This window comes from Tasmannia lanceolata, unplaced genomic scaffold (genome assembly GCF_043159265.1).
Source record: "Tasmannia lanceolata isolate RefF3 unplaced genomic scaffold, GAP_Taslan_0.1 ptg000037l, whole genome shotgun sequence".
NCBI classification, from domain to species: Eukaryota; Viridiplantae; Streptophyta; class Magnoliopsida; order Canellales; family Winteraceae; genus Tasmannia; species Tasmannia lanceolata.
The window spans coordinates 11689182-11760824 of record NW_027518714.1 but is presented as its reverse complement, the minus strand read 5'-3'; the positions used below and the strand labels follow the sequence as shown (position 1 = coordinate 11760824).

At 37.4% G+C, this 71643-nt stretch overlaps 5 protein-coding genes and 1 long non-coding RNA gene across 9 annotated transcripts in view; 2 read left to right on the top strand and 4 right to left on the bottom strand.

Annotated features, from left to right (window-relative positions):
• The window catches only part of LOC143862131 (Galactose oxidase/kelch repeat superfamily protein), a 1742-nt gene extending 1555 nt beyond the window's left edge, over window positions 1-187 (top strand). The window contains exon 1 of the mRNA XM_077373122.1: window positions 1-187. This exon is cut by the window's left edge and continues 1555 nt beyond it. The gene's annotated coding sequence lies outside the window, so the exon portion shown is untranslated.
• A 17872-nt stretch (window positions 188-18059) lies between these two features.
• LOC143861228 (ethylene-responsive transcription factor ERF071-like) lies at window positions 18060-18626 on the bottom strand. The gene has a single exon (XM_077372161.1). The coding sequence runs from the start codon at window positions 18624-18626 to the stop codon at window positions 18060-18062; it is 567 nt and encodes a 188-aa protein (XP_077228276.1).
• Window positions 18627-24297: 5671 nt separating this feature from the next.
• Window positions 24298-29701, bottom strand: LOC143862550 (V-type proton ATPase subunit F). Of its 3 annotated transcripts, none has more exons than XM_077373622.1 (5): window positions 29458-29701; window positions 28643-28724; window positions 27538-27619; window positions 27222-27304; window positions 24298-24675 (listed from the first exon to the last, which is right to left on the bottom strand). In XM_077373622.1, exons 2-5 carry the CDS (start codon window positions 28703-28705, stop codon window positions 24511-24513), a joined length of 393 nt encoding a protein of 130 aa, XP_077229737.1. In that variant the 5' UTR covers window positions 28706-28724; window positions 29458-29701; the 3' UTR covers window positions 24298-24510. The 3 variants fall into 3 exon arrangements, with proteins under 3 accessions (XP_077229737.1, XP_077229736.1, XP_077229738.1); XM_077373621.1 differs by having other exon boundaries at window positions 28643-28727; window positions 29458-29692; XM_077373623.1 differs by lacking the exon at window positions 29458-29701 and adding an exon at window positions 28902-29068 and having other exon boundaries at window positions 28643-28727.
• A 1004-nt stretch (window positions 29702-30705) lies between these two features.
• On the bottom strand, window positions 30706-45723 carry HCAR (coenzyme F420 hydrogenase family / dehydrogenase, beta subunit family). 2 transcript variants are annotated; one of them, XM_077372787.1, is made up of 19 exons: window positions 45576-45723; window positions 45387-45483; window positions 45207-45291; window positions 44935-45046; window positions 44167-44251; window positions 44011-44052; window positions 43427-43505; window positions 41597-41648; window positions 41438-41500; window positions 41155-41252; window positions 41027-41062; window positions 40885-40946; window positions 38495-38522; window positions 32065-32144; window positions 31823-31892; window positions 31652-31709; window positions 31314-31349; window positions 31101-31195; window positions 30706-31022 (listed from the first exon to the last, which is right to left on the bottom strand). In XM_077372787.1, the coding sequence occupies exons 1-19, from the start codon at window positions 45634-45636 to the stop codon at window positions 31017-31019; spliced, it is 1245 nt and encodes a 414-aa protein (XP_077228902.1). In that variant the 5' UTR covers window positions 45637-45723; the 3' UTR covers window positions 30706-31016. The 2 variants fall into 2 exon arrangements, with proteins under 2 accessions (XP_077228902.1, XP_077228901.1); XM_077372786.1 differs by having other exon boundaries at window positions 31285-31349; window positions 45576-45722.
• A 1074-nt stretch (window positions 45724-46797) lies between these two features.
• On the bottom strand, window positions 46798-52756 carry LOC143861842 (Major facilitator superfamily protein; the record flags this gene model as incomplete). Its single annotated transcript, XM_077372785.1, has 5 exons — window positions 46798-47564; window positions 47989-48230; window positions 49257-49804; window positions 52301-52518; window positions 52606-52756. Coding segments are annotated over 5 exons (1773 nt in total), but the record flags the coding sequence as incomplete, so codon positions are not given.
• Window positions 52757-56298: 3542 nt separating this feature from the next.
• On the top strand, window positions 56299-56943 carry LOC143862127 (uncharacterized). Its single transcript, XR_013240169.1, has 2 exons — window positions 56299-56357; window positions 56423-56943. It is a non-coding gene; the product is annotated as an uncharacterized LOC143862127 (long non-coding RNA).
• The last annotated feature ends 14700 nt before the right edge of the window (window positions 56944-71643 follow it).

Here is a 71643-nt window from a genome sequence, read left to right as displayed (position 1 = left end):
ATGGTAAAATTATTATAACTTGATTATATGTTAATTGGGTGCGAAATATTGTGCGAAATAATCAATTTTCCATAGATATGCAAGTATGTAGATTTGGAGGTATTTAGGCTTTGGTTTTTGAAAGTTGAACTGTACTCTTTGAACTGTGAGAATGAGATTTATCATTCTATGAATGTAAGTTTATGTAGGTCGCACAGGTTCTCACAGTTGTATTAGAACTTTAGAAGCAACGGGGGTAAATGGCAGGCACCACTCCAGGGGAAAAACCCCCATTTTTCTTCTTCTCTACAGAGATCATATCAGATTCATGTTGTGCTTGCTACTTAGATATTTGTGACTTCTGCCTGAACCCAGCCCTACACTGAACTAAGAACTTATTAGGTAAAACCTAAAACAAATCTGGATATTGATATTGTCTTCTCGTAGATCACTTTTATTTGTTGGTTTTGGTGTCAGATTGGTTGTCCCATGTACCGGTCTGTTACACCTAGGTGCAACTCGTGACAATTTTTGTGAATTCGGGTTGAGCTTATCCCAACCTAACCCAACCCAACCCAACCCAAATTGCCCCACCATATATGGACCATGTAGATGTTCCGACTGAATAAGCATTGATGGTGAGACAGGCAGATACTGTCCAGCCAAGGATTTCCCTTTTAGAAAGGAATGCTGGCCCTTTATTTTTCTCATACCCAACGGTTAGATCTATACATCGGCATGATCACTGGAAAGTAGTCCAACTTATATGAAGGTTTCTTATAGCTTTAGATTAACTGACGTGCTAAAGGTCAACATTAGTTGTGAATATCTGTATGCGGTCTCCATGGTTTTAAATTACGGCCGAAATCTGAAATTTGGCGAAATTTTGGACATTTCGGCCGAAATATCTTGAAATTATTATTTTTAAGTATTGAATTATTCTGAAATTTTGGCCGATATTTCCAGACGAAATTTGGTAAATAATTAGATAATAAATTTATTTAATTACCAGATTTCATCTGAAATTTCAGTTTCGGCTTCGGTAAAGGCCGAACCCGAAACCAAAATTTAAATCCATGGCGGTGTGGAACCGCATGGTTTGGACTATCCGCGGCACACTTTTTTGAATGGCAATTATCTGGACACTTTTTTTTTGACCGGAAGATCTAGAGTTAATTATCTAGGCTTCATGAAAGATTGCATGCATGTTTGTTGCTGGGAAGAACAAGATTAAGTTGGTAATGCTAAGGATAAAAATATCCCTTCTTCAGGGAACCGAGTTTTAGATGTATACATAGGTAAAACCGTGTGCAAATTAAAAATGCAAGCCCATTTTGGCATGGGTTCTTTTTCTACGATTGCAATTGCAAACAAGGAACTTAGCTACCCCGTCCTAGTGTCCTTCTAGTTTTGGGTTGTACCGTGTGGATCCAAGGACGCATTGGAAATGGACAAACAAAACAAAACAATATCTCTCCCTTTTCCTTCTCTCCCCTTATTTCAACCATCCCTCTTTTGCAAGCAATGAGACTTGAACCTATGTCGACTGGTTTGCTCAACACTATTTCGTATTGCAAGCGGGTTCATGACAGAATTCATGATAAGGAAAAGATATAAACACAACCATGTTTTGATAATTGCACTGATCCATCTTGTCTTTTATTATTTAAAGGAAAAAACAAGCTGCGTTTGTGCAATTATTAAATTATAGTTGTGCTGATATCATTTACCTTCCTGATAATATATGCCAAAACTAGTGAATCACCGTAGTGTATAATAGATACACAGCTTGATGTAATTTTTGGCGTCTAACTACCATGGTTTAAAATTTCGACCGAAATCCGAGATTTCGGATACCGGTGGGGACCGAAGCCGGAATTTTCTGAAATTCCATTTTTCGTCCTTTATCAGATTTCGGTCCGAAATTTCGGTTTAATGACATTATTTATTAAAAAAAAGTGTTACTTGGAATTTTGGTCCGGAATTTGGAACCAAATTACCAAATTTCGGACCGAAATTTCGGTTTTTGGTGGGGTCGGAAACGGTTACCGAAACTGAAATTTTAAACTTTGCTAACTACTGTACTCTCGTTTCTCGTATTAGAGAATTTACTAGTAGGGAACCAAGCATCCTGCAAAAGAAAAAAAGTGCCATACCAATTCGACTCGCTGAGGGGAAACCCGAACAGGAATGTCCGATTTCTACTCCAGATAGGAACTCGGATTTCTACTCCAAATCGGAGTGGATGCTTCCATGAGTCTGTAAATTTACCAGTCATAATGGAAAGAAACTCGTCATATAACATTTTTTAGTGTATCATTTATTTAAACTACATGACCTACAAAATTATTCCTATTCCTCTTTTCAAAGAAAATAGAGAGCCCCCTATTTAATAGGCGCCTAAAATCTCCAACGAAATTCCCAATAGAATTTTCCCCTATAACTCCTCTATTAAAGGCTTTTGATAAATATCAGATTTCCTAAACTAATCAAAAGGAAAGGACAGTTAGCAAGATTATTGTTTTTCAAATTCCCTTCCTCAAATAAGTAGGATACTCAAATATGGGTTCGTAAAATGTCTCACCAAATTCTTATACATCAAAAAGAAATCCTTTTGAGTTTTGCAACTTCCTATTTCCTCACTCTAATTCAACCGAACTGTATTGTTGGAAAAGTAGGGAGAATCCCTACAACTTAATTAGCTCCTAAAATAGGGAGAGAGAGAGAGAGATGGGAAACAATTCAGGAACTCGATCATACGAAAATTTTATCCCAGATATTGTAAACTCATATTAACGTGAGAGAACCAAATCCCGATATTGTAAGAAACAATCCCCTCCTATTAACATGTGATAATGGGAATTTTTTATTGATTTATCGACTTAAGATAAATTTTCGTATTTGAGAGATTTTAGGAGGAGGGATATATGGAGATTTTATAGGAAAATTGGGCGGTGATAAATACTTTAACGGGATGAAAAGAAAAAAAAAAAAAAAAACGGGATGCCACTTGTCGCACTGGCAGCTTCCAGGATTCCGTTTTACATATATACTAGTTGCAGACCAGTGCGTTGCGCGGAACGAAAAACAAAGAAAATTTTGATAAAAGATAATTGAAGAAATTTTCCATAAAATTGTAACATTTATGGACAATTTTTTCTTTTGCAGACGATTTTTTTTTAAGATTATATTCTTATTAAGTGATTTCCAAATGAGAAATCAACTTCTTATAGATAAAGACTACTACCAAAACCTCACTATTGAGCCAGCAAATAAGATTAAGGAAAAGTGGGAAGAAAAAAAATTAAGAACCATGCGGCCTTGGGAACGTAGATTTGTCTTAAATGTAGGAAGCACTTTCACATCACAGCCTCTTATCTAAAATAACAATATCTATCTAAAATAACAATATCTGGTAGAGCTCACGCACAATGATCGTGAAGAAGAAAGTAGGCACAATCCAGAAAAGAGTCACAATATCAAATCCTGGAGTGCAGATATGAACTCACTTTTTGAAATTAATAAAACAGTGGTCTCTCCGGAGCCGAAGGTGAGTATGAATGACGATTTACGATCTGCGGAGGGATTGTTTATAATAATAATAAGGGATTTGCTAGTGATTTTCGCAGAAAGACATTTCGCGACTGGCTTTTGAATATTATTAAGGCTAAACCCCATAATTCTTCCCATGAGTACTGCAATCCACTTGCTCTACTTCCTTAATGTAAATTTCAAGCAAAAAATTGAATCTTTGATGGGGCTAGTACATACGGCATAAACTAAAACATAAAAGCATATACATGAGAAGGAGAAAAACATAAACTAAAGCATAAAAGCATAGACATGAAAAAGAGAACAACATGTCAACTACAACAAAAAAGCATATAGACATGAAAATGAGAAAGGAATAATATATTACATACTTCATTTGTACTTTGATCGGGTAGTAGGCTAGTAGCCATGGATTACAGTTCCCAAAATGCTCTCACCACCCAATCAAAAAGTATAAAACAAAATGAGTTCGCCTCATTGTGAAAATATGGTGAATGTCAGTAGCCTATATTTTTTTTAATATTGATTAGTACAAAGTTCAGTTGCTGATAAAATCAGAGAGCAATCCCTTATTAAAACCAAATTAATTTTTCCATGATACACTACAGCATCAAAGAATGAAAAGCTGCAACAGTGTTAAAACCTATGTATTCGAAAGCATGGGTGTTAGGCCTAAAATCGGTAACAGATATGACAGTGACGTAAGAGCCGAGCTGGAGGACCCGGGAAACCGAGGTGAGGGAGCTGAGGTGCTGAGCCATGCGTAAAGAGCAAACGAGTTCAGAATGACCAACCCGGAGTGTTACTCCGGACAGGCCCTTCGACACTCAAGTCAGTATGAGCAGGAGTGCAGAGCGAGTTTAAAAGTGGTGGGTGAGAAGTTATTACCCTTTTTATGAGCTTTGGAAGCCCTTTATTTGAGAGAAAACTGGGGTAGTTGGGGAGTTATTACTCCAGGACAGGTGTCGGCCAGGTATAGGTTCGAGCTCACCTACTCTGCTGTAATTACCAAAATACCCCTGCTGACGCAGGGTGCGGTGGGCCATCCTCGAGCCACGTGTCGACAGCTAATAGGCTGCTGTTTTTATACCCCATCAATGGGCTACGCATCCGTGAACACACAAACAGACGAAAGCTATCTTTTTTCTTTGAACTGGAAAAAAAAACTATTTTCAAAGCTATTTTCTCTCTATGGCAACTCCGATGTCCATACGAAATGAAACAAAGAAAGTAGTTACCACCACTTCCATTGGAAAATAATAATACTATGCAAAGCTCCCTAAGCATTAAAACTCTCAGATAATAATACTATTGAGAGACGTTTTTGGGATGTGAGGAGAGAGTGGGAATAAAGACGGAGAAACGATTTGTTTAGATTTCATTTTAAAAGGCATCCGTTTAGGAGAGTGAGGATTTGGAGATTTAACTGCTAAATTAAGGACTGATAAAATCCATGAGTTTTTTTAAAGATATGTTTTGAATGACATAAAAAGAACACCATGCGTTTTATAAAGATATGTTGTGAACCACATAAAAGGAATACCAATAGCTTGCCTCATTTATGCATTCTAGATAAGGAAAGGGTTGTATGCATTTTGTAAACAAATGGGCTTTAGAAGATTTCTAGAATCATATTGTGAGGTGGAGAAAATGTTGTGATCCGGCCTCTTCCACATCTTCCGCCCTTTTTAATGGTGGGAAAAATCATGTGAAACGACAATAGGTTTTGGGTGTTGGGGTGTCGTGCATTACAATACACAGAAGTTATGTACATAGAGTGGATGTACACAGATGTTATGTGTATAGGAGTGGTGCATCACAATACACAGAAGTTATGTGTATAAAGATTTACATACCAAACTAAAAAAACTTTTGAAATTTCATAGTTATCGTTTGCGAAAAAAGAAGAAATTCCATATTTTTATGGCTATTTATATTCTCCATGGTTTTAAATTTCGACTGAAATCCGAAATTTCAGATTTCGGTGGAGACCGACACCGAAATCAAATAAACCCGAAATGGTATTTTATTTCGTGGTCGAAATTTCATTTTTTCAGGCCATTTTTTCCATCTCCAGCGGCTTGCTCCATTTTTCCCAGCCCGTTTTCTAGAAACGAAGAGAGAGTTGTAATTTCTCACCTAACGTAAGTCCACCTTACGTTACCCATCTCCACGTGACCTAAGTCTTGAGGTGTCACCATCAAAATAAAAGAGAGTTGTAATTTCTCATAAAGAACCCATCTCCACTGACTAAGTCTTGAGGTGTCACTATCAAAATAAAAGAGAGAGTTATAATTCTCATAAAGAGAGGAGTGTTGTACAAGTAGCTGTTGAGGTGTGACAATCAAGTTATAAAAGAAGAAAGTGGGTTGTAATATGAAAACTTTGTAATATTTTACCGAAATTTTGATCGAAATTACTGAAATTTCAGCTGAAATTTTGTATAGAATAAAATACTGTTTTCTTTGTTTCGCTGGTTTTCGGCCGAAATTTCGATTTCGGTGGGGTCCGAAATCGGTACCGAAACCGAAATTTAAAACCTTGATATTCTCAAAATAAAATTTTAGCAGCAATAGCTATCTATTTATACACGTTGATATATATTTATTTTTTTTGCGATTTTATTGGAATATGAAAAATTCGAAATTATATAGCCATAAATTTAGTAATAAGTAAATTGCGTAAATAAAAGAGCTTTAAAATGGAAATGGATTTAGAAGGATGCGTTAAATAGAGATGCAAGATTTGAGTGCCATAAATTTAGTATTAAGTAAATTTCATAAATAAAAGAGCTTTAAAATGGAAATAGATTTAGAAGGATACGTTAAATATAGAGGTGAGATTTAAGCAAAGATTAAATCTCTCTTACGTAAATCCAAATTGTAAACGAAATTTGCACAGAGGGCGTGTATAGGAGGGGCTGACACGTGGCACCACCACAGCTTAGAGGATTCCGCTTTACTTATATATATATAGATTATATGATATGGTGGCGGACCGTGTAAATTACAAGGGCAGGGTGTCCCCTTGGAATTTTTATCTAAGTCGGAAGTTAAAAAAGGTGGTTTGACCAGATCAAAAATCAAGGGGAACCCTGCCCTTGTAATTTACACGGTCGGCCACCATATAAATTCTCCACATATTATACGTCTCACCTCCCATTATTTAAGCGGTATTGTGGACCCCAATCCGAGAGAGGCGGGGGACGAGCCCTCGGAAGTCTCTAGATCATCCACGTGAAGGATAGCTCTACCAAGGAACTCTAGAAAAGGTGCCGCTCACAGCATGAGTAGCGATGAAAGGTGAGATACATCTCGATTCAGGGACTAGCCCGGATTCGAGACATACCTTAAACAAAGAAGAGTCGTCATCCAAGGAAGTAGGCCCTGGATCCCATACTATGCTCTGTTGCAATGGATAACCAGAGATACAAAAGAAGGTTCGTGCCTGGTTACAAATTTGGAAGGTCCGAAGAGCAACTCGTCCGCCCAAATAAAAGCACCTGGTCTCTTATGCCATTTATTTATTGATTTTGAAGAATTTTGGGCGAAAGTCATATGAAATAGGAACATATATGAAGAGTTTTAATATGAACCTAGGAATTCATCGAGTATCTCTTCTGTGTTCGTTTAAAAATACTCATAAAGAGATAAAGATTTAAAACAATGGAATCATTGAAAGTCCATAAGATAGCTTTAATCTAAAAAAAAAACTAAAGAAAATTCATCTATTCAACTTCTGAACTAATAAATCAAAAAGTAATCCATATCTTAAATCCCTAATATGAAAAGAATACTCAATTAGAATGTAAAAAACTCAAATTTTAATGCTAAACATATCATCACTATTCTATTCTTTTTATCCCAACACAACACTAACAGAAACAAATTCAATTTATAAGATAGATCACAGCACAAACAGAATTAAGTTTACACAAATAGTAATACAATTTGAGTAGAAAAATATAAAATGATAGAAAAATAAAAACAAATTAAGGTTTACTTCGTTTGCTAATTTTTCATTGTACATTTATCAAATCAAAATTAAATATATAATCTAAATTCATCATACAAATCATCATTGGATCAGTGTAAAACAACACTGCTAAACATAGCAAATTAATTATCACATCTATACTATTCTAGCTAATCATTTCACAGCATAAACAAAATTTGAGAGGATGTACATACCTGTTAGAAGAGACTAAAGCCTGAAGAAACTCTTTTTTTTTTCTTTAGAAAATTCTGAACACCTTTAGATCCACTAGCTCCTCTCTCTATCACTTGAGAATAATTCCGATCCAACTCTTTTATGTTGAAAGGAATTTCTGAGCTTGCTTTCCACATATATGAACTTTTATCATATAGATCTTAGCATTTTATGATGAAAACACTTAGAATTTCATGTCTGAGGATAAAATCAAGGATCAGATCTTGGACTTTTCACAGAAAAGGAAAGGTTCTTTTTTTTTTGAAAGGAAAATGAGAGAAATATCTCAGATCTAGGGTTTTTTCATTTTTGCTAGGGTTTGATGAAGAATGAAAGCAAGGAATATGAAAATCTAATGAGAAATCAAGGGAATACAGTAGTTAGAGAAGAATAGTGACGGGATTTTGGCCAGAATCTGGCAAATAACGATCGGAGAAGAAGAAGAATCTAGCCGGAGAAGATCGGAAATGGAATCAGGAATTTGGAACAAAAATCTCTCGTTCTCTCTTATCTCTCTCTGGAAAATAGAAAATGACCAAAACAAATCCCTCCTGAAAAATGAGGCTTGAATGATATTTATAGGTAACAGGAAAATTGATATTCGCACTACTTTTTTTATGGGTGCGCCATTGCGCGAAAATTGATAGGCGCGAGAACGGATTGTGTCCTATTCGGACCACGACCTGCACCGCTCAGGATAAATTCACTCCCCTTTTCTGTATTTGCACCACGACATTGCTTGACTCGTCCGCTAGGCAAACACGTTCGGATTTCGACGAAATTTTACAGGGACCTCAGTGAGACCCTAACCTTGCTTAGGGTGCAATCTAGAGTCCTACCTCACTGATTTGATGTGATTTTCTACTCACACAAAGCTAATTACGGTCCGGTCAAAATGGGGTGTCTACAGGTATTCTTAAATTTTGAAGCCTCGATATTGTGCAGCAATGCGCGGACACCATAAAAAAGGGGAGACGATATTTTCACACCCCCACGCCCCCCCCCCCCCCCCCCCCCGGCATTACGTGCACACCCCCTTATGGCCTGATTTGATGTGAAAAGTGTGCAACTTTATGTAAAATCACATAATACGGAGGGTGTGCAAGTACTGCAGGGGGGTGAAAATATCATCACCCATAAAAAGTTGTGAGCAATGAACCATAAATAGTTACCTTGTTCATCGGTTAGTTGTGAGCCATGAACCACAAAAAATTCTATTCACTGATTTTAAATGGTGTGATGTGCCAATATCCATCACACCATTTAAAATTGAAAATAAAAAGACAGTTACAATATCAAGGAGGCCCGGCAACAATAACACTAATTCTCCCTTGAAATTATAAGTGGGGAAGCACATTAGAAATATTCCACCCTGATTTATGTTTTCAAGTTAATCGATTCAAACTAATAAAAGACAACAAGGCCCTGTTCGCTTGTCATAATCTTAAACGAACAAGGACCTAGAATGATGGCTGTTATGAGAGAGAAAGTGGTAAATAATAATTGCATGATTTCTTTAGAGGGAGAGAGGGTCGGTTGTGTTGGAAAGTTGCATTTTTGTTGGACAAATTATATGTTGTCCAGTAGGGTTTGATATATGGCTTGATTGAATCCAGAAATTAGAAATGTAAATAAATCAGTACTTAGCTTTTGTAGAAAACGTTTCTGTAAAACAGATCGAGAAGAAGAAGGCTGAGTCGTGCCACTGGTCACTCTCCTTAAGAATCGTATCTGCCCCCTACCGGTGCAAACCGGGATCCGCGAACCGATGCTCCAAGATAAAACAGCCAAAGTTGGCTCCAGTCCACGTGCACTCGCTGACTGGTCCACCCAGAATCACCGTAGAATTGTGCTCAGATCAGAACGGAGGAAAGGAAGAAGACAAGCAGAAACTTTGATGTTTTTTCTGTAAAAAACTATCTCTTCAATGGTGCTGTTCTCTTCTTTTTATAGATGAGAATATGACTGTTGGAGGATAATTAATCACCATTAAAAGACCAAAACGTTTCTCTTTTAAACACCATTAAAAGACAAAAAACGTTTCTCTCTTAATCACCATTAAAAGACAAAAAATGTTTCTCTTTTAATTACCATTAAAAGACAAAAACGTTTCTCTCTTAATTACCATTAAAAGACAAAAACGTTTCTCTTTTAATCACCATTAAAAGAAAAAAACGTTTCTCTCTTAATTACCATTAAAAGACATAAACGTTTCTCTCTTAATTACCATTAAAAGACAAAAACGGTTTTGGTTTTGAAAACACACCACAAGCACACTCACCAAGGTCTTGGGTTCAAGTCCCCACATATGCAAAAGTCTTTTGCTTTAAAACAAGAGAGGGAAACATAATTTGAATCTTCCCTCCAAATTTTTTAAACAAAAAGAAAAAACATCTTTGACTTTTCAAATCTTTTTTAATTATTTTGTTTAAAAATTCTAACAATCCCCCACAAGATTCAAAATACAGTTGAAAATTGAAAACGGAAGTATCTGAGCACATTAGAAAATAGAGTGGATTCATACCGGTGTCTTTTGGACTTCAACCGATATTTAGGATAAACAGATTACGTTACCGAGTACGGGTAGAGTTAGACTCCTTCAACCTTTCCTCGTGGGTGTAACTGAATAACCTGTTATCCACACTCTACATTCGATTCCTTGGTGATTCATTCACAGTTTTGGAACATTTTGGCCTTGTTCCCCTCTTGGTTCTCATGAATGTTCTAGAGAATTACTCGTTAAATTCTCATAGGAAGCGGCCTTACCTCCACATTCACTTAGGTCAGTCATCAAGTATGCACTGCAAGTAACATACCACCCAATACATGTTATGATCTGATTAAGAGTCTATAACTCATCATCTCTCATTTGCAGTGAACACTATCTTTCATCATTTTGCATCTAGGAGTAGGGGGTGATAGTGTTAACAAACCATCCGGTGACTTGTTAGTACCCATTGAACCAAATTCCAGGGATCTCCTTTCACATTGGTTGAGTGTCCATCACTAATGATTCATGCCACGAGCTTTAACCCCATTCCTTGCGATGTCTCATAAACCACCTTGTTTATCTGTGGTTTTGTCAGAGGATCTGCCAGATTCCTCTCCGACCTTACAAAGTCGAGTGCTATTGTTCCCCCACTCAAGTATTGCTTTACCAAATTATGCCTCAGGCGTATATGCCTTCTTTTGCCATTATAGGTCTTACTTTTGGCCTTGGCTAAAGCAGCTTGACTATCACAGTGTAAAGACACTGAGGGAACCGGCCTTGGCCATAAAGGCACATCTGCCATAAAATTCCTGAGCCATTCGGCTTCAGCTCCTGCTAGGGCTAAGGCTATAAATTCTGCTTCCATAGTGGAACTTGTATTACAAGTTTGTTTAACCGATTTCCAAGAAATCGCACCACCACCAAGGGTGAATACATATCCACTGGTAGACACTGAATCTCTTGAATCAGAGATCCAATTCGCATCACTATAGCCTTCTAAGACAGCAGGATACCCCTTAAAATGCAGTCCAAAGTTTATTGTACCTTTTAAGTACCTCAACAACCTAGTCAAAGCCCGCCAATGTTCATGTCCTGGTCTATGTGTGCGTTGACTGAGTTTTCCAACTGCTAGTGCAATGTCAGGTCTAGTACAGTTCATTAAATATGACACTGAACCTATAATACTTGAGTATTCCTTTTGGGATACCAACTCACCTTTGTTTTTCTTTAGGTGTACCTGACAATCTAAAGGTGTCTTTGCAGGTGAACTATCATATTGTCCAAATTTCCTTATAATGCTCTCTACATAATGAGACCGAGACAATATTATTTCATTTTCTTTTCTGATGATCTTCATCCCTAAGATTACATCAGCTTCACCCATATCTTTGGTTTCAAAGTTTGACATTAAAAATCTCTTAGTAGATTTTACTATGTCCAAATTAGTACCAATAATTAGTATATCATCTACATATACACAAAGTATTACACCTTTATCCCCATTATACTTACTATAAACACATTTGTCGGATTCATTTATCTTATACCCATTTGTAATTAAGACACTATCAAATTTGTCATTCCACTGTTTAGGTGCTTGTTTCAAACCATACAGTGACTTAATTAGTTTACAAACTTTGTTTTCATGACCAGACACAATGAATCCTTCAGGTTGTTTAATGTAAATTTCTTCTTCTAAATCTCCATTTAAGAAAGCTATTTTTACATCCATTTGATGTATTACCAATTTATGAATAGAAGCTATAGCTAATAATATCCTAATGGTGGACAACCTAGCAACAGGAGAATAGGTATCAAAATAATCTATCTCCTTTTTCTGTCTAAAGCCTTTAGCTACTAGTCTTGCTTTAAACTTGTCAATTGTCCCATCAGGTCTTAGCTTCTTTTTAAATATCCACTTGCTATCTAGTGCTTTTGTTCCAGGTGGAAGGTCCACTAGTTCCCAAGTGTGATTTTCTATTATGGAATCTAATTCACTTTTAATAGCTTCTTTCCAAAATACAGCATCTGGAGATGTTACAGCTTCAGAGTAAGTTACAAGATCTTTATCTATTAGATAGGTGAACATCCCATCTCCTAGATTTGTTTCTTTTCTTTGTCTTTTACTTCTTCTGAGTTCTTGAAACTCAGAATCCAATTCCTTTTCAATTTCAGGTTGATTTCTTGAATCATTACTAGGTTCTTTAGGAATTTCTTTCTTCATAGGGAAGTGATGTTCAAAGAACTCAACATCCCTAGATTCAATTATAGTGTTATATTCAAGGATATTTTCAACTGATTTCAAAACTAGAAATCTATAGGCTGTACTATTTTGAGCATATCCTATGAATACACAATCACATGTTTTAGGTCATAGTTTTCTTTTCTTAGGTTCTGGTATTCCAACCTTAGCCAAACAACCCCAAACTTTCAAATGAGATAAACTAGGCATTTTGTTATGCCAGATATCATATGGTATTTGACCCTTTTTCTTTGGATGTATCCTGTTATATATATAACAAGCTGAAAGAAGTGCTTCCCCCCACAAGTTCAAGGGTAAACCAGAACTTATCAACATAGCATTAAACATATCCTTTAATGTTCTGTTCATTCGTTCTGCTATACCATTTGATTCAGGTTGGTACGGGGCTGTGGTTTCATGGATAATACCATTATCATCACATAACTTAGTTATAGAGTATTCTGTACCTCTATCTGTTCTAAGTCTTTTAATTCTTCTATCTAACTGATTTTCCACTTCATTTTTATATTTGATAAAGGGCTGTTCAGCCTCATCTTTAGTTCTAAGAAGATATACTTTAGTGTATCTAGAGTAATCATCTATAAAGGTCACATAGTACCTTTTACCTCCTCTAGATTCAAGATTTCTAAAATCAACTAGATCACTATGAATTAACTCTAATAAGTCAGATTTTCTTTCAACACTAAAGTGAGGTTTCTTTGTGAATTTTGCTTCAACACATATTTCACATTTTTCTTTACTAGGTTCAATTTTTTCATTTATTAAACCTAAATTGCAAAGTCTTTTAATGTAAGATGCACTTCTATGTCCTAATCTACCATGCCAAATATCAAAGGACTCAACAATGTAAGCAGAAGAAGAGGATACTTTTTCATTCAGGATTTCAAATACATTACGAACAAATAAACCATTTGCATTGTAGCCCTTTCCTACAAATACATTATTTTTGCTAATGATTGCCTTGTCTGCTTCAAAAGTGAGCTTTAGTCCATTCTTGTTCAAGATCGCACCAGACACCAAGTTATGCCGTATATCCGGCACATGCAGCACCTCTTGAAGTGCAAGTACTTTCCCTGAAGTTAACTTCAGCAAGACCTTGCCTTTACCAACGACTTTTGAGGTCTGTGAGTTCCCCATGAAAACTTGATCCCCTTCCTTAACTAAGGTGTAGTTGTAGAAGGAGTTTCGGTTTCCACAAATGTGCTTGGTAGCACCAGTATCCAGAACCCACTCCTTTGGATTTTCCACCAGATTTACCTCAGTCACAACCGCTGCAATCACATCTGCCTCGGTTAAATTAACCTTGGCACTGGACGAACCAGTCTTTCGGTGTCGGCAGTCCTTCTTGTAGTGTCCGGGTTTTTCACATTCAAAACAGACTCCTTTCTTTTTGGGTCCAAATTTCTTGAAGTTCTTTTCCTTCTTCGGTTTTAGATTCTTAGACCCATCATTCTTAGTCTCAACAATGTTTGCCTTAGAGGTATACTCTTTGGCATTTTGTTGCTTATCTTTTAGTCTGTTTTTCTCTTCGATTTTAATCCGAACAACTACTTGGTCTAAGGTCCATTCCTTTGTCTTGTGCTTCATTCCGATTTTAAAATCTTTCCAAGACAAAGGCAGTTTCTCAATAAGAGAACCAGCCACGAATGTGTCAGGTAACTTCATACCTTCCTTAGCCAATTCTCCAATTAGGAACTGATACTCATCTATTTGAGCAGATATAGGTTTCCCATCTTCCATGGCAAAGTCTAAAAAATTCCCTATCACATATTTCCTATTTCCAGCATCCTCTAAATCATATTTAGTTACTAATGCATTCCAAAGATCAGCAGCATGTTCAAATGAATAGTATACATTATAAAGGTCATTTGACAAACCATTCAAGAGATGGTTCTTGCAAATATAATCAGCATTATTCCAGTTTTCAAAATCAGCAGAATCTTCAGATGGTTTTGATTGTGTAAGAACAAAAGCGGCACCAATTTGTTGTAGAGCAAACAAGATCTGTTGTTTCCATCTTTTATAGTTCAATCCAGTAAGGCGTTCGATCTTGGAAAAATCTGGAATGGTGTTGAGAATTCTGTTCACAACAGAGGTGCGAACAACCGTTGGATTGGAATTCTCAACAGAGATGGTATCAACAGAAGTTGGGTTCGGATTATCAGAATCCATATGATCAGATTTGAAAAATACGATTCTTAAGATTGTTGGACAAATTATATGTTGTCCAGTAGGGTCTGATATATGGCTTGATTGAATCCAGAAATTAGAAATGTAAATAAATCAGTACTTAGCTTTTGTAGAAAACGTTTCTGTAAAACAGATCGAGAAGAAGAAGGCTGAGTCGTGCCACTGGTCACTCTCCTTAAGAATCGTATCCGCCCCCTACCGGTGCAAACCGGGATCCGCGAACCGATGCTCCAAGATAAAACAGCCAAAGTTGGCTCCAGTCCACGTGCACTCGCTGACTGGTCCACCCAGAATCACCGTAGAACTGTGCTCAGATCAGAACGGAGGAAAGGAAGAAGACAAGCAGAAACTTTGATGTTTTTTCTGTAAAAAACTATCTCTCCAATGGTGCTGTTCTCTTCTTTTTATAGATGAGAATATGACTGTTGGAGGATAATTAATCACCATTAAAAGACCAAAACATTTCTCTTTTAATCACCATTAAAAGACAAAAAACGTTTCTCTCTTAATCACCATTAAAAGATAAAAAATGTTTCTCTTTTAATCACCATTAAAAGACAAAAACGTTTCTCTCTTAATTACCATTAAAAGACAAAAACGTTTCTCTTTTAATCACCATTAAAAGAAAAAAACGTTTCTCTCTTAATTACCATTAAAAGACATAAACGTTTCTCTCTTAATTACCATTAAAAGACAAAAACGGTTTTGGTTTTGAAAACACACCACAAGCACACTCACCAAGGTCTTGGGTTCAAGTCCCCACATATGCAAAAATCTTTTGCTTTAAAACAAGAGAGGGAAACATAATTTGAATCTTCCCTCCAAATTTTTTAAACAAAAAGAAAAAACATCTTTGACTTTTCAAATCTTTTTTAATTATTTTGTTTAAAAATTCTAACAATTTTTCCCACCACCGTAAGTTACTTGGGTGGGAAGGCAAGGGCAATTTAGAAAGTTTACCTTTTAGGTTTTTACTAAAGCCTATGCTGTAAAAGGAGAAACGTTCTCTCTTGTTGTATAGTGAGAACGTGAAAACGAGAGAATAAGAGAAGGGGAGAGAGGGAGAAAGACAGGGAGGAGAGAGAGAGAAGTGGGTTTCTTCCTTGGGTTTTTCTCTTGGGTTCCTCTTGGGGTTTCTCTTGAGTTCTTCTTTTGGGTTTTTCTTAGGTTTCTCTTGTGAACGGTCTTCGGTTGAGAAGCAAGGAAAGGATTGCAGGTTTTGGGTTAAATCTGGTGTAATCCTTGTATATTGTTTTTCTAATAGTGGAAGATTGTGTTTCTTGCCTGTGGAGTAGGCTTGGCAGAGCCACGTAAAATCTTGGTGTTCGTCTTGTGGCTTGTTTGTTTATTTTACTTTTCCTTTTAATTTGTGCATGATCAGATTGATTTGCCCGGCGGATTTTCTCAACAAGTGATATCAAAGCTATGGTTGGAGCGATCGTCGAGGCTGGGTGGAGTGATTGTGTATGTTGTGGTTGGTTGCAATTAAACAAATATGAAATCAAACAAATTAAAAAAACTACAACATAGTTTGTTGTGATTAAATAAAACAAAAAAGAACCAGCAGAGTCTGATGAATTAGTTAACAATGAAACTTAAGGTTGCAATTCCTCAAGAGCGTTAAAAAATAAAAACCCAAGTCTTATTTATCTTGAATCTCAAAACAATTTCCTTCCAAGTAAAATCCTTAACATATTCAAAATGGTTTGTTTCATATTTGTCCTCGAGAACTCTAAGTCTTATATTTCCTTTGATTGGCTTCTGATATTCTTAGTGGCATTACAGATTCATTATTTATCAATGATGTATGCATTTAAATTACAATGTTATGGAAGATTTAAAAAAAAAAAAAAACATACCCTGGCATTCTGGCCGAATTCCTTCTTGAAGATCCCAATCGTCCCCGGCCCGCAAACATCAATACATCAACATTCACCCAAACATTCTCTCCAGGATCCAACTGTGACCTCTCTGACGATCTCGACAGAATCTTCTCCGTCATCGTCATGGCATTTTTAACCTGAAAATCGAAAAATCCACCAAAACCCATGATTCAAATGTAAGAATTTTAATGGCATAGCACATGTTATGGCTTTTGTAAAAATCCGGATTGTAGAGAATGTTTGATTATAGTAAGGAGTAATCCAGATAGGCTCACAGACGGATCAATAAGGTTTTGAGCCAGGGACACCTTAGCTAAGCGTGGAAATCCCCAATAAAATGAACACTTGAACATGAAAAGAATCAAGAAAAACAAAATGTCACAAGGGAAAGAAATCCAACCGAACCAGTGGTTGAAGGAATTGAGCTGAGCTCTCACCATTTGTCTGGACGTGTCTCCAATGCTTGATGCCATTTTGTTTTTACCCAAAACGGAATCCCGTTTTCCTAGCAGTCTAACCACATGTACTGAAATCTTTTGAATAATTTTTCATAAAATTTACAACATCATTATATGGAGCATCACAGCGCTCCTCTCAAAGCACGTTTAGTTGTATATTTTGGAAGACTTTACAAGTAGCTTCCTAGTAAAGTGTGGTGGGGTCGACCCGTTTGGTTGTGTATTTTTAAGGACTTTACAAGTAGTTTAGACCCCAGAAGACTATTTACCCACTGCTCTAACTATGACTCCCATCACTCCCTTATTTGCTGAGCTGGTCCCCTTCAACTTTACTACTAAAAAACTTTTGATTTTTAAAAAAGATAATCTTTTAGTAGTGGGAATTTTGTATCCAACACTAGTGAAAATTTTGTCTCGCTTCCCGGTCTCCTCCTTCCTTTTTTTCTCTCTAATTTATAAGGAAACTACTAGAAGAGTCCTAACCCGTACTCGACAACCAAAAACACCATGAGGTTCACCACTACTACCCATCTACTCTACTAGCTGACTACTTACCCAATATTTTACTAGGACACAAGTGTGCATCCAAATAGACCCTTAAAAGGGAATATTTATAGTAGTGATGATATTCAAAAGCGTGTGTATGGTCCTTGCATGGGACATGACATTTCTCCTCCTCTTGCTGATATTGTAAATAGCGACTCATCCAGAGTTTGCTACTTTCGCTTGTAATTCTTTTTCACTATAAGGTCCAGCCTAACCCCAGCTTACCGATCCAATAAAAAATTTTAAAAAAAAAGGTTATATTCAAACACGTGTGTATGTACAAAGGCCTACAGTTAGTTTCCACAAGATATATACATCACATCCTCCTATGCATAACAAAGTCCAAGCCATAATCAGGGTTTGTGCCCTTCCCTTTTGCTTGGAGTTTCTTTGACCATCATGTATAGACCTCATGTGTTCTACTTCCCTTTTAGAATATGTCACATATAGGCTACAAATGCCCTTACAAAGGAGAGTTCCCTCCAGACTTACAAACACCAAGGCAGCTCTTCATCCTCCAGTTTGTATGGCAGAAACCCAACATCTTTCACCGCCAAGAAATCACCCACTGGCATTTCCATCCAACCCAAACCACTCTCCCCCGAAATAACTTCAGGCCATAACCCCACTTCTACATCTTCATTATCCTTAAAATCATTACCCACCTGAAAACTTGATGCAGGAAAACAAAGGGGTTGATTCAGAGAATAAGAAGTCTCCAATTCTGACTTCTTAGGAGATGAAACGGGCGTCGAAGATCCAACCGATTCCACATGGAATTCCCGTAAGTTGATCTTCGCACATGGGCCGTAGAGCTTGCGAGCCGCGTTGTCATATGCTATAGCAGCTTCAAGGGAGGTTTTGAAAGTACCTAACCAGAGGCGAGCCCCTCTATTAGGCTCACGAATTTCAGCAACCCATTTACCCCATGTTCTCTGTCTCACCCCTCTGTAAGTACACAGTGCATTCTCAGGTCCTCCTTTTCCTTTCATGCACCCTTTCCTAGAGCGTCTTGTAGATGTTCTATGTACTTGTTTCTTCTCTCCACACTCCATTCCTTGAAGGCTTGAGCAAACCCAACTGTTAAGTCTGCATAAACCCAACTGTAATTTTGCCTCCCTCTGGTTTTAATTTTTTTTTTTAAATAGGTAACAACAAGGAACAATGAGAGGTAGTGGTGGCAAGCTATTTACTTTACAGCAAAGGGTCCTCTGGTCATCAAGGTCACATTCCAATTTATGGAAGTAGGGAGTTTAGAAGGAAATTAAAGGGCTGCTGAAACGTGTACATGTTCTTTGGCACATGGACCTTTCCTTGATTTTGTGGTGGCAGATGGGCTCCACGTGTCAAAGGGATGTTAGCGTTGCTTTTGAGTTGTGTGGCAGCACAGTAAGCAATTGAGCTTTTGTTTGATATTGTGCCTTCACCGGATAGAAGAAAACGACATGCTCTCTCTCTCGCGCTCTCTCTCTCTCTCTCTCTCTCTCTCTCTCCTGTAAATAGATACACTGGTTAGGAAAATTAATCCCATTAGTATGGGTATTTTTGTCTTTTGGTGCATAGCTGTGAGTCTCTTAAGGTGATGCTCGACAGAAGCTTCCAAAAATACAGTCACTAGATGTTCTAAAACATCTGAACAAAAGCTTCCAAAAAAATGGTTACTGTAAACTAGATGGCTGGAATTTTTCTAGATCAGAAATTTAATCTGTCAAACAAATACAACAGCAAACAGTTTAGTAGATAAGGGATTATCAACATAATAGATGCAAATACACTATGCCATATTTGGCAAGCATGAACAATTATTCCATGAAATAATAATAAGCCCAAGTGTGTCAGAAGAGAAGAAGAGGGAGGGGAGAGGATCAGCAATACCTAAGAGTTATGAAAAAATACCTACTTTAAGGGCTTGTTTTGGATATCTCATATTTCGTAATTGGATTTGGAACTGAGTTTTGAATACAAAATGAATAGATCCGTCAGCTCATGTTCAGAGAGAGAGAGAGATGGGAGTACTTCCAACTGGAGGGGAGAGTTTGAGGAGAAAAGAGGGTAAAGGAAACTGCTGGATTACTTATTTCCACAGCATATTCGGAAATCTGATTTTTTTCACTGCCAGTTGCTAATTTGGAAATCCAAGGATTTGATCCGGATCCAAATCACAACGCAAAATGGGCTGCAAATGTGACACAACCAAATCAAAATCTTCTCGGCATCCAAACGGGCCCTAAATTGATTTCTTGATTTCCTGATTTGTATGAAGCTCCCTTCACTCCCACCCTCTGAAGTTTCTCCCTCTCCGACATATTTCTCACAATTGGCCCCGACAAATATTTTATGGAATATTTTTTCATGCTTGCAAAACATGAAAAGATAGAACTGATAGTTATCTATTAACTTTTTTCCAGATCCCGCTTAATACCGTTGGAATATAACACTATGTTGTCTATCATAAGATAACACTTCTTTATGGGCGGATTGACGAATGATTCTGTATCCACAGACGTTTGGTTCAGCATGGAATCAGAATTGGCATCTGTATCCGCTGGCGTTGGGTTCGGTATGATCGGAAACGGAAAGCCGACGTGAATTCTTGCAGGAATTTTGGGTGGATTTTCATACTGTCAGTGGAGTGGAGATGGTATTTGTTCATTCCAGGCGTCTCTCTCCATTCGCAATATCCACTTTTCAGAAAAAAGCCACTTTTGCACAAAAAAAAAAAAAACATCTCTCATCTTCTTCTCTGACAAGAACCCATATGATAAAAAACCCCTTTTCTGCAGAAGCCCTATGCAGAAAACCCCCTGTTGCAAGAACCCTCTTCTTTGTATAAAAAAAAGGTTGTTAAATAACAAGTGTGAGAATGCAGAAGTAATTCACCGTGGAGGAGAACTCCTCCATTGTTCTAATGAAAATGCATGAGATTGCATAGGCCTACTTGGGTTCCAGCATCAAGAATGTCGTGGTCACTGTCCGTGCCTACTTCAACGATTCCCAGCATCAGGCCACCATGGATGTTGGCGTCATTGCCAGCCTCAGTGTCATGTGTATCATCAGCTGTTGCAGGATTTCTTCAATGGGAAAAGCTCTGCAAGAGCATCAGCATGGATGAATCTGTTGCTTATGGTGCTTCTGTCCAAGCTGCTATTTTGAGCGGCAAGGGCAATGAGTTGCAGGATTTTCTTCTGTTGGATATCACCCCTCTTCCTTGGCTCGGAGATTGCCAGAGGACTCGATGACTATTGATTATGAGGAACACCATCATTCCCACCTGCCGGCCGAGTTGACGTGGTTGCAGCAGCGGACGCGTGGAAGAGATGTTTGCAAACCAGTGCTTACCCAAACACTAGAATCAGAATGACAAGTCTGATGATAGGAAAATCAGAATTGGAATGTAATGTAATGCTTAATCTAATTCCGGCAAGTGCACCCTAAGTTTTAAAGATTTTTAATGTCTAAGGTGGTTAATACCGAGCATTAAGATAACATCAAATTAAACAACTGCAGATCCTCCTGTAAAGAACCTTGCACCTTATGTGTAAGAAAGTACAAGGAACAGTTGAAAGTCCGAATGGGAGGTCCAACTATCGTGAATGTAGCCTTCATTCATCCCTGGGTCTGATCTGAAATTGGTTCTAGCTGCTCTTTAAATTGATCTGGGAAAGCACCACAACACCATGTAGCATCAATGTTGTTAAAATCGTATGATTCAAATCGAATCGTGGGTAAAACAATTCAAATCGGAAGAGAGAATCGTTTTTTGTAAAAAAATCGCACGACTTTTACCATTCTTTTTTTCTGCTTATTTATCTATGATGGACCCATTATGATTAGAAATAAATAATATAAACCCCTCGCCCCTACTTATAACCTAAAAACAAGAAAACCCCTTCCTTCTTTTTAAAATCTTCTTTCATTCTTCTCCTTTGGTCCTTCCTACTTGTTACCAATTTATAACCTATAAACCCCTTCTCCTCCTTATTTTATATTTAATTTAATTTAATGGTTTTAAATGAAAAATAGATAATTACTCATTTTATTCTTTATTTTACCCTTTTATATTATTGTAATATATTTTCTCATTTTCCCATTAAAAAAAATATTTTCTCATTTTTATATATAAATATGAAAAAATCTTACGATTTACGATCCGACTTACGATTCAAACCTTGTTACGATTTACGATTCGATTCCGATTTTTAGAACCTTGTGTAGCATATCCAACACGTTTAAGTCGCAGAATTAGGAACCTGTACTTGATCTTAATTTTATTTAACACAGTGTCCTGCACATTCTTCATGTTCCATCGTTTTTTTAGTAAGGAATAAGCTCTTTAAAAATTCAAGCACTTGTTCATGTAATTTCTCGTGTCTCCCTGAATGGAATTCATAAGGCAATGTGCAAAGTTTAGAAGAGTCGAACTGAACTGCAAATATCCAGCACGTTTAAGTCGCAGAATTGGGAACCTTTACTTGATCTTAATTTTGATTAACATAGTTGTCCTGCACATTCTTCACGTTCCATCGTTTTTTAGTAAGGAATAAGCTCTTAAAAAATTCAAGCACTTGTTCATGTAATTTCTAGTGTCTCCCCGAATGGAATTCATAAGAAAATGTGCAAAGTTTAGAAGAGTCGAACCGAACTGCAAATCAATATGGTACCATTTGTCCTCAATGGAGGTAGCTCACTCCGTAGCTCTTATTAATGTTGGAAAGCCTACTTTGGGCTAAGAGTTCCCTTGATTGGAAATCGGAGGGGAGAAATTTCCAATAATATTATCCCAAAAAACTGTCAAATACATGAGGCCCTCATATACATAGGCAATTGAAATTAAATGGAAATAAAATCCCTAAATCTAAATAACATGGAAATAAAATCCCTATAACTAAAGTAGCGTCTACAATCCTCATCCTCATCATCCGCCAGATAGTTAATCCGACTTTTCTAATCAAAGCCAATTGATTAACCTCTTCTTATGTTCCACATTGAGATGTGTTTTGAGCCCTGTTCTTCAGAGGTGTCCTCTATAAAGCGAAGAGCTCCTCAAACCCCCAAGCTTTACCAAGTTGTGCAAAATAGAGGGCTGGAATTTTTGAATCAGACCTCTACTTCATTAAACAAACGCAATGAGAAAAGGAGCTCTCAAGAAAATCACAAGAAAATCAGTAGAGGATTTTTCAACTAAAGTGCAGAAAAATCTCAGCATGCCTGTAAATACCCCAAGGCATAAGGTCCTGCAATTCTTCCCCCCAAAAATCAGGAAAATTCATTCGACAAACGCCTTAAAAAGGTGCCATACTGTACATATATCCACCCTTTCATTTTCCTTTCCCTGTTTTAATTCAAACTCCCACCTTAGGAATCATCCAAGACTTCGTTGACAACTTAAACACTCACAAATTAGATTCTCCTCAAATTTAATTCACTACCAATAAAAAACTATGGGAACCCCTACAACTCTTTCCAAAAACTCACGAAATTTCACAGGGGAAACTGCTTCCTATTTTAAAATGGCCGGATGGATTGCGAGAGGTGGCATACTGGCAATAAGAGGTGCTAACTTAGGCTCCTTTTCTTCCCGTCAATGGTAAATATAACCAACCATCAACATTCGATGAATAAAAAACTGTTTGATCAAATAGGATCAGTTGATTTTTGGGTCATGAAAGATCCAAGGGGGGTGGTTTGACAATGTTAAGAAAGACATCCTTATGAACATGTCTTATGACCCACAATTTTGCTTTTATCAAATCTTAGGGATCCAATGTGCCACATCACCTTCTCATGCAATGTTATATAATTGTCATCTATAGTTTATCACAATCAAACCGCCGCCGCCGCCCCCCCCCCCCCCCCCCCTCTCACCCCGAACCAAACATGTCTACATTGTGCAAAAGTAGAATGGAGAAGTGAGGCCGCTGAACCATTGATTGCAGGCCCAAGCCACTCCCCAACTATATTCTTTGTTGGTGCATGGTGATCAAAACCGGTTAGACGGTACCGTGAGAACATTGCACCAATGGTTTTATGTAATATGTTTGAAGATGAAGGATAGAAGAGAGAGGCTAAGAGAAGAGAAAGAGTGAAGACAACTTCTCATGTATTTCTTGCTTACCTTGATGAGTAACATGAGATAACTATTTATTGACTTACATAAAGCTCTTTACAAGTTATATGAAATCTCTACTGAATTCTTGACTCAATTGGCTTCGACATGACTCCTAGGTTACCATATCATTCTAGACTCTTTGGACTCTTTGGCCTCTACTTAGACTCCGAGGATTCTACAATTTTCTACACACCTTCTAGTATATACTATAAAAGTGAACAAACGAAAGACATAACTCGAGATACTTCTTGAAACAAGACACATTCAAGGCACTTCCCAAAAGGGAATTACATTTCAACATAATCAACATACTTTTGCTTGTTTGATTGAATTATTGGTCATTTTTTTTCGTTTTAACCTTCTAGTTGGGGTGTCCACATTTTGAACAATTAGGAAGTCAAGTTGGTAGAATCCACATGCCAACTGGGCAAGCCGATATTCTGAATTTTAATAGAATATCTTTTTCCGGACCTCCTATCAATGTAACTTTAATTTCTGGGGTTGCATAAAAACACAACATTTGGATACAATGTCTTTGATAGCGACATCCAAAACTAAAACATTTTATTAACATCTTTTTTCACGAGGTTCTGATTCCCAGTGTACAACAAATGAGAAATCACAAACTTCTATCAATTGTTATTTCAATACGAAGTTTCTTATCATTATTAGTCAGATGATTTCACAGCTTCCAGATTGCAGTTATAATACCTTGATAGATTGCAGAAAGCCGTATCTAGAAAATATGAAAGACAGAGAAATAAAAAAAATCTCAATCCAGGTGGTCAAGTAGAGTTATAATATCATGAGACGCATCAAGCACTACCATTTTAACGCCTTCCTGATGCCACTGATTCCGAGGAGAACAAATACTTCACTCTTGAAAGAACAGAATCGTGTGTTGGATCATATGGATGGTCCTTGGAAGGAATCTCCAAAATTGCAGGAACTGGCTTGTTGTAGCTATCAACTAGAAACCTTATCATATTCGCAACCTGAACCACAACATGCAGATCAACAATAGGGAACTAGACTAATAGATATGGAAAATGAATGATGGGAATGTTATATAGTAGTAGCAAAAATTCACCATATTCAGGAAAAATCCACCAATTGATAGGCAATCCCTTTTAGAAATACAGTTCACAACCAATCATATACAAATGGAAAAAGACATTATAGAATGCATGCTGATGGTTCAGGTAAATATCGGAAGAAACAAGAGTGTTGTAAAGATTAATTTGGATAGCAGAAAGCCAGAAACTAGTGGATTACTGACTTCAACATCCTACTAATTTTTTGATTTTTATCATTTTACCCTTAGATATTTGTGGTCAGTTCCCTTTCTCTCTCCTTCAACACCTGCCCCATCTCCTCTTCGTCCCCACCTTGCCTCAACCCCATGCGTCTAAAGGCAAGACCATAGTGGCCAATGCGGGAAGCGAAGGCTCCAGGGAATGGGGAAGCGGGAAGCGGGAAGGGAAGTGTGAAGGGATGCGACGAGGAAGCGTGAAGAATCTTCAACATTTTGCCAACCTAATCTTTTATGAAAACAAGGTCATCCTCTGCAACCATATCCATCATAACATCAAGGTTGTAAAGATCCAACGTTTAAAGGAAAATCAATGTTAGCTACAATGCTTGTGTTGACCGGTGCCTGACTAGATGAAAAAAATTTAGAGGCCAAATTATGAGATTTATTTTGCTGGACTTTTGGGATTTAATAATGTTTGGACACGATAAAATTAATGGATTTTTAAAATTAGCAAAATACCTCATCGTTTGGAGGTTAAGATTTTGACCCGGCCCGAAATGACCAAAAAAGGTCAGATTTTGTACTATAACTGGAAAGTTAGCCTTTTATTCTTTTAGAATTGGGTCTTGAAACCATTCTTAGTAAAAAGGGAAAACGTGTGGGCAGCTTCACATGAAGTAATAAGTCTCATTGGAAGAGAACAAGAAGTATATAGAAGAGTAGAGTTATAGCAGGTTAGGAAGGGTTCATGTATGTAAGGATTACAAGTAGTAAAGAATACTTTGAGACTGATCAGAATTATAAGTTCTGGAGATTTATAGTTTCAAATGTCTTACTCGTGTAGATTTAACATTAAGTTTTTGAAAAAGATTTACAAAAGTTTTATTTGAAACTTGAGATGAATTTTTAAGTTTTAAATAAGAAAAAAATCTTTCAGAAAAAATTAATCACCTAAATAAGATGTATACAACTCAACAACTCAACTCAACTCAACTCAACTAAGCCTTTGTCCCAAACTAGTTACCTAAATAAGAAGCATACTCTTAATTAAAAGGAAACGAATAGGAAGCGTTTCCCCTAATTTTGGGAAGCCAGAATAACTTAGCTTCCGAAAAAAGCTTCCCATCCAACTAGGAAGCTTCTGGTAACTGTGGCATAATCCTTCCTACTATTTAAAATCTCCCTGTGTCAATCGTTGACTCCCTTTTGACTTGATCGAGTTCTCTTCTAAGTCTGAGTTTGGCGATACCGAGTCAAGCAAAACTCCTTTTGCTAGTCCAAGTTGATGAAAAATTGACCACATCAATCATTGACTTGCTTGAGTCAGACTCCTTTTTACCGTGGCTAAATTCTCACCTCAGCCTGAGTTTTGAAACAGTGATCTTTCCAATAGGGTAGTAAAGTACAGAGGAAATCTATTAGTATAGAAATCTATTACCACTGGAAGGATGAATCACTAGGTGCTACAATAAACTAGGATGTATGATGCCTGTTATGCTTAATGCACTGGTGTTCACATGATATAAAAAGTTGATACAAGTGACACTGGCACAATATTATTGTAATCCATTGTATATGGCCCATTATTAGTTGAACTACTAACAAATTTCTCATGTTACCAACGTGTCAACCAGGATACCCATATTGATATCCTTGTCCTGGAATTCGGGAAATGTGGACTTATATCCCTGCTCCTCATATCCATCTCCATATACTTATGACATATCTGGGAGTCATAGATGGCAATCAAAGATGAAGCATCTTGTACTTCCCAATCTCTAGAGTTTAGGTTGCTTCATTTTGATTTTGTTTCGGGACTTCAGTCTCTTGATGTTTCTTATGAGGCGAATGTTTTTTTCTAATTAATGAATGCCTATCAGTTGAATAACATAAATTTAAGACTAAATCCTATTATCTATATCAAAAAAATCTGGTTCCTTTAAAGATGTCACATAAGAAAGATAACAGAGATACGCTAATGACACAAATGTCTAAATATAGGTGAACTTGTTAGGTGCACTTTTAGAAAGGTACAGATGACAGCTTTGTAAGAATGCCATGGGAATTGTATAGAAGGCATGCTACGGAATAGAGGAAAGGATGGTTACGCTATACTTCAGTTTTTGGTTTTTTTGCATTGGTCTCGGCCCTCAGGTATGCCCGTGCCAATATATATATTAATATTTTGTATTGCAGGCTGGGACTCCTGGTCCCGAATGCTATCTGAATATTAATGAAATATGTCAATTTAAAAAAAAAAAGTCTAAATATAAATACCAAACTTACATATTGGCTAATCAACACAATAGCAATATCCTCCTTTGCAGTGAACTCTTTGAATGCATCCTCAATTGCTTTTACCGTTGTTTCTGAAACATAGTGAAATTTTATTATTAACCGAGGAAATAAGCATTAGAAGAATTTACTTGAGAAGCTTTGTTATGAATTATTCAAACAATATGTGACCAAATGCGAAAATTTGGGAACTGATTGGGAATATGATAAAAAACAAAAAGCTAGAAATGAGAGTAAACTTTAATTGATTGATAAATTGCATGAATAATGAAGCAGAATATTCAAAGAATTTCACTCATGAATATACTTGAGTCAACAATAAGGTAGTTTGTCTTCCTCCGCAGATCAACATTACCAACTCCAGCCATCAAAAATCCAGTCACAGTGTCCTATAAAAACAATAGATAAATTATAAGCTAAGGTCTGCAAGGATTTGCAAAAAATGCCACTACTTAAAAAAAAAGAAGTCCGCGTAGAGTGTCTGAAAAATGACAACCTATATTCCAGTTTTAATGAACTCATCTGAGAGATGATCAATATGAATCGCCTCTCTCCATACATATGTACATATGAATATACACTTATAAACATTGATATGGCTTAGATGATGAATGTGCGTACTTTGCCAAGGAAAAGCAGGCGCGGGCAATAGTACAAGTGGGTTCCACTCGCTAAATGATCTAAACAGACCAAACCATTCATTTCCTAGGCCTTGCAATGGATGGGCCATGGAGAAAAAAATACTCCCATTGGACAATTCTAACCCTTCACATTATAGGGCTTTCTTGATGAAAAAAAATTGTTGCTCTTTTAATTTCTCACGATTCATTTAGTGGCCACAAATCAGAGGGTTGGAATCATCAAATGAGGGGGTTTTTTGCTCCATGGAAAATCCACTACAAGGCCTAGGAAATGAATGGTTTGGATTATTTAGCGAGTGGAACCCACTTGTACTTTTGCCCGCTCCTATTTTTCTTGGATAAGTAGGCGCATCCATTGTATTAATATATGGATTGACATGATATATAAGGGCCCGTATTAGAGTCTAAATTTCATACCGAACTCTCAGACAAATTAACAAATTTTCTGTGTAAAAATTGCATCAACATAATAATCTACGCAATTAATGGTTTGGAAACAAATATATTGGATGTGAACCAATATTCTTGTAACCATGATATATTTTAATATGACTAAGATTGCCAAAAAAATGAAAACCATAATTAATAAAAGAGGTAGAGAATACAGTCCTCATCAGCGAAAATGAAAAAAAGAAACTATCATTCGAAAAAAGAAAAAAGAAAAAGAAACTAATAGTTCAGTTTCTAAAATGATATATAATGGATATGAATTATATGGCTAAAAAGAACTAATGCGTGTGTTATCCCAATAAATAACAACCATATTCATACCTCATCAGCGATCATAGCAATAAGTGCTGAGTTGTTAGTAGGAATATGAACACGGTTAGCCATTCAAACCTGAAAAATTCACCTGCTGAAAAGAAAAAACAAGGCATGTTGAGTAATGGAAAAAAAAAAAAGTTACCATTTTGGAGCAACAGCCCTAACATAATGGACATAAAACAATCAACAACTACCCAAATATACAAAATTCAACTATTTGAAAGTCTCTTTAAATCATTTCCATATATCTATTTTAATAAGAAACCTTATTCAAAAAGTCTTTTCAAATTTCACAATTCGAAAGTGTTTAAACCATTTCACATTGGTTCATAAAGGTTCTCGGTTTGAGCATGTATTCCATGTTTTATTTTTTTCGATCATCCCCAAATGGATCAATTCCTTAGCTACCCTTGTAACTCTTAAGGCAAAGGTAAACGTTGATTATGGTTGCTAATTGCTATCGGATATGGAAAGGTTGATGGCTACTTGGATGGAGTTGTTTAGAAAATATCCCTGGCTAGAAACCTTATCCCTTTAATAAGGGATTGGGCACTTCATAGAGGTATTGTTAAGGAGTTAATTAGAATAAACCTTCTCCTAAGTTTGGGAAAAACGTGCGTTTGAATGTACTATCAAATTGCAACTTGGAACTATTTGGGCTTCTTTCAGGTTGCATCCCAAATTGCCCCGAATTGAAATTGACAATACATCCAGACGAACCCTAGGGTTTTACCTAGGCCGCTATCAGATCAATGTCTCGTTTTGATGGATTATTGAGTAAGAATGAGAAAAGAAAGAGAAGACACGAGGGTTCTACTTACCAGAACTAGGGTTTCTACTTTCTCTGGTTTCCTCTAGCTCCGGTTCCCGATTCGAAATTTTCAGATCCAAGTGTGAAGGAGACAACGACATTGGATTTGGGGACTTTTTCATCTACACCGTACATTCGGTATTTTAGTGGGCCCCATTACGGACAACCATGAACTGGGCCCATCAGCAAGATCCTGATCCTCTTCACGCAAGAGTGGGCCCTACTTGAAAATAAAAATAAAAAAAAAACTCCTGGCTGCGAATATTCCAGACCGTTGGATAGTAGAACTTTGTATGTGGAAGTTGAACTTTTATCTGAACAATCCATTTGAAGCCATCGATTAGGTAATTGGGATCACCAGATAATTTCAATTTTTTAGTAGAAGGAATACTTACAAATTTTTTTAGAATAACTGAAAAATCCTCGAAAAAATCCCCCATCTTTTTATTTTCTGACCGTTTACAGTTCAAAAATTCTCATACTTTCTGAATTAAATGTGGATTTTCTGAATTAAACCTAATTTTTGAATTAAATGCAAATTTAACAAATAATTTATCATTTTCTCATATTTAACAGGGATTTGCTAGGGTCTCTCGCAGCTGGTCTGTCACATGTCAGACAACCCATGAAGTTACCAAAGTGAAAGCCATTGCAGAAATGGCAACCCATTGAAAAATGTCCCAAAAAAAGCCAGAGTAAAAGCTGCCATCTAGAGTAAAACTCCCCTATTAGCTCTAGGGCTTGGGCTTTAGTTGTGTTGATTAGGTACCTAACATTTGGTATCAACTAAACTTATATCATATCAAAACCTCACAAAAACATGAATTCAAACATCCTTCTGAACTTATATTATATATCATGAACTTACAAAACACATGAATTCAACCATTCAAACATCCTTTTGCCGAATATTTCTCTAGCTGTTTCTATGTTTTCCAGCATTTGGCATGCCTTACTAATTTATTTTCAAAACATATGTACTGTCAAACCCGAAGGTTTGGCACAAAAATGAATAGCCCGAATCGGAATCTGATTTTTTTTTCCCCCTATAATGTGGATGTCATACATTTCAATTAAGTAAAATACCAAGATAGGGCGTTCTTAGGATTGGCTATCCTTCTTGGATAAGTTTATCTTAAAACTATCTTCTCCTCAGTTCACCATTTTTTTTATGGCAATAGTATTTTATCCTAGATCAAAGGTCGATGAGAACAGAGGATAACAAGTCTATCCCAGAGAACTAACAAACTAAGAGTCATTCTTGGAAGGATTAGCAATTGCCGATGTCTACTCTCACGACTGTTTTCTTTACCCAAATACACTAGCAGCTTTGTGCTTGAAAATTTTAGCTAGTATAGTGGATTCAACATATAGATCAATTCTCTTGGTAGGAAACAAAGAGTATCTAATCAGAAAAAAAAGAAGATAATCTACTCTTAGTATACTTTGATGGAGACAACTGCTCTGAAATCGGCTTCTGAAAATCACTTGTTCGAGAGCATCTGATCGATTTCCCCGCTCTTGTTGTACATGTCCACAATCTTCTTGGCGTATGATGGCATGTGCCTATCAGCTCTGCTTCCATGGAAGATACTGAAGCTTCAATCACCCCAATTTTGAAATTATTACTTGCTATTCGGGTTAGTTACGTACCTCTGTTTCCCCCAAGAACGTTGCACGTATAAATAGTTCCGTATTGTGTGGTAATCTAAAGAGTAACGGGCGAATTCCAGACCTTTTGGCCCAATCTGAAACAAATTAACCAAACGAGTGAGTAATGGAGCAGTAAACAACTGGTTTCGTCACTAACTGCTGCATGAAAAGGGATAAAACTTACCAAGTTTAGGAGGAATGCTATAAAATTACCAATAAACTTGGGAGCTGGCTGTGAGGGACCTTTCCCTGAGAGAAACACATTCATAAATCAGTAGGAATATCGAACACCGTCTGTCATTAGCTAAAATTATAATCCACAACCAATCTCAGAAATCAAGAGACTTGTGTATTCTTATTGAACTAGTTACTTGATCCCATTCAATCTATTTAAACAAAATGGCTATGGCTCTACCAAAAAATGTTATTCGTGTAGTACAAAGACTCTCTTGTAAACATGAGATGCTTGCTAATCCATTACTTGCCACTCAGGATAATGAAAAAGAGACACTATGTGATACATAGATGACATTACGGCATCTCCTTATTACCTAATTTTGCTTTATCATCAGCTTTAACTGTTTCCATGACATACGGACGCCGATTACCCTGAAATAAAATATTTACATTGTAGTAATGGTGTCTGAATTCATTTATTTGTGGGTTTCACCTCAAACAAATCACTATTAAATATCAAATCATATGAAATGGGTTGGGCATACACTGCTGACTGTGGGGGTAATCTCCAAAAGATTCTCTATGAGACTGAGCATTTCCCTTCCACGTTCATTTCTGCAATTTGAAGAGTCAAATTTTTACCCTCCTCTACCGCATGACAAATGATGGGTGCCCAAAACACGGTATCAACACAACAAAGCGCAAAATCAATGAAGAAAAGAACAAACCTAGGTAAAGATCTTATCAATTTATGAAAGTATATTCTGCACTCTGTCAATAGTATTACCTGACAGTGATATATTGGGGATGCTCTGTCATGCTTACTCCTGCATATTTTGGTACACCCATGTACCCTACCACCAAGTCCTGCAGGTTTAAAAGATGAAAAGGTCTACTCTTGCATTAAAATGTGTACTAACAAGTTCTCCATTGGAGAATTAAATTTCAAAAATCATAATATCATAATCTCCCAAGGTGAGATTAACAAGTTCTTAGTATTTGTAACCAGATCTGATCCTTTTCTGATATAGTGGCTTGAAGCAATAGTGAATTGATACAAGGGTGTGAATTGATGGGTTGAAGCAGAGAAAAGTGATTAGAGTTTAAGGTTTTTTCTTTTCTTTTTCTTTTTCAGTTAAAAGCAACGTACTGAGTTTGGAGTGGTCTGGGGGAGGCATAGAAAGAAATAGAATGATACAACTCAAAAGATCAAAAGCAAGAAACGGACGTGCAAATGTAAAGGGCAAACTGTTAGAAAGCCTAATCTTTGGGCAAGACTAAAACCTTTAGTAGATTTATATGATTACAATGAAATTAATATCAAATAAAATTTTCAAACAAAGAGAGATGGAATACGGCTATCAGCGAAGCCCATTATCAGGGCCCAGTCATGATAATGAGAGAAGTTTCTGTTAATGATTCAGATTAGCATCAAAGAGCAAAATCACAAAGGCCTTTATGAATGATCTAAATTATAGGATAGAGATAATCATTCATCTCCATCAACAGTTACCATGAAAACATCAATGCTCCACAGTGTGAAAAGCTCAGGACATGGAACTGAAACTAAAATTGGGACAAAGAAAAAAGAGAGGCAAGCATTCATCTAAGCAAGCACTGGAGAAAGACTATCATAATATTAAGTATGAAGAAATTTCCTGCAAATTATTAAAATCTATAAACAAAGAAAAAAAAAGACAAAAGGATTCGTCTAAGCAAGGGATGGAGAAAGACTATCCTAATATTAAGTATGAAGAAACTTCCTGCAAATTATGAAAACCATAGATTTCTATATTAAGCCTAAAGGATCTTAATAGAATAAAATATTGAGTTTTCTGCTCTAATTTGGCGAGATTTGATGCTCCTCAATCCACCAATAAGTAGTCCATTGGACGTTGTAAATTCCAGGAGATTGTTGAGTTGAACTATACTTGTATAATTTTCTCATCCCACAAACGTGTTCTTGTATAATTTCATTCATCTGTCATTTTATAAACACTTCCTCTAACTCAAATTCAAGAGCATTGATCTACAAAGTTAAAAATCAAAGAAAAAGGTTGTTTTATTTAAACCATACATGATTGAACAATATTCTATGAATTTCAGAATTTCAGGTATAACAGAATTGGCAAATCTCCTTTACGAATTTCACAATCTCAGGTATAACAGAATTGGCAAATCTCCTCTATAGCTGAGTGGGAAAAGCACCTCTTATGTGAGGGTGTGTCATGTGAAATCCAAGTAAAAATGCAATTCTATATAAACTATATATGATTAAACAGTTTCCCTCATTCTTTTTGACAACTCTATTTTACGAATTTAAAAATTCCAAGCATAACAGAATATGTCAATCCCTGTAGTAGATCTGATTGGAAGAAACACCTCTTGTGTGAGGGAGTCACAGAATCGACTCTCAGTGTTTTCTCTTGTAATAGGTTTCAGACCACCTAAACTGACCTTATACTCCCCAAAAAATCCTTATACTATATATAAAGCGTGAATAGGGGTTAAAGTCATCCTCACTTTTTCATTATTTCCGTTCATGTCCCACAGCCTTTTGCATTGACATTTCTGATTTTCTTTAGGGGTATTCTCGGCATTCATGGGCAATAAATCCCTAGCGCAAACGTCCAAAAATAATGCCCTTAACTTTTTCTTTTACCATTAACCCCTTTGCTAATATCTAACATCTATCTCTAATGAGAAATTATTTGAGGGTAAAATTGTAATCTACATACGAAAAGTACCGACACATGGTACCTGTCTATTACAATTACGGCAAAAAATACCAAGAAGAGGTAAAGTCATATGACAATGACGAAATAACTACTTTTTATTACTCATGAAGGACACTTGCAAAATATTGACGGATTTCGGGCACCTGAAGAAGAACAACAATTATGGAAACCTCTATCGATTGGAGGGCTAGGATCAGCCTATATCGATTGGAGGGCTACGATCAACCTATGGAAATGATTTTACGGGCACAACCAATTGATGTTGTGTTCCATCCATGGTTTAAAATTTTGGTTTCGGTAACTGTTTTGGACCCCACCGAAAACCGAAATTTCGGCGAAATCTGAAATTTCGGTCCAAAATTTAGTAATTTGGTTTGAAATTCTGGACCGAATTTTTGAAATTTCGGACCGAACCGAAATTCTGAATTCCGAAATTTTGTAACACTTTTTTTTTTAATAAATAATGGCATTTAATCGAAATTTCAGACCGAAATTACTGAAATTTCAGACCGAAATTTAAAACCATGGTTCCATCACATGGACGGTTTGGATCAACCTATAACCCTCTATAGATCGGAGGGTTCGGATCAACCTATGAAAATTATTTTTGGGGCACAACCTATGTAGGCAGTGGCCCATCTACTGGACGGTTTGGATCATCCTATGGTACGGACCATACCGTACATTTGTCTCCGCCCTGATCAATTTTGCAGGGGTATATTTGTCATCCCGGTCACTTACTTTGCCCCTGGAGAACATCCAAAAGTTATCGCTTTCGTTCCCAACTTTTGCTTAAATTCTTTCTACATCCCATTGTATTTTAGGAAAAGTTCCCTGTGTATCCAATTTCTGATGGCTATTTTTGTCAATTCCAATGCCAATGACCCTTACATGTCCGTCCAAAGACTCCAAACGAAACCCTATTATCTGCCCGTTTGGCATTCGCTGGATTCCCTTCCTGAAAACTCCACTGCTCTCAACCGCTTCCTTCTCACCGCCTCTCCTCTCAAAGTCTCGTCACATGCTTTTGTTTTTGCTTCTCTTCTATGTCCTGCTCTGGGTATCGTTTTCTCTTTGAACATAAATATATTTTATTTTTATTTTTCATTCATTAATGAAGGAGACTGGTAGATTCCGAACCGGGCTATTCTCCCTCCGGCAAACGAACTAAGGATGAGTTTTCTTGCTTCTTTTTTTTTCTCATTTTTTCCCTTTAAATTGATGGATTTTAATTAGGGATCCTGAGTTTTGTTTTGGTTTTTAGGATGACCAACTTTTAGGTGATTTCTTCAAACAGGGATTATTAATTCTTTTTTTTATAGGAGGATTTTGATTGTGCGTTTTTCTCTTCTAAAAGAGGATTTCAATTTTTTGGTTCTTTTTTGCTTTTTCCTATGACAAATTTTAGTTCTGGATGTTCTTTTCTTCAGTTTCCCCGAACAGGGTCTTTTATTTAAATAGATCTCTAGAGTCTTTCATCAATTTCTTCGTTATGCCCTGCTAGTTGTCACCAAGCAAAACCTAAAAAAACATACTGCAACCCTTCATCTCCTTCCCAAACCCATTTTAAGGTAATGTGAGTTAGTGTTTTATGAAATCCCTCATCGGATGCCTGTCAGTGTTTTATGAAATCCCTCATTGGAATGTAAACACTTGGACAACGATTATTTCAGGTTATACACCGAATCCACAGGTTGATTTTCACGAAAGCTCATTGTTAGGGCTTTTGGATTATTGGAAATTTTTTAGAAATGAAAAATATTTATAAAAGTTATGACTTCTTTGTATGCACAGAAAAGATAACTCGAACCGATCCTAATTTTTAATAGAAAGAGTTTCAATGTATGATGATTTCCTCTAGATCAACTATAATCATATCATTTTCCTAAAAATTGTGGGAAGAAAAAAGTTCTCAAAAAAAAAAATCCCGTCGACAACGTCTTTCTTGTAATCTAAACAGGGCCAAAATTCTCTAAGATTTACAGACCGCTGAACATTATGCATGCGTGCTGATATGCTTGGCCGAACCGATCATATCCGTGAGACAATTGATTTAATGATATGTTTTCTTCTCTTATGAAATTCAATATTAATGCGTCTCACATCAAAATTAGTTGAAAGTTTCGATATGAAAACTGAGTGTTTGAACAAAATTTATCATTTTATAGAGTGCTTAAATGATATGTTTATCCTTTTCTTTGATTATACCTTGTGCTTTCGTAGTAGCATCTAGGAATTAACTTACTGGAAACAATTTTCAATAAGTAAAGGGCGTGTTCGCACCATAATTTAAATGGCTTCTGCCCATTTTGTAGGTGCTCGGATGCAATGCAATAAAATCCAAAGAAGGTAGTTCTGCAATCTACAAACTAGACCCGCCAAGCCCATTTCTCCAAACTCTACGTTTAACATGTATAAATGATGACATTCAAGCCATTAAAAAAGGATGAGAATCTGAGGCACGACTAGGAGTCGCTTACTTCTATTATCATAGATCCATTTCTACCCGATTCTATAGGGGAGGATGACAAGTGTTACCGTACACACCCAAAATCTTTTTAGCAAAGGTGATTCTTCAAAAAATTGGTGGGAAAAAAACCCCAATACCCTTCTGATATGATGACAGTAACATCAATCATTATCTTAAAGTTAGATTTAATGCATTCGATCTTAGCTGTCATCGTTTTCGTTCGTTTGAACATATGTTTGAACCCAAAAAAGCGTTGAGTTCATTTTGATCGTTGTCGTCTACAATAAGCAGAGACTGTTAGATCATTGACAAGTGAAAGTATTTTATGTACTTAAGATTCCAACGGCGTACTCCAGAATCCGGCGGCATACTTGATATGTTTGGAATACATATTTGAACCTAAAAAATCCGACAGTGTACTTGATATTCCGGCATCGTTCTCGATATTCCGTCAGCTTACTCGATACGTTTGGAACACATGTTTGAACCCAGAACATCCGACAGCGTACTTGATATTCCGACGGCGTACTCGATATTCCGGCGGCGTACTCGATACATTTGGAACACATATTTGAACTTAGAAAATTCGACAGCATACTTGATATTCTGACGGCATTCTCAGCCAAAAGAGACGTGAGAAATAATAAAATATTCAATAACGTAGCTGTTCTGAGCCAAAAGAGATGTGAGAAATAATAAAATATTCAATAATGCCGTCGTTGCATAAACTTGTCTTTTTGTGACTAATTACTCTATCTATTTCTTCTACATGAGGACCTATTTTTGTTCTTAAAATATTTCATCACCTAAACTTAGCTTACATTTTACTCTCTTATTTTTTGAATGCACATATTTTAGATGTAGGCTTTAATAGCACTGCCTTATGTTTGTTTTGTTTGTTCTCACGGTAAACTTTATTTCACTTATCCGGAAAAGATCAAAGAGGAATGTTAGCGTCAAGCGGAATCTTCTCCCAAAGGCGTTTTAAGTGCAGTTTTCTTGATGGGTTTATTTCATCAATGACATTGCAGAAATCAGAAGCTTTGACGACAGACAAGGATGCTTCATGAGTAGGAAAAACTCGCAATAATTGGAAATGAGTGATTCTCAGACCAATTTCAAACCAATATAAAGATTCTGTAATAAATCTTCAGTTCTCCTTGAAAAAATGAAATCCTATTAGGGCCCATTTGGATGCCGAGAAGATTTTGATTTGGATTTCTCACATTTCTAATTCAGCATCTGATAGTGAAAAAAATCAGATTTCTTTGCAGTGGAAATAAGAAATTGGAAATATATTATTTTTAAAAAAACACATTGTCCAATAAAATTCAATGGGTTGCCTTAATCAACTCTTTTTTCGCTGAACACCTGAAGCAGTGAATATATTGTTTTTTAAAAAACACATTGTCCAATAAAAATTTTGGCCGTTTTGAAGCAGCTCAACCAATTGACGTACCATTCCTCAAACTTGATATATTTATACAGAAATAAAATCACCGCTGCAATCTTTTGATATTCCGCGAAAGCTTATTTTCTTTTAGTATTTACTATTTAAATGGCTGTCAAAAGGTTAGTACAGTTCCCAAAAAGCTCTAACAAGCCCTTTAAATACTAAAGGACAATCTAAATGTTGCACGTGCATTTTTACTAGTAAGCACAAAGCATGAACAGATTTTTGTATAAGCAACACATGATTGCCATTCCAAAAAAAAAAGTATAACAAACACATGATACATGATTGAGCACTTGTCCTTGATCTTTTCGATAAATATAGGATTAATAAATGGAATAAAGAGAACTTCAAATTCTAATTGCACAATCAAAATCAGCATTCTTATTGTAGATTGTTAAAAATACATTACCAGTCAAAGAAAATATCTTAATATTGGGACAGTTCATCATTACAGAAAGAGTTGAAATAAAAAATGAATGTAACAAAATTTGACAAAGAATCTAAATATTAAAAGATGAGAAACTTGTATAAATAAACTAAGTAGCAAACTCACCGATAATGCATTGGTGTAGTCAAAGCAGCTGTAGGACATATTAACAAAAGCATTGAAATTCAGATTGAGCCCTTGAGTAGAAGAATAAAATAAAAGATACTTTAGAGATAAGCTTGTGAGTAATGCAATACTTCTTGAAATATGTATACAACATCAGGACATCCAAATGCTAAGCAATAATTAAATAAAAAGTTCTGTAATATTGAAGTTACAGGGAATGGTGAATAATACTACTCACTACAAAGTGTTTAAACTTTCTACTTGAGATAAAAATAGCTAATGGATGAAAAATGTTTGCAATTCCAAACAGTAAGAAACGTAAATACGTAAGGTATAAAAGGAAAGTAAGAAAAGAAGACATTATAGAGAAGATGGAGAAGAAAAAGGAGAGAAGTATATCATAGCAATGGATGTTACACAATTCATGTAGCTTCCTCTCTTTGATTAACTTAGAGTTTACATCATAATGACAAAAATACCCTTCATATAAGCTTTCTCAAGATGGAGCATAAATGTAGAACATGTCCAACTTGTGAAGGGTAGCTTGAAGCCGCATGCCTGTCACTGCCTTGGTGAGAATATCTGCCAATTAATTTCCTGATCTGATATAGGGAACAGTGGTCACATTGTCCTCTACTTTATCTCTAATGAAATGACAATCTACTTCTATGTGAGGGAACTAATTCAAACTGATAGGTCAGCTTTAACTTGTTAGATTAAGTCAAATGGCTGGGGGGACTGTATGTAGAAAATATTATATATCATGGTGTATACAATAATAAAATAAGACAAACGATCCAGTGTGCACAAAAAAACCATATTGTGTTACAGATAATGATGCAAGTAAACTGATAATAAGCCACCAAAAGTAGAAATTTGTTTGAAGAGAATTGAACAATCACAAATAATCCAATAGGGCTTTACAAACAATGCTATAGAGAGTAAAACAAAAAAAAATTTGATTAAAATGATCAAAGTAAAAAAAGTAAAAACTAAAAACCTACAGAGAAAATCCAAGTGCTCATTTTTTTTTTTTTTGAATGGTAAAATTCATTAAAAAAGACCAAGATGGTCAGAGATTACAAAAAGAAATAAACAATACAATTAAAGAAATGCTAACATCAGGGGGGAAGAAAATCCAAGTGCTCATTACCTCACCAAAATGCATCAAAACTTAATCTAGGTCTGAAACACCTTAAGAACCTAGTCCAACCCTAACCATTGTTTTACCATCAATATAAGACATTGAATCAACCTAACTAAGGCCTAGTTTCTAATTTAGAGAAACCCAAAAAGCCCAAAATATAAATAGAAAGTGTCCAACATGTTACTGTAAAAAAACATAACCCCACAACCTTCTCTTTTTTCGGAAACTTTCCAAAACCATCTCTCCAATTAACTTTCTAAACTTTCATAAATTCTAAACCATCATATGTTACCAAATAAAACCTACAGACATCTATTTCAAACAGGAAATGATGAGAAGACATGTTTGTGTCAGAACATGATATTTCAAACAGGAAATGATAAAACCTACAGATATCTATTTCAAACAGGTAATGATATTTCCATGTACAGTAAAATGAAGATGTGATTGTAAGAACATGATATTTTTTGTCCAAAAAACTGGTCATTCATTCATTGCGGCGACATATTTCAAAATGTGTGAACTTTTATTTCATGAGAACTGCATTGGATTTATCCATGACATCCCCAACTTTTTTTTAATTAAGATGCCGGAGAGAAGTCCATATGCACCATATGTGGATCCAATTTTAGGTCTTCACTTGCTTCTCCCTCCTAGAGTTTGTAGCATCTTGTAAGATATTATTGTTCAAAACTACTTCACTCACAAGATCTTGCTTCCTCAAGAGTAAATAGGATGAATATAGCTCAACAAAAAAAACCTATATGCTAATTTTGCAATCAATAATCAAAGATGTGATGATATTTATAAGATATTCCCAGCATGTGAATACAACAGGTCTGGTCCATTGTTTGCTACTACTGTTCTTCCAAATGACTGAGACCAATATTGCCCTTCATATAATTTGAATGCTATTAAACTGAAGTACTTAACTAAATTTTGATGGGATGTGTATCTTGTCATTGGTTGTTAGTTATTTTGAAGATAATGAAGCAGATTTTGAATATAAACTGCTTCACTTTCATTCCCCATGTTTCAATTAAGCTCCAGTACCTAACAATATTCTATGGAAAGTTGCATTGCGAAAGATTTAGATTGAAGCCTGCTTTGATCTCAGCAACTATAACTACTTCAAGATCATGCCAATTTTACAAATTGCAATTATAAAATTATTGAATTAATCTCAGTATGTAGTCCAAGGGAGAGCTACATGCTACAAAAATTAAAAGAAGAAAGAAATTACCTATAGCAAGATGGTGCAATAACGTCAACTAAATCATTTGCAGGTAGGCTGAAATAAGGAACCTGCTTAATGAAAATGCATATACTGTAAGTCATGGAGAAGATATAGTACAGCTAGAAAAGAACCCGGAGAGCCAATGTACCTCTTCGATATGACCATCCAAATGTTTCAAGTGGACCTGTAAAGTCAAATAAAAAAACAGTTAAGTCGGCAACTGCAACAACACATCAGTAATAGTGCAAAACTAAAAGCTTTGATGATATTTAAAACCTTGTAATCTTGCATAAATTCATAGTGCAAAACTGTTTCTGGGTCACTACTTGCAGCCTTTAAAAACTTGTCTAGCCCCTCCCGAGTTCCATTATCCACTAACAGATAAGTGGTGTTAGTAATAACCCAAATTATAGGCTAATTGCCTTCAAGAATCTATGAAAGGATAGACCCATGAACTAGTAATGGAAAAACATAATTCTGGAACTTGTAATATTCCATAGAAATAAACACAACCAAAGGCAATGTTAAAAATGAGAAGTGGAAGAAAGACTTTAATTACCACAGTTGGTGCCAAGAACATAGAGCTTTTCTAAACCCAAGTGTTGCTCTATGGATCTTAGTGCTGCAGTTTAAGAAATCATTCTGCATTACAATAGTAGAAGTCACAACAAAGCTAAAATTACGCACAGAAAAGATCTGATGAGAATATAGATTATACCTTGCACTTGGCAACCCACACCACAAAAAAGGAGACGCTTTACACCTGCAGCCTGTTAGAATGGAAAAGCAGGCCAACTTGATAACCCTTTTAAAACTTGGGAAACGACAAATAGATATTCTTTGAACCGTGTCACAAATTTTATGATTAGTAGGCGACAGAGGGTATATATGGGCTAAAAAGTGGTGTCTAATAACTGTGCTAAGAGACCTCATAATACAAACAAGAAAACTAATATTCTAAAGGTCCCTGGAATGCGTAAAAAAGGCATTCTAAACCAATTCCCATAAAGCAATTTCTAGGCATCAGAGAATTTCTGAGTTGTTTCTGACACATCAGGAATAAAGTAATACTTGACGGGGTCGGATTTATGGTGTTGAGACAAGAGGTGTTTATGCAGTAGCTGATTTTCTTGGTCGATAAGGGGTGGAAGGGCCCTGTCTTGTGCTGGCCAGGAGGTGCCCCTCTAGTGTTATGCTGTTTAGGTAGGCTTCTTTTTTTTTTACTTGCTGTTCGTTTTATATTTTTCCGTTTTTATTGAGGACATCTCATCCCTCTTTTTGTTGCTTTTTCCTCCTCTTAATAAATTTACACTATTGTTCAAAAACGTAAAAATAAAATAAAATGAGACTTGTCTTGTCTTGGGACAATACGAAGTTATCTACTCTTCGTTGCTGCGTCACCATGGACACTAACATACCCAAGACAGTACCAGCTTGTGAATGCAATATTTTCTGAAAGGGTGTCATAAATCTCTCCATGTCAGTGACATAATCCAATAAGGCATTGTTGCGTCTTTCTGTGAACTATATGGGTATGCCTTACATGAAATTATATATGGGTAGAATTCCAAGAATTAGTGATCGAAAGTGCAAATGATGAGGCCAGTTGTATAACATTTGATCCTCTATGACATTTAAATGACTTGAGGGTGGACCTAATATGTTGTGTTGATTGGGAAGGAATTGGAACAATATGAATGGCGGTGAACCATCACAATGGTTAATATTAATGGGTTTGCGAAACTATCACTAGTAGATGCGCCTTAACCCTGACAGTTGACTATTGAGGTTCAAGAGGCCACATATTCATAGTGCTTAAGTCCAAAGGTCACAAGCTATAGCTTAACTTATATAGAGAACATAGCACCAATTTGGCGTGGAGGCTAGGTTTGAACAATTAGGCTTCATGTCCCTTCAGGCTTCAACCATTAAGCAACAAGTACACACGAATATCTTCATCGCGAAGAGTTGTTTGTACCTTTTGGTTGTCCATTAAGATTTTCACTGACTGGTCGATATTTAATCTTTAAATATGCCCTTTATTCCAATTCTATGATCCAAATACTTTTCTTAATCATGATTGACTGCAAGCAATATAATTAAAATTTGATATGGAAAGTCACCCTAAGACACCAAACCACGCGCACTTGTGCAGACACTTGAAAACAGATTTAGAATTTTGAAAAAGTAAAGTATATCTAGTAACCAGAATATGATACAAACTATTTGATCAAAATCCATACATAAAACATCTATGATGTATTTCAGGGCTCAAAGTAACAAAAGATCAGAGAAAAAGAGTTTTCTATGCTACCTACGGCAACCACAAGTTTTTGCTAACCAAATAGAAGCTTCATTAGCTTTTCTATAAATAAACCTAAATATGACCAACTGATCAAGAATATTGTGAGGTCCCAGAAATTTTTGTTCAAAGGAGCAAAGCAAAATGCTATACTAATAAGCTATATCAATAACAACTAACAAGAGATACATGAAAAAAGAACAATTATGGCATCTCTGCTATACAGGTAAAAAAACGAAGAGATACCTCAACTAGGGCAAGGGTATTCAGATTAGGAGATAATGTTGGTTTAACACCTTTTGCTGCAAGAACTTCATCTGGTGTCCTATTGAAAAAGAATCACATTATTTCACACAGAACCCATGATTAAAGCAACAGTTTAAAAACCAATACAATGCATATGTTCAGAAAGTAAGGCCACATTTGGATACCCACAAGATTTAGATTTGGATTTCTCACATTTAGCAGTTGAGATTTGGATGTGGATCAAATCCTTAGATTTCCAAATCAGCAACAACAGTGAAAAAAGATCTGATTTTCAAATCTGTTCTGCAAGACATTATTTGGAAATCCATATTTGTGGCAAGTACTTCACCCTCGCTGCTCCTCGACCTTGCTGCTGCAGCAGCAAGAAATCCCTCCCTCCCTCCCTCTAGTACAACATGAGCATGAAGATGATTGATGTATTTTGTATCCAAAACTCAAATCCAAATACAAAACATGAGGTATCCAAACATGGCCTAAATGACAAATATATACAAGGGCATACTAAATTTCGTTTGGCTGCACATCTAGCATTTCAATTCAGACAAATACGATTCTCGACATACCTGGCCAAAAAAGGCTTTGGAGTGAATCTGTCTTCCGGGTCACTACAAATAGGAACACCAAAGAAATACCCAAATGTTCAAGAAAAGCTAGCTTTAACTAACCAACAGCCAGAATCCTCTATGCTTATGGCCTACTATAACAATTTGTGCTACTACCTCTGTACACAAATTACAGCTTCTACCATGTTTGCTTTCAGCATTTCCACTGCAATGGTTGTTACAATTCCCGTCCACTGGGCCCCTACAATTAAAACAAAATCACACAGATAACATAAGTTCAAATAGAAAATCTCAAATTTCACTAAATCTAATTATATTAAGTACCCCACTTAAGAAATGAAGTTATTACATAATTGCTACATAGAAGAACCAAACCGGTTGCAGGACAAACTCTGAAATTGTTAACATTAGAGTGCAATATTTTCATTTATAATCTGATGCCAATATTTCAGTCACTTTGACTGTCCTAGTTCCAATTTTTGTTCAGAATTCAGACTTAATTGAAAAACTATGATTAGTCCTCAAACCAAAGGCCCCAGCATTCATGTTCAATGTTTAACCTGTGTCTGACAAAATATGCACAAGGGGCTACAAACTCTTTCTCATTAACTCATTAAAAATGTAGAGACGACATATTCGAACCCACAGGGAACAAGTGTGACTACAACCTCGTGTTCCCAATCAGCCAATCCACCAACATTAGGTTTTTTAGCACATCGAATTACTAAAAATCAGAACCCAAATATCAAATTACTAAAACGAAAGATACCTAACCTATTCACTCCACCACCAACTTAACTATTAATGTTCGATACAGATAAGTTCACCAAAGAAGTAAAAGCAAAAACAACATGCATGCGAAAAACTGATATCGTATGTAGTTAAATGTTATGTTTGGGGAAATCATGAAATGTAGAGAAATACCTTCAATGGGCTTAATTTTCCGAGCATAAAGTAACTGCTCATGGACACCTAAATATGTCTCATCCAGTGAGTCTGCTTTCCTCCCTCTGCCATGGACTGCTGATTCCAATCCCTAATAAAAGAGATCACTACTTTCTAGTAAGAATGAATTTCTTAACAAGAAAAATGAAAAACACCTTATAAAACCCAACATAAATCTATTCCAAAAAAAAAAAAAAAAAAAACCAACAACATAAACATCAAAGAAAGAAGAGTATAGAAACAGAGAGTACCTCAATCCTGGACATGCCATCTCCTAAGAAAGCACACGCATTCTTGACATGGGCAATGTAATATGTATCACACAGACCACATTTACTACAAAACAATAAGAAAATAAGTGAAACAAATGCAACACAAGAATCCTCTCTGTAAACAAAAGAAACAAAAAAGAAAAGGCAAATTCTACGGACCTACAGTGGTCTTTGGCAGGATATACACCCCCAGGAGGAATGGGTCTGGAACGATTCCTCCAATCATCCCTCAGATTAACAGAATTCGAGTTTCTCTCTGCCAAGAAACCAGAAATTCAGGGTTTATTCTTGCATTAGTATCATGTGAGAAACATATAGTGAAAGGAGGTGAGACTTTGTTATCCATACCTTTGGGAGTTGATGAAGATGAAATAGAAAATGGTATAGGAAACGAAGAGAACTTCGCCATAGCCGATGAGTGCGAGGGAAACTCCTGACTGTCCACATAAAAATAGGCGGATAGAATTTTCCAAAAAGGAAATATAAATATAATGATGATCTAGGATATTTCGCGGTCAATGATAAATTTGCACCACTCGTAGGATAATTCGCACCCATGAATATGAAGGCTTTGTTCACTTGTTTTCCCGGGAAAGGCAAAGAATATGTTTCCCGGGAATCTGACGTGGTAATAGGAAAAGAAATCCAGAGAATCTGTGCAAGAAAAGGTTTTCCTAGACTGTTTCTGGACCGTTCACTTGCGCAGGAAAAGGTTTCCAGGGAAACTGCTTGCCCTTCTTTTTGCACTAGTTTCCCAGGAAAACGAAATCCGTGTGTTTCTTGTCGGAAATGAAATCCCTAAAGGGAGGATGGGCCTTTCCATGTCATTTTTTGACTTATTGCAGAAATTCCACATGTGTAATTCTATTTTCACTGGAAAGCAAGTGAACACCAGAATTCTGTCTTGTCAAGGAGAAAAGAGGCTGTTTTCCGGAGATTTGCTTTCTTGGGAACGCAAGTGTACAGAGCCGAGCGTTAAAGTCTTAGTCTGCCGCATTCCGTCTTTCATATGGGTGTGAATTTATCATCGCCCTATTTTGCTAACGAGTAACAATTAGTCGATTACCCTGGCTTGTGACACATAGCATTGGCCCCACATTGATCGGATGCCCCGGACCCTCGATTAATAAGTCTCGTCTGCATTTTTTTAATTTTTTTTTCCAAAATGGTAATGTTCGTTTGAAGGTCTTAAGACACAATCTTGAGTTTTGTAGGGCTTAATCTTACCCGGGATGTCTTTGCCTAATGATGGCCTGAAAGATCGTGGTGATTATAATAAACTCACTATCGTTCTTTGCCCTATGATGCATGGGTGTAAAATAATGAGCCACGCCCCCATCAAAATGCGGTGTAAGATAGTGGGACTTATCCAATGGATGGGCTTAGGTGGAGATTGTGGGACCCAAACCATCAAAACCGGAGGCAAAATGGTGGGCCTCACCCTACGCATGGGTTTGGGTGGAGTTGGTGCAACCCACTCTATCAAGATATGGTGGGTCCCACCCTAGGCATATATTTGATTGGAGATGGCAGGCCAACTCATGGGCCCACCTATGCATGGGTTTGGGTAGAGAATAAAAAGAAATGGACCCTTGATAAAAAAAATAATCCCACAGCATTCTTACGATCATAAATAATGCAAAGAATAAAAAGAGAAAAATAGAAAAGCATCAGTATTCTAATTGAGAAATGGGCCCTCCTATTTCCCTAAACATTCTCTTTCTTAAGCATATATTACTTGACCACTCTCTTCCTCTGTCTCCCCCTTGCCATCCGAAGTATTCAACTGCTGCACCTTGTAATCGTGCCCCTTTGCAAACACAAAGAACACCAAAAAATTCAAAACACCAAGCACTGCAAGCATCCAATAGAAGTAATCCAACTTCCCTCTATTCAAATTATTCTTGATCCAACCACCATTCGTAGCTTTGCCCACCAAAGAAACCATCAAACTACTAACAAAGAAACCCATCGAAACAGTACTAAGAAGCAACCCAGTACTCATAGATTTCATCCTCTCCGGAGCTTCCCTAATGAAAAACTCCAACTGCCCAACATAAGCAAAAGCCTCACCAGCACCCACAAAGAAAAACTGAGGAACTAACCAGAAAACGCTAATTTTAGTCTCTTCCTCTACTGCAACTTCCCTTCTTCTTTCCTCCACCAATGCAGAGGCGGCCATGGCCGCCATAGAGAAGACAAGACCGATGCCGATTCTCTGGAGGCTGGTGATGCCCTGAACGGTGTGGGTGAATTTTCGAGCAAATGGGATGAGAAGCTTCTCGTTGAGAGAAGTGAAGAGGAGAATGGTGAGGAAGAGGAAGACGGAGAGGGAACCTGTTGAGGTATAAATGATGAAATAACACAAACTCTAACAACTTAAGCTTCTAGAGTAATTGGTTGTTTCACATGGTATCAGATTCGTTGTCTCAAGGCAAGTTGTCAGTTTAAAACCCAACAACTCCTTAATATTAAAAATCCACGTGTATGACCAACCCAAAAAAGAGGGTTCACACATGAGGGGGAGTGTTGTGTAAATGATTGAATAACACAAGCTCTAACAGCTTAAGTTTTTGGAGTCATTGCCCTAAGGTAGGTCCTGGGTTCAAAACCCAACAACTCCTGAATATTAAGAATCCATATGTATGGCCATCCCCAAAAAGAGGGGTCACCTGTGAGGGGGAGTGTTGAAGTATAAATGATTACATAACACAAACTCTAACAGCTTAAGCTTTTGAAGTAATGTGTTGTTTCACAGAACCTGAAGGGATGACGAAGGAGCCAATGTTACGGTTCATGTAAGTTGCTTGCTCGACTGAGAAGGTTGTCATTTGTGAGTATACAGTCCAGAAGAGGATGCAGGTGGACCATATTGGGAGGAGTTTTAGAACCATTTTAACCTCCTCTACTTGGGTCAGTGTTGAAACCATCCAAGGATCACGGGCCCCACTGTGTTCCGGGTCTGAACCACCGTTAGATAAAATTGCAGCCTTGTCGAGCCACCTACAAAAAGAGGATGTATATGAACTTATGAACGTCTAGTATTTGAGAATTGCTATGGTAATAAAAGTAGAGAGTTTTTCTTGGATCCAATGAAAAAAATTATGGCATATAATTTTTTCAATGGAAAATATTTCGTAGAAAATAAAATGCCAAGGTTTACTACGTTTTCAATTTTACTTGAAAATATGGAAAAAATTTCATTTTTGTACAAAAATCCATGGAAAATGAGTTCATTAAACAATGGAAAAACTACTTTCCAAGGAAAAATTAAGTTTTCGAAGAAATATTTTCCCTTACTCCAAAGGGCATGTTTGGAAACCGTGAAAACAAAAATTCATGGAATCACTGTTAAACTAGAGTGAGTGGAGTAGAGAGACTCCATAGGACAGTGAGGAGAGTATGAGATAGGGCTGGAAAATAAAGTAAAAAAATGCTATGTTTTGAATATAGATTTCGTTTCCCTTTTTTCAGCCCCCTCATGCTCTCTTCACACATTTTTTTAACCTACTCTCTTCACTCCATCACCTCAAATCAATCTCTCTCCTATGTGAATGTTATTATTGTGTTTTATAAGGTAGTTGTAATGAAGTTATTATGTAGTTGTGGTTTATGAGGTAGTTGTAATGTAGTTATTATGTAGTTGCGGGTATTTGTTTGAAGGTTAAAGAGTATTCCTTATAGCTGATGTGTCATGTAAGTAGGTTGATAGGGCAGGGATGTGTCACACCTTTCTGTTTGTATTTAAGAAGTTGTCTTAATGCAACTGCAGAGTTGCAACCAAAGGAGAGTCTCCATTCGAATTGAACAACTAGGAGGTCCAGTTGCATCGAATCAACCCTTCCCCTCTCTTTTTCTATCTTTTTTCTTTGTTTGTTTGTGTTAAGGCCAATTCGGCACCTCTCTCTCTCTCTCTCTCTCTCTCTCTCTCTCTCTCTGCATAAACAGAGTTTCCATGAATTTTTTTTCTTGGTTTTCAAACATGTCTATATAAGAAGCAAGCTTACACTCGATCGAATGAAAAAGTACCTGAGCCTTTCGGTGTGAGGGACCTTCGCGTTGTGGTACTCATTCAACAAGCTAGGATGGGAAAGAGAAGGCAATTTCCTCTTCTTCCAGGCCAAATAAAGAACCCTCCATATAACAGTAAGAGGGCTCCCTTGCGGCTTCTTAAACCTATAAACTGGAGAACCTCCAAGCAATACAAGAACTGCAATTCCCATCGTAGCAGCCGAAATTCCGTATCCCCATCCTCTTCCAACATTATCTTGTATATAAACCAGAACTGTTACAGCAAAGAGAGAACCCAAGCTAATGCAAAAATAGAAACGGTTAAAGAAAAAGAACATAGCCTTCTCCTCCTTGGGGTCTCTAGTGTCAAACTGATCGGAGCCGAAGCCGGAGACATTCGATTTTATGCCCCCACCACCCAAAGCTATCGTGTAGAGGGCGGCGTAGAGCAACGCCATTTGCCCTCCGGTGGCTTTTATGCACTCGTGATGTTGTCGCATGTAGCCAGTGCAGGATGGTGGTCTCATGCTTGATAGAGTTGTGGCCACTGTTAGTAGAATCACTCCCTGGTGCATGATAGCAAGAAACAGTTATTTTGGGTTGACATTTCACTCCCTTTCCACGTCATTTTCACACATTTTTATTTCCACACCTTTTGTTTGTCTTTAATTTCAACCATTTTCTCTGTTTCTTTCTATGTAAAATGCGTGAAATGGGTAGGGGTGGCAAAATTGGCCGAGCCGGACCGGAACCGAGCCGAAACCGAACCGAAAATTCGGTTTCGGTTTGGTTCGGTTTGGGGATCAAACCGAACCGAAACCGAATATTTGCAATTATTATGAGTAAGGGGTGGCAAAATTGGCGGAACCGAACCGAAACCGAACCGAAAATTCAGTTTTGGTTCGGTTTTGGTTTGGTAAAACCAAACCGATTCAAATTTCGGTTCGGTTCGGTTCGGTTCGGTTTGGGGGTCAAACCGAACCGAAACCGAACCATTGCCACCCCTAGAAATGGGGTTGGAAATTCCCCCTATTATAATGATGAAAAAGATCATTTGCAGAAAAAAAAAAAAAAAAGGAAAATGAAAACACTTCTAAAACGGGACCCCGTTTATAAAACAAAGAAGACCGTGAAATAAACCTATGATTAAGGGTGGAAATGGTTCGGTTTCAGTTCGGTTTGATCCCCAAACCGAACCAAACTGAAATTTGAATCAGTTTGGTTGAACCAAACCGAATTTTCAACTCGGTTTCGGTTCACTTCCGCCAATTTTGCCACCCCTTACTCATAATTATTGGAAATCTTCGGTTTCGGTTCGGTTTGACCCCCACACCGAACTGAACTGAATTTTGAATCGGTTTGGTTAAACCAAACCGAAACTGAATTTTCGGTTCGGTTTCGGCTCGGTTCGGCCAATTTTGCTTTGTGGGGCCTTGCGCAGGTGTCACAAGAGAGGCTCTCATCTTTTTTTCTAAACGGGATTCCTGTTTTGTTAGGAAACCTCCAAAAAAAAGACCGAGAGGAATTAACACTTGAACACCTGATTAACGGAGCTTCCTAGTAGCCCCACATTGATCAGCCACATATCTAACAATTAATACACTATTAAACATTTTTTTAAGGATATCAGTATCACTATCTCTTTGATAAGATCATAGATCTACCCCTCGGGTAGGCCCTCTTTGTATAACAGTAAAATTTGGGTACTGTAGATATCCGCACTACCGTATTTTCATAACGGCACTACTTTGTTTCACACTTTTAATTAGCCTGTCAGGGCGCTGTTACAATAAGATTAGTTACATATAATCTTAGTCTAAAATAAGGACATGTTTAGGCAATTTCCGTAAAGCAATTTTGCAGCCTCTATTTTCTGGAGAGAAGTGTCATATGAACTAAATGAATAAGACAAATACGGCTAGGAATTGGAAATAATAATGTCACAAAAAGGGAGTGTCTAAGCAATTTCACAAAAGTAATTTTGCAGTTCCTCTTTTAGGAAAAAGTGCCAGCTCATATGAATTAAATGAATAAGACAAAATCAGGTATGAGTTGTTCTATTCTCTTCTTTAAAAGGGGGCTGTGCAAAATTGCCTACACAGTCCTGTAGCGGGCTTAGTGCACCAATTAAAACTAAGATTAGGGAAATGATATGTCCACCCCCTTTTCCAACACATCCCCTTATCTTTTCCCGGAGCATAGGCAAATGATAAATGCGCCCATTTTCATTACTTGGGACACCCAGGGTGCAGTGTACGATGCAATCAGGTCCCTTCAATCCTTCGCTGTGTGATTTACAACTGCCTCTCTGCAGTCATAGATAAAGTGCACCTGGGTGTCCCAAGTAATCATACGGGTGCATCAATCATTTCCCGGAAATTAATGATTGTATTTTCACTCTCCTTTTGTTTGACGTATGAGAAAAAGACAAACAAAATGAGGTGGAAATGCTTGAGAAAGGGTAGTGATATCATTCCCCTTCAGACAATCTTTATTTGCAAATAAGGGCCAATATATTTTCAACTGAAAAACATGGGTGACGTGTCTAAAGCCCTTGCCTACGTTATCTAATCAACTAGGGGTGTAAACGAGCCGAGCCGAGCCGAGCTTGGCCAGCCTCGGCTCGGCTCGTTAAGCTCCAAAGCTCAGCTCAGTCAGGCTCGCGGCTCGCGAGCCTTAACGAGCTTTTGTTATATTAAGTTCACACCCCTCATCTTCCCTGGACAACCCTATCTAGTGTAGGTGGTCCAAGTAACAAATGCGGTTCCAAAAAAGAAGTGACATATTTTGCCTCTCCCTTTCACTCCCCCCTCCCCCCTGGACAACCCTTTTAGTGTATATATTAATATATAACATATATATTTAAACATATTAAATGCTTAACGAGCCGAGCCGAGCCTGGTTTATCTTGGGTCGGCTCGTTAAGCTTAACAAGCCTGGACAGCCGGATCGGCTCGGCTCGTTAAGGATTCGAGCCGAGCTTTTTCCGAGCCTAGCTCGAGCGAGCTTCCGAGCCCGAGCCAAAATTGACACCCTTAATCAACCAATCTCTTACTACTTACCAGAGCGGTTATGGTTGCAGAGAGTGCAACCGTAAGGTATCGGCCGAGCTTGGAGTCGGCCATGAAACCTGCAAGGAGGGCAAGAAGGTTGAGTGTGCCCAAGAAATTGGTGACTATATTTGCAGATTTGGAGGTCGAAAGATTCAAATCTCCCACTAAATATGTCACTAAGTTCATAGAAATGCCCATCACACATGCCCTTTCTGATAGTTCGGTTCCTATACAACAAAATTATATACATTTCTCAATCAATTATATTCATGGGAAAAAAACGAATAATAGAGAATTAAAGAGAAGGGAAGGACCTAAGATAAGACCAGCAGCAAGCCATCCTCCTTTTCGTGATTTGTCGATTGGATTTCCTCGAAAATCGACAACTTCTCCATCTTCATCACTGTTGTGATCAACGTGGGTTGCCGTCGAAACCTGCAATAGAATTGGGGGAAAGTCATTAGTTCAAAATCTTAGGAGTAATATATGATATGGTTCGATTTTCTTTCTTACCATGTAGAGGGGGGGGGGGGGGGGGGGGGGGGCGCGGCGGCGAAGGAAAATGACTCTTCTAATTAATGTGGGTGCAGTTTGTGTATGGGTGAGATATAGAGAGAGCGAAAGGAGAAGAAGAAAAAGAAGATGATGGATAATGCCTCTTGTTTTTGTGGGTTTCTTTATTTATGAAACAGTACTTGGGGATGAGAGAGAGAGAGAGATTGAGATTGCCTAAACTTTGTGTGGATGTTATTATTTAAGAAAAGAGTATATTTTTTGAGGAATGATAGATGCAAGGGCGCCCTTGTATAAAGAGCTGGAAAGGGGCCTTGATTGGATCCACATAATTAACTGAAACCATGGTTTAAAATTTCAGTTTCGGTAACCATTTCGGACCCCGCCATGGTGGGAACCATTGGGCTTACAATCTCCTCATTTTTTATGATAACAAGCACAAGAGATTTTCCAACAAAAGCAAGCATATTCTCTAGATTTTTGTCCCATTTGTCATCAATAAAAAGATGGGGTAAATATCAAGGAGATAAAATTTTCAATTTTAGGCTCCCCCTTATTCAAGGAAAAATCAAATATAGAACTCCTCATATTTGGAATACTAATACAACACAAGAGGGAGGTTTTAAAAACCATAATATAATGATATTCAAATTTAAGTGTTAGCCCCTAATCTAAAAATAAATTTGAATAGAATCATGTGAGGGCTTTGGGAACCCAAGCTTTCTTGGTCCCACAACAATCCCTAATCTTATATGCACATTGGAATTGATAGTGACCATAAATTCCATAATAATGGCATCTAACATGAGGGTTAGATAGACTAGTTTTATCATAAAACACATGCTTAGGTCTATGAGTAGTTTTCTTCAAGATTATGTTAATGATTTTATCACCATTTAAAAATCCATGAAGACATAATCTTAAACTTTCATTTTCATTATGAAGATGGGTTATTTGATTTAAGAAATCATTATTGTCGTCTTTATAACATTTGGAAGAGCTTGCCACATTTTGAAAATTAACTAATTGGCAAGATTTCTCATCCAAACTACCCTTAAGGGTTTCAATCTCAAGTTTAAGATTTTCAATTTGTACTTGAGCTTGAGATTTAAAAGAAGATGATTCATTTTTCAAAATATCAAGTTCATTTTCTAATTTAGAAATAGATTTCTTAAGAACTTTATTTTTTAAAATTTGGGAATGCAAAGTATTACATAATTCATCATAAGATATGTTTCCACTATCACTACTAGAAATTTTCTGAAATTTCATTTTTCGCCATTTACCAAATTTCAAACCGAAATTTCGGATCGGTCCGAAATTTCGGATTTCGGTCCGAAATTTCTGTAATTAAATGCCATTATTTATTAAAAAAAAAGTGTTACAAAATTTCGAAATTTCGATCCTGAATTTCGAACCAAATTTCAGATTTCACCGAAATTTCGGTTTTCAGTAGGGTCTTAAACGGTTACCGAAACCGAAATTTTAAACCATAGTTAGGAGTCTTAGAGATAAGGCTTATCTAGATTATGGATTTTTAATAAATAACGTGAAACCAGTCTTTTGGAGGAAATGAAAATTTATGTTTTTGCACAGAAAGGAGGAAGACCCTTCCCTCGAAGTGGGGGTCAAGAGGCTAATCTTCCCTCGAAGTGGGTCAAGAGGCTAATCTTCCCTCTAAGAAGATCAAAACCTTTGCGGACCGATCTAGTTTTGGTATCAGAGTGATCGATCCTGCGCCATGGCTACGTTTTTGAAGAGTTTGGAATCAATACGTGGAGATCTGCAGGAGATTAAAGCACTTCTTTTGAAAATGATGGAAGAACATCAACGATTTACGGAAGGCTTGAACAAAACCGGCACAACGGTCGAAAAGGCTTGCACAATGAAAAATAAACGTCGAAATAAAAAAAGATGAGGAAAGAAGAAGGGAGAAAAAAATCAGCTAGAAGAAAAGGCGAAAAAGCCACAAAAGAAAGATTGTCGTCGAAGAGTCTGTTCTCAAACTGTCTGACGTCATCAAAAAAATTCTCGCTCACAGCTTGTCATGAAGATGATGTCCAATAGGATTTGGGACCCTGGCGGAATAAATTATCTTTTCCAATGATCCAACCTTGAGGACAAGGTTGATTTAAGGGGGGAGGAATGTTACGTGCTTATTTGGGTCCCACCTTGGCTGAAATAAGTTAGTTGTGATATTTGTTATTTTTAGATTTGCTTTGTAGTTATTTAGTTAGTTAGGAGTCTTAGAGATAAGGCTCATTTAGATTATGGATTTTTAATCAATAACGTGTAACTAGTCTTTTGGAGGGAATGAAGAAAGTTATCCCAAATTTGTATTTTTGTATTATTGCACAGAGAGGAGGAACGACACTTTCTCGAAGTAGGTCAAGAGGCTGATCTTCCCTCTAAGAAGATTAAAACTGTTGGTTACCGATTTAGGTTTGTAACAGTGTGTGTGTGTGTGTGAGAGAGAGAGAGTGGTTGCTATATGATCCGCAACTTGTTTTAGTGGCAAAGAAGAGGGGGAGAGAAGATATTTCATATGTCCCTTTCTAATTTATATCACCAGGGAAAATCATTTGCTTTTTGTCCTCAAGGCCGTCTCTTTCTCAATAATGGAACCCAATGTCCACTCCCTGTTACACATTTCTGGCATCTGAGCCTCTATTGTCATTTTGTAACTTGCAACAAAAATCACCAATTTCTCCTGAGAAATTATATCAGCACAACTATATTCTGATATTTTCACAAACCATCTTGTCTTTTAGTATTTAAAGAGCTGTCAAAATGTTATTACATTTCCCAAAAAGCTCTAACAAGCCAATTAAAGAAGTAAAGGCCGCCGGATTTGTACAAATATCAAAATATGGTTGTGCTGATAACTTTTGCCTTTCTTATTTACTCTCCTACCCACTTTCATCCTCACCCGTGTCCTCGACATCTCTCTTGTTCCTAAGATACACCAACTCCACTAAGTAAAGGAATTTAAGCCCTGTTTAAGTAGTATTTCTTATGTATGAGATGCTAGAGTTTCAAACAGTACGTTAAAAGCTTGGTTTCTAGTTTTGGTTAGTAGGCTCTTAGGTTCTCAAGGGAATCCTGTACTTTACCGAGGGCTTTTAATTTGAACGGAAGCGTGAAAACATGATGCATCTCCATTTATATAAGCCCCAGGTGTGGAAAATGCACCTCAAACATGTAGACCAAGTGATAAAATCTCTAGATTTTTGGGTTAAATCCTTACTATTCTAAAAGCCTAAAGCCGTGAAATTTACGTCAACCAACTTTTGCTAAAATTCCATACCCTGTGCTGCCAAATCTTCCTCTCATGTCCTTTTTTGTAGGGCCATTTTTGACATTTCAATTCCTATCTTACTCCAAGCCACGCGTCGTTTTCATCTGCGTCATCTCGTCATTTCCTGTTTAGCGTAAAAAAACAAAAATCCATTAAAAAAAATAAACTCGCCACCTGCATAGCTGAAACGAACAGCTATCCATTTGCCACGTCTCTCTCCGTAAACGTGTTTTCCTCTTCTGCTTTTTTTGCAAGGTGTCGTATTCCTTTTGCATGGTGGGATTTTTCTTTTTTCTTTTTTCTACTTTTATCGTTTTCAGTTTTAGGGATTGAAAGTTGGAGCAATGGCGGAATGCTCTACCACAGGTTCCAAGAATCGTTTCTTCTCTGTGTTCTATTAAACTTAGACTCGCATAACTTCTCTATAGGTGGAGATTCAGATTAGGCACTTCGTCTTTCTTTTTTGTTTGGTCGAAATCAGGGTTCTGCTTGTTGGCATTTTATATGGATTTTGGCTTTTGTATTTGAGAATTAGGGTTTGAAAATGTAAGTTGAAGATCTCTCGTGGTTGTCTACGGAAGTTGGAAATCGATTTGGGGATTTATACAAGTGGTGGTCTGGATCCGTGGCCCGAGGACGAGTTCCCAAAAAATGGGGTGTCTTCAGGTGGAGTAGCAGATAATGCTTTCTAAAATTCTTTCGATTTATTACTCTTGTCTTCTTAGTGCTCAGTTGTATGTGATTTCTTATTTCAAATGCGGTATATATTGTTAAATTCTTCTTCAATAAGAACAGGTGGAAGGTGTGATTCTGTATCTACATCTTTCGCACGTTTCGGAGCTGAAGTTTAGCAAACTTTTTTTTTGAATTTTTTTTATTTTTTGTAATTATATTACGCTGGAAACAAATGCATGGTTTTGCCTTTAACTGATACTAAAACTAAGACAATGGCTGCATTTGTTGTTACATAAAAACCATAGTTGTATCTGATCATATTAGTTCCTCTGTTTTCATATGACCAAAAAAAAAAAAAAAAACGGTTTCTATATGCTTGAAATTTTAATGTGGACTCATTAACTATCGTATAGATCATACATACGCGTCCAAAGGACTGAGATTTATGAATTTAGGGTCTCAGTCGAAGTATTGATGTCTAAAACCAGAGAGAATCTTGGATCCAAGCATCATTTCCAAGGGCTCTATCCAACTTACATCGTAGTAGATACCAATGCATGAATTATTCCTTTTAAAGCTACTGTTGGAGCCATATACGACAGATATAAAGAACTGTGTATTTGTGACCATAGGATATAGTGAAACAACGTTCAAATTGATGATTGCAGGGCCCCATATACGCTTTTTTTTTAATGATAGAAGCCATATGTAATGACTGCGATTAACTTTTCTTTAATAACCCTAAGATTTAGGCTTTGGATCGATGGATCTAAATTTCAAGACTGAATTGTTAGAATTTTTAAACAAAATAATAAAAAGATTTGAAAAGTCAAAGATGCTTTTTCTTTTTTTGTTTAAAAAAAATTTTGGAGGGAAGATTCAAATTATGTTTCCCTCTCTTGTTTTAAAGCAAAAGACTTGCATATGTGGGGACTTGAACCCAAGACCTTGGTGAATGTGCTTGTGGTGTGTTTTCAAAACCAAAACCGTTTTTTTTCTTTTAATGGTAATTAAGAGAAAAACGTTTTTGCCTTTTAATGGTAATTAAGAGAGAAACGTTTATGTCTTTTAATGGTAATTAAGAGAGAAACGTTTATGTCTTTTAATGGTAATTAAGAGAGACGTTTTTGTCTTTTAATGGTGATTAAGAGAGAAACGTTTTTGTCTTTTAATGGTGATTAAAAGAGAAACGTTTTTGTCTTTTAATGGTGATTAAGAGAGAAACGTTTTTTATCTTTTAATGGTGATTAAAAGAGAAACGTTTTAGTCTTTTAATGGTGATTAATTATCCTCCAACAGTCATATTCTCATCTATAAAAAGAAGAGAACAGCACCATTGGAGATATAGTTTTTACAGAAAACATCAAAGTTCCTGCTTGTCTTCTTCCTTTCCTCCGTTCTGATCTGAGCACAGTTCTACGGTGATTCTGGGTGGACCAGTCAGCGAGTGCAGGTGGACTGGAGCCAACTTTGGCTGTTTTATCTTGGAGCGTCACACAAAGTTAAATTATTTCATCAATTCAAAACCCTTGTGTGCGTTGAGACTTTTCAACCCCTTATCAATTCTTTACATCGACTTAAAAGAACATGGATATGATTTTATCTTCAGGCTGATTCCCCTCACACTCTCACTTAGAGGCCGTCCCAATATATACATCCGAGGTCTTTACAAGGCAGGTGATACCTAACTTTGCTCGTATGGCTTTTAATTTATCCAACAAAGAATGGTGAAGTATTTGATTTATATTGATTCTAAGTTATTCTATAAATAAATGAAATTATGTCTTTTATATTATATGTTGAAATGGATTCTGAATTCTGATAAAAATATTCAGTTTAAATTGTATTTCTTGTTAATCATATGAAATAACGTGGGAGCCGTATGTACACTTAAGAAATACCCAAAGAAGAAATGGGAAAGGGTGATGGGAAGCCATTGAGCTATCCCCGTAAACAAAGGTATACAACTTGGGAGAACCGTGCAACTCCAAGTTGATGTCGGAATCCTACGGAGACCAAGAGTCCCTAGGCGGTATGATCTATCGTAATAAGTCCCCGCGGAATCGACCGTGTTGGCAAGGGCAACAAGCTAGTGGGAGCTGGAGTGCCCTGGGAATTAAATTAAATCGTTATAATGAGAACGTAACGGATTTGTAATTATTCTGGTTGTTAGTTAATTATTCTCGTTCAAGTAAGTTGTTCACTTTAAAAATGATCTTCTTATATTTAAATTTGCAAGTAGTTGTATTTCTTTAAAATAAATTCTCTTATTCTGGTTAAGAAAATCTCTATAAATTATCATGTTGGAAAAATATTTGTTCAGTTTATTTGAATTGATAAATAAATATGGATCTTGATCTGTTGTTTAGATTGAACTATCATACCTGCCAGGTTACTATCACTCTGCTTGACGTTGTTTTCTCCCCAGGATTAGAGGATGCCCACGAGGGTGCGTTTGCGCACAAGGACGTTTAGGAGCATAAAGCGATGGGAGAAATAATTGAAATGACGATACCTTCGTCGACGTCTCGGTTTTATTTAAGAAATTTCTAGTTTGGATTTTATTTAGTAGAACATGTTATTGAAATGTCGATGTTATTGTAAGGAACATTTTAGTTATGGAATAAGAATGGCAGTTGTTTAAGTTTCATAGATGGTTTGTTAAAAAAAATAAAATACTATAGGTATTTTGGCAGGTTCGCTTGTAGCGATCCGGTCATGGAAATCGGGTCGTTACAGTTGAAAAAAATACTATGGGTATTTTGGCAGGTTCGCTTGTAGCGATCCGGTCATGGAAATCGGGTCGTTACACCATATTCTTCCATTAGATTAACATGAAAATTAATAAATCCACCTATCCCACTTTTACATCTAATACCCCTTTTGCATTTCAATATTCTTATTGCTTTCTCCATTTTAGAAGTAGTGAGGGATTTTAGTCAATAAGAGATAAAAACACATGGACACATGAAGGCCGTGCCCCTCACATTATATAATCTTAACTAAGAAGATAATAGTCTAATTGCATTACTCTTCAATGTCAGACAAATTAGTTCATGTTGGCTATATTTGACACTTCCTAGATTTCTATCACTTTGATTTGCATGTAAGAGTCATGTGTATGTTTTGAACATCTGTCCTATCATGTTGCTTACAATCTTGCTATTGTTGGACTTCAAGATATTGATTATGATGATTCGCTCACAGATTCCCTGTCGTTAACATTGGGGTCTTGTCCGATGTGAGTGGATTTTGATACATGACCCATCTATAGCAAATGACTAATTGAAATGGCTTGGATTGTTGAACAAGTGGGCCCATTTGTTCTTCTATCAAATCATTATTTTTCCTCAAAAAATTATGTGCATTCATCATATAAGAACCCCCCACTTAAAGTAGCTTTCTTCTCACGATGGAGAGGTTGGAGTTAATATGAGTCTTCACAGTTCACACTGCCTACAAAACATCTTTAATGCACAAAACAAAACAAAAAATGGGCATCAGGAATCATGAAGAGGACCCCTTTGAATGCACCTTTTCTCTACAAATTTGATATGGTTTACAGGCTTCCGTTCATACTTGAGTGCATAGTTACAAATTTGATATGGTTTACAAGCTTCTCTACAAATTTGATATGGTTTACAGGCTTCCGTTCATACTTGAGTGCATAGTTGCAAAGTTGAGATTTGGAATAAACATGTCAGAAGCAACAGTACATACACAACTCAAGTTTTCCTCATCCATCTAATTTTTTACCTCTTTGCTGTATTTTTTGGGATTTGTTCGGGACCTTCGCATAAGGCATTTCACGGGCAGGCTGTTGCATGAGAGTGCGGCCACCTCAGATGAATTGAATGAATTTATTTACTCCATTTTTACGACTGATCCTGTAATTTTTCCATTTCAACATCTAATCTCTCACGAGTGCCTCTGAATGGTCTCTTCACATAAGGCTTTCGTTCATACTTGAGTGCATAGTTACAAATTTGATATGGTTTACAGGCTTCTCTACAAATTTGATATGGTTTACAAGCTTCCGTTCATACTTAAGTGCATAGTTACAAAGTTGAGATTTGGAATAAACATGTCAGAAGCAACAGTACACAACTCAAGCTTTCCTCTTCCATCTAATTTTTTACCTCTTTGCTGTATTTTTTGGGATTTGTTCGGGACCTTCGCATAAGGCATTTCGCGGGCGGGCGGGTTGTTGCATGAGAGTGCGGCCACCTCAGATGAATTGAATGAATTTATTTACTCCATTTTTACGACTGATCCTGTAATTTTTCCATTTCAACATCTAATCTCTCACGAGTGCCTCTGAATGGTCTCTTCATGTTGTCATACAAATTCTACTACCTTGAAAAATTAGCAATCATATCCTAAGTTCTTCCGGGCCTGATTTTGGAAGTCTCAGTGTTGCATGTCTCTTTAACTAAAATAATATCATGATGAGATAATGTTTCTCTATACTTTCTGAGTTTTGCTTTATTTTGTTGCTTGTTCCATATCATCTTCTTGTTAAAAAAAATCTTCTGATCTAGGAAAATAATATAGAAGTTTCCTAAAAAGATAGGACCATATAAAGAGTTCTACAGTTGTAATTAGTTCTCTCAATAAGTAACAGAATAATTGGAAAATATCTTTATTTGGGACTATGGACCTATATTTGCAGATTGTTAATTTTCTCGTCGAATGCAACAGGCCTGTCTAAGAATAGCCTTTACTGTGACTGGATTGCTCTACTGCTTATAAAAATTAAGTCAGTTCAGGATTAGTCAGACCCCAATATGTATAATGATGACTAAGTCGCAAACAACCTGGCCAAAGTCTGGATTGACAAAAATTTAGGTTAGCTTCTGTCTAATGATTGCTGCTTTGTGTCTGAGAAAGACTATAATTGGTTCCACCAAATGACCAAACCAGAGCATGCCTCGTCTCTAATTTACATGGCCAATGTAACTATCAGTCAAGTCAAGGATCCGAAGGAACTAAGATAACTATCAGTCAAGTCAAGTCAAGGATCCGAAGGAACTAACATACCATTTCTCTTCATTTGAGTTTAATAGTTTCTTCAGTACTAGACTTTGCTATCCATCTTAAAAAAGGAAAAAAAAATTAGAGGATGGTATGTTACTTTCATTCATCATGTCAACGAAGTGAAGTTACTCTGTCACTCTGTTTTCTTCATTATTTCCTTCATCTTTCTGAAAATTTGTCTTCCATTTGTAATGTGAATTACACCCTTCAAAAAAAAATTGTAATGTGAATTACTGAAGTCAAGAGTCTAACCCCCACCAAGCATCTTAAAAGTCGATGCCATCTACATCTTTCTGAAAGTTGTTCAATTCTAACTGGTGCCTTTGAACATTTAGGTGCTGCTAGAGGATGCAGTTCGCAGAAGATGTGTGCTTTTATCAATCTTGGAGCTTATTATGTTTTCGCTATTCCTTTTCCTATTCACTTTGTCTTGTCTTTCGACTTGGAGGAATGGCGGGTTTTCATCTTTTTTTGTCGATGCGCTCATGCGACAAATGATCTTTCTAAATTATTGATCACTAAAAATGTTGTAAGCAGGGACTTTGGATCCTTCATGTGTGGGCTTCTAGCACAAGTGTTGATGCTTCTTATGGTAGCTTCATGTATGCAAAGTTATGGATAGACTAATCACTCAACCATAGAAATATACACATCTATGAAATTTGATCCTTAAACTAGATTTCTTTATGGATCTGGTTGGAAATGAGAAAAAGGTGGCTTTAAATTGACATGAATAACGTGATGGAATTTTACCTTTTAAGAATAAATTTTGCACATCTATGAAATATGATCCTTAAACCGGTGACATTTACACTAGATTTCTTTATGGATCTGGTTGGAAATGAGAAAAGGGTGGCTTTCAATTGACATGAATAAGGTGATGGAATGTTACCTTTTAAGAATAAATTTTGCATTAGATCCCGAATTTTAAGGATTGTCATTGGATGAATGCTTTGGTTTTGTGTGTTCAACTGTCAGATCAAACATATTCGATTTGATTGCGAGTAATGGGTTCCTGTCTATCGATCCGAATGAGCTAATGGGGCACACTTTTGGATTATTAAACAGTAGCAGATCTCGATCTTGGATGAGATCTGCAGATCTGGTTTTTTCTGTTGGACTTTCTGCTGTCTCATACTGCGCCTTTGATGCCGTGAAGTACTACGTAATTTTTCAAGTTTAGGTCTAAGACTAATTAACTGTAAAATGTTGCAATATTTTATATTTAGGATTGATTTTGTGACATGCTTTTTTAAATTGATGGTAGTGTTAAGATGTTATATTCTATTGGGGTGTTATGTTTTTGGATGCTTGGTCTAGATCCACTGCATCTCCACTGCATCTGCATTTCAATTCTAGATCCAATTCAAAGTTTATTGTGACATATAATGCTACATTTTGGATCCTTCAATTTTCTGTTTGGAACTTGTTAATTTGCTAATCCTTAGGGCATGTTTAGCTGTCAGGAATTTATTTTCATGATAAATCGGCGTCTCCAAGTGGAGATGAGCGTGAAGTCCCTAAAATCAAGAAACAAAATCCTGAAAACTGGTGTCTCTCGTCCGGGCTTTGTAACGTAGAAAGTTTTAAACCCGCATGAGTACTGTGATGTTGTCACAACCCCGACCCTTAAGAGCCTAAGGGGAAACAGACTAAGCCCCCCAAGAAGGGCCAGCCCGAGGGTGCTCTGTAATCATACGAAGACAAGAACAAGGGGTCCTCACTCCTCACAATCACCAGATGGTTGCATTGGCCGTTGCCATGAAACAAGCCATATCTCCTGGGTTCAAGGCCTATGCCTAAGGGAAACAGACTAAGCCCCCCAAGAAGGGCCAGCCCCGAGGGTGCTCTATATGATTCCGAAGACAAGAACAAGGGGTTGTTTTGGTCGTGGGTCAATACTTCGACTGAAATTGGCATTGACATGCCACTTTCACATAATGGGGCCCACAAATATTCCATTAAGAAAATTTTCATTGTTGCTAAACATGGCTTTCGTCCCACGTGCGTTGCACGTGCCTTTTTACTAGTATTTCAAAACAGCGTCCGTCGTGTGAGCTGGTCAGGTGAGCTGCATAGCATTCCTTGCAATACAAAATTACTAAAAGACCCATTAAATATATAGTTTATTTTTACACCTAACAATGTTGTGACCTAGTTTGAAACTATGCTGTACAAGAAAAAAGACCATTCTATTCTGGTGCATACAACGAAAATAACACTTGTACCACCTCTTCAAACTGAAATTTGTCATTTGACTTTCTCTTTATTAATAGTAATTTATTAATGGGAAAATTGTTAGAAAAATGCAAAGTTTTGTCTAAATTGTGAATAAAGGGTAGTGATTTGAAAATTATAAAAAATGTGGAAAGAAAAATTCTCGCCCACCTTTTTGCACCTATCCCTATGCACTTATTACCTTCTCACCTACCACCTTTTGTCGTTTAGCGAGACGCGTCATATCCAATCCGGCTTGGGCCGGACTGCCTTTTGTCGTTTAGCGAGACGCGACATATCCAGTCCGGCTTGAGCCGGACTGCCTTTTGTCGTTTTGCGAGACGCGTCATATCCAGTCCGGCTTAGGCCGGACTGACTTACGAGTCTGGCTTGGGCCGGACTGATGCACGAGTACGAAATGGATGCCTTTAGTGTCTTGGAGATACGAGCGTATTTGCTTACGCCTTCGCCTCGAAGTGCGTGTTCCTCATTAATGAAAGACACGCGGCTTTTATTCAGGGGCTCTCAAAGTGCGTGCCTTGTAGTAAATGCAAACCGCATTAACCAAAGTTTATAAAAGGAAGCTTTTTATCTTTTACTTTTCACTTCTTACTTTCTTCTCGCCTCCTCCTCTCCTCTGCTAGTTCGGCTTGCGTAGTGCGTGGTTCTAAGCGTTTTGCGGATTGAGGAGCTTTCTACTCTGCCCGGTATTCTTCTCAGCCTTTCTTTTTTATTTGCTTAATGTCCCGTAGTAGTTCTAGTTCTGAGTCCGGCTCAGAGTCCTCTTCCAGTAGCTCAGAGTCTAGTCCGGTTCGGGGTCCAGTAATGGCAAGTCCTGACATTAGAGTAGAGATTGTAGATAGCGATGACGGGGTAGATCAGGACGAGGTGATATTGGATCTGAACGTCACCCCACTCCCAACGGATAGCTATCTTCGAGCAGAAGGGAGTGTTGGTAGTGACATCGCTGAGGCGTCCACAACGTTCCTTCCTAGCCGGGCCGTTGAGGTCGTAGCTAGGGCCGGGATGGAAGCCAACCCTAAATACAACATACGGACTCTTGTCGAGGAGAACTACCTTGATGAGTCCATGACGAGGGACATTAGAGACAGATACTGTGTGCCCCCGAGGTTTGGGCTGAGGGAGGCGACAGAGGGAGATAGGGCTTGTAATGAAAGCTCGGACGTGTGCATCTATGATGAGTCGTTGAGGGCTGGACTCAGGTTCCCCTTGCACCCGTTCTTCACCGCGGTGCTTCGATATTACGGACTGGCCCCAGCTCAGGTTGCCCCGAACTCGTGGAGGTTGCTGACTGGGTTCATGTACCTCGTTCATGGCCGGCTTGAAAGAAATGTATATGTGCCGTTATTCCGCGCTTGTGCACACCTGAAGAGGCATAAGGAGGGGGGCTGGATTTACATTAGCCAGCGCCCCGAGTTGAAAATAATCATTGGCATTCCTTCTTCATTACACTTGTGGAAGAATCGGTTCTTCTACGTCGAAGACAGGGAATCCAGCGAGCCCTGGCCTGTTCCTCTAATATGGAGTGTCCCGGACACAGTTGGGCTGAGTCGCAAGCCGTTTCTTAAGGGTGAAGATATGAGGACGCTTACCCTAATGCGTGAGGAGGTGGAACGAGGGGGCCTCATTCACTGTGCGGACTTTCATGGGGAAGAGGTTATAGTAGAGCTTGGTCTCAGTACTGCGACTCCGGCACGTATGTGGCTAGCTTTGTTCTAAACTCCCTATTTGTTTTCTTTTTGGCTTCTGACTGTTCTGTTCATGTTCATTTTCAGAGATGCAGCGGCAATCGAAGGTTGAGAAAATAAGGCAAGGAGCTTTTTCAAGGGCTCAGCAGGGGGCCCAGCAGGTTCAGCAGGCCCTGTAAGCCCAATGGTTTTTACCTTGGCATTCCCATCTTGTTTTGATGATTCCAATACACAAGTGATCATTTATCACTAATGTGTTTGACTGTCCAAGTTGTAGATCATGATAAAGTAAGATCAAGGATGCTTGGATTGAAGGCCAAGAAGCCCACATTGGACCACTAATTGGAAGGCCAAATTCATCAAGCAATAAGTCATGAAGAGTTGAAGACATGAAGAAATTCTTATTAAAGACCATTTTTTGTCTTTTAGAATGTAATTGATCCAAACCTAGATTAGGTTTTTAGAGGCATAATTAAGTTAATCTCACACACCCTAAATAAACAAGTGATTGTATTTGTGGAGTTCCAACACCTTGGAACCCTCATAGCAATCCCATCTTGGTTGAGAATTGGAAGCCCAAAACAGAATTGAAAATCTGCTCTGCATAGGCTTCTCGGAACTCCGAGAGTTTTTCTTGGAACTCCGAGAATTCTCGGAACTCCGAGAATTATTCTCGAAACTCCGAGAAATGGTCCAGTAGACTTTTTCCAATTTTTGTGTGGCTTCTCGGAACTCCGAGAATTCTCGGAACTCCGAGAACACTCCAACGGTCTGAAAAAGAGCCGTTTGGAATTTTGCTGGAATTACCTCAATGCCATTGAACGGTCATATTTTGGTTTTCCTATAAATATGGGTGTTCTAAACATACAAACTATCAATCCTAATACTCTAAAACTTCATTTGAATATCCAAGAGTGAATCAAACTTCAATTGTGCCTCTCATCACCATCTTTAGGATTTGGATCATAGGCTCAAATTTGTACATCTTTTGTGTAACCCTTGTGAGGGATTTTTCATTTCTTTCTTTCAACCTTCGAGTGTTGTATTCGGGCGAGTATTCGGAGAAGCGTAGCCCATTCTCCGTGGTGAGGATAGCCACCGAGGTTAAAGCTATTGGGGTGAGGATAGCCACCAAAGTTAAAGCTATTGTAATTGGCATTCGATCTTCGCCAAGGTTAAGAAGATCAAATAGTGAAGCCATCAACGGGTTTGGTTGGTGGAGTGGAGTAGGCCTCGGATTTGAGGACCGAACCACTTTAAATCTCGGGTGCACTCTTTCTATCTCTTTGCTCTCTTATTTGCATTGTACCATTAGATTTAACTTGTATGCTTGAATATTGACTCTTGATCTCTTAATCTTTAAAATCGGTTTAAAGGTATCAAAATTGGTAGATTCTATTTCTTAAACAACCATATTCTCCCTCCTCATTGTGTTGCCAATCTAGTATAACTTGGGACCCCCCTACATCGGATTTTCTCTTGGTATCAGAGCCTTGGCTCTTAAAAGATTTTAAAATTTTTGTGAAAGTTATTTCAAAATCTAACTAGGGAAAGATTTTATTTGGCAACTTCTAATTGTGAAATGGCACACCAAATTGGAACCGGACTTCCGGAAGGCCATTCCACAACTAGACCTCCTTTCTTCAATAGGTCAAACTATGGACATTGGAAAACAAGGATGCGCATCTATCTTCTTTCGATAGATGTGGAACTTTGGTACATTGTTGAAAATGGATACAATGTACCTTCCAAACCATTTGAAGAATGGAATGTGGTAGAGAAAAGGCAAGCTAATTTGAACTACAAAGCAATAAATTCCTTGTTTTGTGCCTTAGCTACCGAGGAGTTTAATCGAGTTGCTCTTTTTGATTCCGCCAAGACTATTTGGGATACCCTTGCGACTACCCATGAGGGAACATCACAAGTCAAGGATTCCAAAATAAACTTATTAAAGAGCAAGTATGAAATGTTTAGAATGAGTCCAAACGAGAGTATTTCGAAAATGTATACTCGTTTTTCTATTATTTCTAACGAACTAGCTAATCTTGGTAAATCTTATCCTACTGATGAGCTTGTAAGTAAGTTGCTTAGGTCTCTTCCTCCACATTGGGATCCAAAGGTGACCGCGATTCAAGAGTCAAAAAATCTCAAGACGCTAACCATAGAGGAGCTTGTAGGATCTCTCATCACCCATGAGATGCTCCTTACTAGCCGACAAGAGGAAAAGAAGCCAAAGGAGAAGGAGAGGGAATTTAGATCCCTAGCACTCAAGGCTTCCAAGGAAGACTCATCAAGTGAAGCGGATAGTGACGAAGAAGAAGCTTTACGAAGATTCAAGAGCTTGTGGAGAAAGAAGCATAAGAAAGATAAGAAGAAGAAAGGAGAAAGTGATGTTGATGGAGCCTTAAGATGCTTCAATTGCAAGAAGATTGGACACAAAAGACCGGATTGTCCACTTCTAAAATCAACTTCCTCTAAGTACAAGGGTAAGAAGGATTGGAAGAAGCATAAGGCTCTTGCAGCCGGATGGGATGCGTTAAGTACATCGGGCAAAAGCTCAAGTGAAGGGGAAGAAAATAAAAAAGATGATCTTTGCTTCATGACATTCACCCATGAAGTTGAGGTAAACTCTAACCCCTCATATTCTTCATCTAGTAGTAAGAGTGATAACATACCTTATGATGAATTGTGTGAAACCTTGCATACCCAAATTTCCAAAAACAAAGTTCTTAAAAAATCTATTTTAAAGTTAGAAAAAGAACTTGAATTCTTGAAAATTGATTTATCTTCTTCCATATCTAAAGAACAAGTTAATCTTGCAAATCATAAACTTGAGATTGATACCCTTAAGGGTAGTTTGGATGAGAAAACTTGCCAACTTTTAAAACTTCAAAATATGGCAAGCTCCTCCAATTCTTATGAAGATGAAAGAAATGAGCTTTTAGTTCAAACATCCCATCTTCATAATGAAAATGAGAGACTTAGATTATGTTTACATGGATTTTTAAATGGAAATAAAATTATTGACATAATCCTAAGTAAAACTAGTCTTAGACCTCAACATGCTTATCATGATAGGACTACTGTATCTAACCCTCTTGTTAGATGCCATTTTGTGGAATGAATGGTCATTACCAATTCCAATGTGCATCCAAGAGTAGGGCTAGATGTGGGACCAAGAAATCTTGGGTTCCCAAAACCCCCATATGATGTTATTCATATTGTGTAGATTAGGGGTTTTTGAACTTAAAATTGAATATATTTCATTTGTATGGTTTTTTGTTAACCCCTCTTGTATTATAAAATTATTTTAACTAGGGGGAGTTAAAATTGAATTTTTCTTTGAAAAAGGGGGAGCTTTAAAATTGTAAATTTTAAACCCTTTGTTTTTCTTACCCCTTCTTTTTGTTGATGACAAAGGGGGAGAAGAATCTAGAGTAAAGACTCTAGAGTAAGAAAAATGTGAAAAGAGTATATGCTTTAATTTGTAAATCTCTTGTGCTTGTCATCATCAAAAAGGGGGAGATTGTAAGCCCAATGGTTTTTACCTTGGCATTCCCATCTTGTTTTGATGATTCCAATACACAAGTGATCATTTATCACTAATGTGTTTGACTGTCCAAGTTGTAGATCATGATAAAGTAAGATCAAGGATGCTTGGATTGAAGGCCAAGAAGCCCACATTGGACCACTAATTGGAAGGCCAAATTCATCAAGCAATAAGTCATGAAGAGTTGAAGACATGAAGAAATTCTTATTAAAGACCATTTTTTGTCTTTTAGAATGTAATTGATCCAAACCTAGATTAGGTTTTTAGATGCATAATTAAGTTAATCTCACACACCCTAAATAAACAAGTGATTGTATTTGTGGAGTTCCAACACCTTGGAACCCTCATAGCAATCCCATCTTGGTTGAGAATTGGAAGCCCAAAACAGAATTGAAAATCTGCTCTGCATAGGCTTCTCGGAACTCCGAGAGTTTTTCTCGGAACTCCGAGAATTCTCGGAACTCCGAGAATTATTCTCGGAACTCCGAGAATTATTCTCGGAACTCCGATAAATGGTCCAGTAGACTTTTTCCAATTTCTGTGTGGCTTCTCGGAACTCCGAGATTTTTTCTCGGAACTCCGAGAATTCTCGGAACTCCGAGAATTATTCTCAGAACTCCGAGAACACTCCAACGGTCTGAAAAAGAGCCGTTTGGAATTTTGCTGGAATTACCTCAATGCCATTGAACGGTCATATTTTGGTTTTCCTATAAATAGGGGTGTTCTAAACATACAAACTATCAATCCTAACACTCTAAAACTTCATTTGAATATCCAAGAGTGAATCAAACTTCAATTGTGCCTCTCATCACCATCTTTAGGATTTGGATCATAGGCTCAAATTTGTACATCTTTTGTGTAACCCTTGTGAGGGATTTTTCATTTCTTTCTTTCAACCTTCGAGTGTTGTATTCGGGCGAGTATTCGGAGAAGCGTAGCCCATTCTCCGTGGTGAGGATAGCCACCGAGGTTAAAGCTATTGGGGTGAGGATAGCCACCAAAGTTAAAGCTATTGTAATTGGCATTCGATCTTCGCCAAGGTTAAGAAGATCAAATAGTGAAGCCATCAACGAGTTTGGTTGGTGGAGTGGAGTAGGCCTCGGATTTGAGGACCGAACCACTTTAAATCTCGGGTGCACTCTTTCTATCTCTTTGCTCTCTTATTTGCATTGCACCATTAGATTTAACTTGTATGCTTGAATATTGACTCTTGATCTCTTAATCTTTAAAATCGGTTTAAAGGTATCAAAATTGGTAGATTCTATTTCTTAAACAACCATATTCTCCCTCCTCATTGTGTTGCCAATCTAGTATAACTTGGGACCCCCCTACATCGGATTTTCAGGCCCAGAAGAGGAAAGCAGTTGAGATGGCGAGTCCGACCCCCACCCAAGACACTGCACCTCCCAAGCCCAAGACTACGGTGAAGTTCGTTGGAGCTTATGGCAAAGGAGCGGGGTCCTCGAAGTCGAGGGGGACGTCCGCTGGAGCTGGAGCCCGTCCTCCCCCGGCGAGGGTAGGAGACAATGTTTTTCGGCCCAATTGGGCCGTTCAGAAAGATGACACCGGCCTAGGCGAGAGCCGGGTCGCTGCGGAGATTCTCAGTATGGCTATCCTTAGGAAGGATAAGCTGCAGGTTCTTCATGAACCGCCAGCTACAGCCGACGAGGCCATCTTCTCTTCACTCTATCAGGTAAGGTGGCTTACGAGTATGCTTGTTTTTGTTCTGTCTTTTGCCTCACTTTTCTTCTTCTTTTTTGTGTTGACACTTGCTTGCCTGCAGATTGGAGTGTACTATAATGATCTTCGAGAGAAAAGCAAAAAATTCTCCGAGGCTATAACAAAGTCAGAGGCGGAGAATGGGAAACTGGCGAAGGAGGCGCAGGAGCTCCAAATTAACATTGGACGGACAGAGGCGGAGAAGGAGCTGCTTAAAGAGGAGCTAGCCCATCAAAAGCAGAAACCAGCCGAAGTCCTCAATGCCCAGAAGGAGAGAGCCAAGGAGAGGTAGATAGCGGCCGTTGCAGAGGCTGTCGTGGAGGCCATACAGAAGAAGGAGGACGAACTTTTCAGTTTGTCCAGTGAGGCCTACAAGATTGGATACTTTGACTGTCTCGAGCAGGTCAAAGCGTCCAATCCGACCGTGACCCTGACCGGCCTGAGTATCCTTGAGCCACCTGCGCTCGACGACGATGAGCCGGTCACTACTGCTGCCGTAGTGGTCCCGGAGGCGAACTTACAACGGGGTGTTAGTCATGGGACCTCTTGAGCCATCTCATCTGATTCTTTTTGTAATGGTCCTTAGAGACCCTACTTTTGCAACAGCCTTTTGAGGCCTAATTTTTTGTAATGG

What these genes read in the sequence shown, in the direction of transcription:
- LOC143861228 (XM_077372161.1), bottom strand. Translation starts at nt 18,626, where the DNA reads ATGGAGTGTGGAGAGAAGAAACAAGTACATAGAACATCTACAAGACGC.
- LOC143862550 (XM_077373622.1), bottom strand. Translation starts at nt 28,705, where the DNA reads ATGGCTAACCGTGTTCATATTCCTACTAACAACTCAGCACTTATTGCT. An exon ending in CTACCTTATTGTTGACTCAA is followed by an intron (nt 27,305 to 27,537) that starts GTATATTCATGA and finishes ACTATGTTTCAG; the next exon opens with AAACAACGGTAAAAGCAATT. An exon ending in TTGTGTTGATTAGCCAATAT is followed by an intron (nt 24,676 to 27,221) that starts GTAAGTTTGGTA and finishes GTTGTGGTTCAG; the next exon opens with GTTGCGAATATGATAAGGTT.
- HCAR (XM_077372786.1), bottom strand. Translation starts at nt 45,636, where the DNA reads ATGGCGAAGTTCTCTTCGTTTCCTATACCATTTTCTATTTCATCTTCA. An exon ending in ATGGCATGTCCAGGATTGAG is followed by an intron (nt 45,047 to 45,206) that starts GTACTCTCTGTT and finishes CTCTTTTATTAG; the next exon opens with GGATTGGAATCAGCAGTCCA. An exon ending in TTACCCCCACAGTCAGCAGT is followed by an intron (nt 31,710 to 31,822) that starts GTATGCCCAACC and finishes ATTTTATTTCAG; the next exon opens with GGTAATCGGCGTCCGTATGT.